Here is a 60,581-nt window from a genome sequence, read left to right on the forward strand (position 1 = left end):
CACTACACTTGGACACAAAATTTTAAAAAATGCTTTATGCACTGTAAGGATTCTAAACTCTTTTGCAGGGAGGCCTAAAGATTCTTACATGCCCTATAACCCGGAAGTACGTCTTAGTCACAGCGACAAGGGAAATGACGTACTTCCGGGATGAAAAGAAGACTTTTGGATCTGACCAATGCTAAGAAGTCACATGGCCAGGGGTTCAGGAGCACTTCCGGGTCACAGACTACATAAAGGACTGTGGGAGGAGGATTGATTGTTTATTGAATTGATTAGTGTACTGATTTATATGAGTATTGTGGAGAGGAGGGTGCTTTGTGCACTGTATTGTCCAAATAAAATAAGTTATTGGACTTTTATCTGGTGTCTGGCGTATAGTCTGAGGGTTCAAGGGAGCGAGAGCACCCCCTATGTGTCACAATAGATAAATTAATAAATGAATAAAGATAAATAGAGTAAAAGATGGGAGAGAGCCTGCTTCCTCAATTTAAATGCTTATTCTAAAATGTTATTGATTAGATCCTCCCAGGTTTTGAAAAAGTATTATACAGATCATCTAAGTGCTAGAATTCTTCCAGTTGAGCAAGATAAGTCTACATGCCAATAGATAGATAGATAGATAGATAGATAGATAGATAGATAGATAGATAGATAGATAGATAGATAGATAGATAGATAGATAGATAGATAGATAGATAGATAGATAGATAGATAGATAGATACTTTATTAATCCCCAAGGGGAAATTCACATACTCCAGCAGCAGCATACTGATAAAAACAATATTAATTAAAGAGTGATAAAAACACAGGGCAAGTTAAAAAGTGCAATCTATATATATAATTCACAAAGTGGCAGCCAGAGGGGAAGACACCCATGAAAGCACGCAGGAAGGGGCGTGGATTCACTAAGCCACTGACAAGTAGGAAGGAGCCATGCCCACCAACTCTATGACCATTGGATACGACGACAACTCGCAGAGCCACGCCCACCACCTCGGACGCGAGGCCTCAGAAAAAAACGGCGTCATTTATGTTCGTCTGTGCAACAGTACACATGGACCTCTGAGCCACTTTGACTTTTCATTAGTCAACCTCAGTGGAACCTTGGTTCACACAGAGGCAGCGCCAGAGAGAGACAGAGGCACACACAGGCAGCCCGAGAGAGAGAGCCACGCACACACAGGCAGCGCGACAGAGTCACACAAACACAGGAAGCACGACAGAGAGAGCCGCGCAATCCTTTAAAACTGAGGTTAAAACACAATGAAGGAAGCAGTCTTTAAAAACCAATAAGCCCTGTGCCTCTTTTTCATTAGCGTCTCACCTGTTTCACCGCCCTGCAACAGTCGAGACGCTTTCTCAGCAGCTGACCTTCTCTGTGCCTGACTCCACTACTGTCAGTCGCCTGATTAAAAATGGTGAACTCCTGCAATGTTACTATCTTGGTTGGCTTTTAAATAAAGTTCGGATTTGTTGAAATGTTCCTTTTTTCCCCCTGTGCTTAAAACTCATTTTAAAAAAAAGTGTTTATACAACTGCTGCAATGTTACAGAGAGAGAGAGGGCTCCCATGCTTCTGAGAGACAGAGGGGGAGGGTGCTCACGTGCTGCTGAGAGAGAGAGAGAGAGAGAGGGGGAGGGGCGGGGTTTTGCCTGGGAGGCTCGCGTACTTCTGAGAGAGAGAGAGAGAGGTGGGGGGGGGGGGGGGGGGCTGGGGAGACTCCCGTGCTGCTGAGAGAGAGAGAGAGAGGGGGGGGGGGCTGGGAGGCTCCCGTGCTGCTGAGAGAGAGAGAGAGCAAGGGGGGGGGGGGGCGGGGGAGGCTCGCGTGCTGCTGAGAGAGAGAGGGGGGAGGGCTGGCTGGCTCCCGTGCTGCTGAGAGAGAGAGAGCGAGGGGGGGGGGGGGGGGGCTGGGGACGCTCATGTGCTGCTGAGAGAGAGAGAGCACTATTACACTGTGCATTCTATGGTGTAATAATTAACTATATTTGTGCTTAAAAATCTTTAAAAAAATATATTTACATACAGTTCGTACGGTCTGGAATGGATTAATTGTATTTACATACAATCCTATGGGGGAAATTACTTCAGTTCACGACCAAATCGGTTTACGACCAGAGGTTTGGAACGAATTATGGTCGTGAACCGAGGTTCCACTGTATATTGAGTCTAGAAAACATGATCTGCAAGTCTTTGATAGGCTGCAACAAAATGATGAAAGAACGGGCACATTTTTTTCTCACAAGCTGGGTGGGTGGGTGTCAGTTAGTTAATTAGTTACTCGAAGGATTTCAAGATTTAATATGCACAAGCAGTAACACTGCAAAAGCAGCCCAAACCAGAAAAGATGGCTGGCAAAAAGTGGCTGACAAATTAAACGCGTGTGTATTGTACTTACTGAAAGCGGAATTACGGATTTTGCAAATGTTCATTTTTTCCCTCTGCTTAAAAAAACATTAAAAAAGCGGTGTGATTATGCGGTGTATACTACGCCGCGGGTTGGTGTGCAGCGTGTAAAACAGTTTGTTTGTCGCGGATAATTTGCCTTTTACTTTAACACAAAGACAATTTCCTGTTAGATTTGCCTTTGCGATGACAATTAATAAGGCACAGGGCCAAACTTTCAAAAAGATGTGCATGTACCTGCCAAAACCAGTTTTCAGTCACGGACAGTTGTATGTTGCTCTCTCCAGAGTTCCATCTTTTCATTCACTTACTGGTATGCCTGCAGGAACACGTGCAGCGAGCGAGCGAGAGAGAGCGAGCGACACACACACGCATACAGGTGCACGAGAGAGAGAGAGAGCTGGACGCATAAGAATAATAATACTTCATTACATTGATATACCGGTGTTTTCAGTATTCAAAGCGGTATCCACACAGGGAGAAACCGGGAAGCGAACCCAAAATCTTCCACAGTCTCCTTACTGCAAAACAGCAGCACTACCATTGCACTACAAGGCAGTTAAAGAATGCACTGGCCTCAATTTTGTTTTCACTTCTGTTTACAGCGATCGGATCGTAGCGTGCATTGTTGCAATGTTACTTTTCTTGGTGGCTTATTACATTACGGATGTTTTACATGTTAATTTTTTTCCCTGTGCTTAAAAGACATTAAAAAAGTGTTTCTCAACTGTGACTCCGGAACAACTCAGTACGCAAGCTATATTAAGTGTCAACAACGAAGACTCGCTACACCTTAATGAACAAGTGCTGAAACTTATCCCTTAACTTTCACCAGCGTGGCCTCCATCGTCACAGACGATCCCTCTTTCAGTCACAGACAATTGTATGTTGCTCTCTCCTGAGGTCCATCTTTTCATTCACTCACAGTGGTATCCACAAACCCACCCCATTTGGACAACTGTGTCGTTCAGCAAGTGTTCACCCATCAATACGCTGCGGGTTGGCTAGTAGCGAATAAAGGTGATTACAGTTTGTTTGTCCTTCTCCAATTTAAGCCCATCTGGAAGTACCCCAACACAGCTGTTAATGGATTAGGAGCGATTGTGACACCAAGGCTTTCTGAAAGGCATTTAAAGATTTTGGTCCAAAATTATGTTAATTTGGTGCACCCCCAAAACATGGCCCAGTGAGATGGGAACTTGATTGCAATGTTCGCAGGGCATAGAAAATCTTTGAGGAGACCTTAAGATAGCAGCTTACAGATGCTTCCCATGCAATCTAAAGGAGCCTGAGAGGAGCTCCCAGGAAGAAAGAAATAAACTGTTCAAAGCCAGGTGTCCAAAGTCTGTAGAGACTTGCCCAAGAACACCTGAAGTTTTAATTGCAAACAAAGGGTCTTCTGCAAAGTGTTGAATTAGGGCCACAATGCTTATATGAATCAGAGATTCTAGTTTTTGAATTTTAATATACTTGCAAGCCTTTCTGAAAAAAATATCTTTGTTTTGTTTGCCATTATTTAGATTGATGAGCAAAAATTACAAATGTATCTATTTAAAATTAAATCTACTACACAGTAAAGTGTGCAAAAAGCAAAGAGGTCTGAATACTTTTTAAATCTACTGTGACTCCATTAAGGGGGGTTGATAATGCATACAAATCTAAATAGAAATGCAAAAACAAAACAGCTTCTGTAGTTTAAAGGACAAGATTTGTGTAAGCTGCTATTCAATCATTGAAGTTCAACTGAACATATCAGTCTTGATTTTATAAAATAATGAAGTTTGAATAATTTGCTTATTCTTGGTAAATATGGAGTAGCCTGCTTTCTCACAGATTAAGACCATTTTTTAGTAGACAGATCTTATTGTTTTGTTAAAATTCCAGGAGGATTGCCAAAGGACGCATCATTTATGAAAATATCCCAATGTCAGTAAACATTACAGAAACAGCCAAGCAGTACTTGCAACTATGCTTGGCAAGTAATTTATTTGGAAAGGCAGCTTTTCTTTTTGAAATTTTTCTAAAAATGAACAGTATATTGTGTCCTTGGAATATTGTGGTATATGATGTTAGGCATTTTTATTACAGCAGAGTAGAAGCTGATATTAATTTGCTACTTTATTAATTAAAGCATATGTGATCATTAATTACAGTTGCTGCAGTGTGAAATACAGTGCCCTCCATAATATTTGGGACAAAGACAAAGTTTCCTTCATTTACCCCACCACTTCACAGTTAAACATTGCAAATCAAACAATTCAGATGTGATTTAAATGCACATTGCAGACTTTAAGGCTATTTGCCTACATTTTTTTTTTATTTTTATATTTTTATTTTATTAATTTTCATTGTAATCATTCCATACAAACAGATCCATTTATAACCCAACAAATTTGAAAACAAATCAAACCCCATCCCTGAGAAGGAGAGCTTAGCTAAAGGAAAATTTCTTTAAGCTTTTTAATAAGGCAACATTAGACAAAAGAAGGGGAGAAGTAAATATCTATATAAATAAGAGATGGAGAAGGGAGTTAAATACAATAATAGTTAATTCTCTTATTCTAAAATAATATTGATTAAATCCTGCCAAGTTTTGAAAAAATTTTGTACAGATCCTCTAACTGAAAATTTGATTTTTTCCAATTTCAAATAATATAAAACATCAGTTTCCCACTGACTTATAAGAGGAGAATTAGGATTCTTCCAATTTAACAAAATAAGTCTGCGTGCCAAGAGTGTAGTGAATGCAATCACCGTTTGTTTGTCCTTCTCCAATTCAAGTCCATCTGGAAGGACACCAAACACAGCTGTTAGTGGGTTAGGAGGGATTGTGATACTAAGGCTGTCTGAGAGGCACTTAAAAATTTTTGTCCAAAATGATGTTAGTTTGGTGCAGGCCCACAACATGTGACCCAGTGAGGCAGGAGCTTGGTTGCAGCGCTCGCAGGTTGGATCCTGGCCTGGAAACATTTTGGACAGTTTTAAGCGAGACAGATGAGCTCGATATATAATTTTTAGTTGAATAATTCTATGCTTTGCGCATATAGAACTCGAGTGAATTCTCTGATGTAAATATGTTGTCTATATAAAGATCTCTGAGCATTTTAATCCCAAAACTTTTCCAGGTATTAAAAACTGGATATACTTGCGAAGGTTGAAAGAGGTGGTTCCCTTGCAAAGGTGCCACTGATAAAAGATTTTCCATCTTAAAATGCTTCCTAATTTGGTTCCATATTCTGAGTGAGTAAAGCACAATTGGGTTATTAGTATATTTGCGATAACTTTCATTTATTGGAGAGCAAAGCAGGGAATATAAAGAAGTACTACAGGATTTTACTTCTATTGCAGACCAAGCCTGTGTATGTGCATTTATTTGTGTCCAGGTTTTTATGGCTTGTATGTTTGCTGCCCAGTAATAAAACTGAAAATTAGGTAAAGCCATGCCACCTTCTGCCTGAGGTCTTTGTAGGGTCGCTCTTCGGATACGTGGGTGTTTTGAGTTCCAAATGAATGAGGTTATTATTGAATCTAACTGTTTAAAAAACGATTTATTGATATATATTGAAATGTTTTGAAATAAAAAGAGAAGTTTAGGAAGGATATTCATCTTAACACTGTTAATTCTTCCGGCTAGAGTGAGATGAAGGGTTGACCATCTATGCAAGTCTTGCTTAATTTTTTCCATACAGACGCCAAAATTTTGTTGATAAAGAGCTTTATGTTTACTTGTGATATTTACCCCTAGGTATTTAAACTGATCTGCTATGGTAAAAGGTAGGGTGTCTAATTTAATATTATATGCTTGTGAGTTCACTGGAAAGAGTATACTTTTATTCAGATTAATTCTAAGACCAGATATCTTTTGAAATTCTGTTAGTGCTGTTAAAACAGCAGGGGACAGTGTTTTCTGGGTCCGATATATATAAGACCATATCATCTGCATATAGAGAAATTTTCTGTTCCAGTCCTTCTCTGACAATCCCCTTTATCTGATGAGAATTTCGGCAGTGAACCGCCAGTGGTTCAATAGCGATTGCAAACAACAGTGGCGACAAGGGACATCCTTGTCTGGTACCACGTTCTAGTTTAAAGTAGTCTGAGCAAATTTTATTAATACAAACTGAAGCTTCTGGACTGGTATACAGTAGTTTAATCCAAGCACAAATATTCGGGCCAAACCCAAATTTCTCCAATGCAGTGAAAAGGTAATTCCATTCGATCATGTCAAATGCCTTTTCTGCGTCTAATGATAGTAATATCTCTGGGGTGTTTGATTTTGCTGGTGAATATATAACATTAAACAAGCGTCGGAGATTTGAAGATAGATGTCGGCCTTTAATAAATCCAGTTTGATCTTGTGATATTACCGAGGGCAGCACTTTCTCCATCCTTCTAGCTAGGATTTTTGAGAGTATCTTAACATCATTATTCAGGAGTGAAATTGGTCTATATGATGCACATTGTAACAAGTCCTTATTTTGTTTAGGAAAGACGGTGATTAATGCTTGTCGAAATGTTTGCGGTAGTATTTGGTGGTCTTTAGCTTCTGTAAATGTTACCAATAAGAGTGGAGCTAGCTGAGTGGAGAATTTCTTATAAAACTCTACGGGGTAACCATCAGGGCCTGATGATTTCCCGCTTTGTAGTGACTTTATAGCGTCTAGTAATTCTGTTAGCGTTAGAGGTTTATCTAGTTCCTCAGCACTTAAAGCATCTATTTGTGGTATTTGTGAATTATCCAGAAATGCATTAGATTGCGTGTTGTCTTCTTTGGGCTCAGTGGAATATAAAGACTTATAGTAATCTCTAAATGTGTGCATTATTTTATTATGGTCGATGATTTCTTCTCCATTCTTGTTGGTGATTACTGGTATCGCATTGTGAACTTCTTGTTTATGAATTTGTTGAGCTAAAAGCTTATTAGCTTTTTCTCCGTGTTCATAGTAATGCTGTCTAGACTTATAAATAAGTTGTTCAGTTTCTTTAGTTGTTAAGATGTTAAGTTCTGTATGCAAGGCCTGCCTTTTCCTGTGAAGAGCTTCACTTGGACGCCTGGCTTGTTCTTCATCTATTCTAGTAATTTCATTTCTTAGCTCTGACACTTTCTTGGTTTCTAATTTATTTCTATGGGAAAGATATGAAATAATCTGGCCTCTTAGGAAGGCCTTTAGAGTTTCCCAGAGTGTTCCTGCAGAAACCTCTGTAGACGTGTTTGTCTCTAGGAAGAAGCTGATTTGTTTGGATATAAATTCTGTGCAGTTCTCGTCTGCCAATAAAAGAGGGTTAAGACGCCATCTGCGAGGTGAGTACGAGGGGCTTATTGATTTTAGCTCCAAGACTAGAGGGGCATGGTCAGAGATAACAATTGTGTCATATTTGCATGATTTAATTGTAGGCAGGAAATTATTATCTATAAAAAAATAATCAATTCTTGAGTAGCTATAATGCACTGGTGAGTAGAACGAATATGTTCTTGAGTTTGGGTTAAGAAACCTCCAGGGGTCTGATAAGTTGTGATCATTTAAAAACTGTGTAATTATCTTTGCAGTATTAGATGTCGTCCCCCCTGTCACAGGAGTCCTATCTAAGAGTGGATTTAAAACACAATTAAAGTCCCCAGCCACTATAATTTTATGAGTGTTCACACTGGGAATGGATGCAAATAGATTTTGCATGAATTCCTTATCATCAACATTGGGTGCATAAACATTTATCAAAATCATTTTACTGTTATATAAGTTGCCCATGACCATCACATATCTCCCTTCAGGGTCCGACACTACCTCTGATGCTACAAATGGAACTGTTCTATGTATGAGAATTCCCACCCCTCTAGTTTTCTTTATAAAGCTAGAATGGAACATTTGGCCAGTCCAGTCTTTTTGTAATCTGAACTGATCCTTGGTTAGTAAGTGAGTCTCCTGTAAAAATACTATTTTAGCGTTTAAGCCTGTTAGGTGAGAGCATACTTTCTTTCTCTTTAATTCGTGATTCAGGCCTTTAACATTCCAGCTCACAAAGTTAACTGTCCCATCATGGAGACATTGATTCTGAGTTTTTAATGTCATTTTATAGTTTTAATTGGTAATATGGCAGTTTTAATCTTAGTTTCAAGATTCCCCAGGAGTTGTTGCATGTTAGCCTGTTGCTGCATTGATATTTATAATTATAAGGATTATAAGAATAGATTAGATATAACCTGCTCTCCTTCTCTCCCCCCTTTATCCCCCCACCCCCCCATTTTGCCTCCCCACATGAGGCTAGACCCCACTTCGCGATGTTCCAGTCCTCTGACATACGAAGAGACAGAGCACGTCCAAAACAAAACATGGTCACACCATGTAGACATAACAACACTTTTTCTACATGGTCCCCACATTCAGGGCAACATAACGTTTAGGGCATTTGGCATCACGCTGATCAAATTTTTCAAATTTTATTAGAGACATATGGTGATAAAGTGCCAATAGGGAAAAGACTGAAAGAGGTTTATGAAAGAAAGCAGGGGGTTGAGTGAAACAATAAGAGCTAATTGCATGTGACCGTCAAGAAAAATTAAATAGGATATTTCAGAGAGAACCACAATGGGTCACAGATACCAATTGAGTGTTGAAAGAGCACCTAGTAATAGGACTCAGGGATGACTTTTTAAGACAATAAATGAAATAAAAACTAAAAGAACAGGAAAGCTTAAGCTTTATTGAATTTATACAGGATGCTATTACATGGTCTGAAGGCTGTACTAGAGGTATGGTGAATGCTTCCAAGGCAGCAAAATATGCTGGTTCCCTTACCATGGAAATGCTGCGTACTGAAATAAGGAAACTGGCAGACCACCAAAACAAGTCATTTGTGATTATTTGTAATGCAAATTAAGAGAGACCTCACAGGGACAAGTCCCAGAGGCCACCATTGAAGGATGAACAAGGAAGTTATATTTGTTAAACATGTGCTCAAGCCGGCCATAATAGCAGGCAGTGCCCATGCAAGATCAAGTCAGATAAAACAACAGGTCTCAAAACACCCAAAAGAGGAGCTTAACTGAAGATGTGAATGGAGGTTCTGGCCCCCCAATGGAAAATAGACAGCAAAGCATGAAATAAATGAGGGGGTGCACCACCTTTGGAGCGGTGCTTTTGACGATCGCCTAACCATTGATATTCTAATGTGAATTTAATAAAGTATCTATCTATCTATCTATCTATCTATCTATCTATCTATCTATCTATCTATCTATCTATCTATCTATCTATCTATCTATCTATCTATCTATCTATCTATCTATCTGTTGGAATTATCTGTTTGCTGAATACTGGTTCTGAAGTGACTACTATCACTGAATCTCATTTTAAAAGGTACTTCAAAAGAAGAGATTCAACTCTGCCATCCACTAAGTGGGTGAATCTTAATGCAGCAAATGGATTAGAAAATCCAGGGATTGGATGTCTTTAAAATAACATTGAATGTAGGTGACATATATTACGTGGAAAGTGAATATTTTTGCTGGATGATGCTAACCTTGGCATAGTGGAACTGGAAGAAGTTCCTGGTATCTTTGGTATGATTGTGGTGAGTGGACTCTGAGATCTTTGCCTAAATGGAGATGGAGTGAAGAAATTGTACTGTCATAGTCCTCCATAAAAAGCATCTCTCTACTCATGGAGACACAGTTTGTGGGCAATGATGGAAGAATAGGAGTGGGTAAGGTGGCTGGGAGACAAGCAGTCACTAGTCCTCCTTGTAATAAGAGGGCTGGTGTGGAATCACTCTGAGGGTCATGTGTCAAGTATTAGGGGAAGCAACACTAGGCAAAACCCTTCTACATGGCATCCTGGCAGACAGTGCTATTGAAATTGCTAAATCCTACTCAGAAGCCAGTAAGACTGCTTCCTAAGTCCCAAGTGGCAGAGGTGTCAAGCCACTAGAAGTGCTTCCAAAAGAACAAATTACATTTGATGATGAGGTGGAAAAAGGGGTGCCATATGTATGAACACAAACACAGAAGGGAGAACCCTCCCTTAAAAGAATGATTGGATGGCTTACCAGTTCCTGTACTAGTGGACATGTTCGGAGAGAGATGCATGCCTGCCATTAGATATGCTGGGAGAGGGAGATTTGGATAATAATTAGGAGAAGTACAAATCTTTCGAATGTTTATTTAAACCACCAATCCACCCAATATATTATAAACATGGTAATAATTTAGTTAAAATCTTAATAACTTAATAATCTTAAAACTTTAAAACTTACAAACATTCTAACCAATCAGTCCGTTTATAGTGCCAACTATAATAGCGAGGAGAATGTAAATAGTAAGGTGGAAAGATTTAATACTAAAGTGAGGGCTGCTGTTGACATAGTTGCACCTGAAAAGACAGTTAAAAAATCTTCTAGCATTGTTATACCTTGGAAGACCCAAAGAGTGTCTGATTTAAAGAGAACATGCCGTAGAGCTGAGCGTAAATGGAGGAAGACTAAACTAACTATTGACTATGAGATATTAAAAGTTAAAATAACAGAATACAATAACACAGTCCGTCTTGAGAGGCGCTGCTATTTCTCTAAGCTTATAAATAACAATGCTAGTAATCCCAGAGTCTTATTTTCGACAATTGATCATCTGTTAAACCCAGGTAACTCAAAGGAATGCCTCCTAAGTACTTCCAGTAAAACCTGTGAGGCTATCGCTGTATTTTTCAATCAAAAAATTAATGATATTAGAAATAACATAGTATATCTCCCCAACACTAAGGATCCCCCGAAACCCCAGTACTCCATAATAAATAAATTAGAGTCTTTCACTAGGATAGATTTACCTGATTTGCATAAAATAATTTCTCAAATGAAACCATCCACCTGTGCCCTTGACCCAATACCAACAAATTTTTTCAAAGAAGTATCGGGTGTGCTTATTGATAATGTTCTTGACATAGTAAATTCGTCATTAGATACGGGGGTCTTCCCAGACTGTCTTAAGACTGCGGTAATTAAACCCCTACTTAAGAAAAATAATCTCGACCCCTCTTCTCTTGAAAATTATAGACCCATCTCTAACCTGCCTTTCTTAAGTAAAATTCTAGAGAAGGCAGTCATTATGCAGTTAAATGAGCACCTCAATAAACATGCTATTCTTGATAAATTTCAGTCAGGTTTTAGAACAAATCACAGCACAGAAACTGCACTCGTTAAAGTAGTAAATGACTTGCGGGTAAATGCAGACAGAGGCCATTTATCTGTTCTCATCCTCTTAGATTTGAGTGCCGCATTTGACACTATTGATCATAATATTCTTAAGAATCGCCTTAGTCAATGGGTGGGCCTCTCTGGCAGTGTCTTAAACTGGTTTGAATCCTACCTGGCAGGGAGAAAATTCTTTGTTAGTTGTGGTAATTATAACTCAAAGACACATGATATTCTATATGGTGTTCCACAAGGCTCTATCCTGGGTCCGCTGCTCTTCTCAATCTACATGCTTCCATTAGGTCAGATTATCTCGGGACATAACGTGAGCTACCACAGCTATGCTGATGACACACAGCTGTATGTATCAATAGCACCTGATGACCCTAAATCTCTTGATTCGCTAACACAATGTCTAACCTGTATCTCAGAATGGATGAATAGTAACTTTCTCAAATTAAATAAAGAAAAAACCGAAATCTTAGTGATTGGCAATAATGGATACAGTGAGGCTATTAGAAATAAACTGGATGCATTAGGATTAAAAGTCAAATCGGAGGTAAAAAGCTTAGGGGTAACCGTTGATTGTAATCTGAATTTTAAATCGCATATTAATAAAATCACTAGGACAGCATTTTTTCACCTAAGGAACATAGCAAAAGTTAGACCTCTTATATCATCGAAAGATGCAGAGAAATTAGTTCATGCGTTTGTCTTTAGTCGACTAGATTACTGTAATGCACTCCTCTCAGGACTACCCAAAAAAGACATCAATCGTTTGCAGTTAGTGCAGAATGCAGCTGCTAGAATCCTTACCAGGAAAAGAAAATCCGAACACATTTCTCCAGTTTTGATGTCACTACACTGGTTACCTGTGTCATTCAGAATTGACTTTAAAATTCTGCTTATGGTTTTTAAAGCTTTAAATAATCTCGCCCCGTCTTATATATCGGAATGTCTGACACCTTATATTCCAAATCGCAACCTCAGATCCTCAACTGAGTGTCTCCTTAGAATTCCAAGAGCAAAACTTAAAAGAAGTGGTGAGGCGGCCTCTGCTGTTATGCACCTAAAATCTGGAATAGCCTGCCAGTAGGAATTCGCCAGGCTAATACAGTGGAGCACTTTAAAAAACTACTGAAAACACATTACTTTAACATGGCCTTCTCATAACTTCACTGTAATTTAATCCTGACACTCTGTATATCCAATTCATTATAATAACCATTCAAAATCTGTACTAACCCCTACTCTCTCTTCTGTTTCCTTTTCCGGTGTCCTATTGGTGGTGGCTTGTGCCACCACCATCTACCCAAAGCACCATGATGTTCCAACAATGATGGATGGATTAAAAGCCAGAAGTCTGTATAACCATCAGCATCAAGTGACTCCGTGAGAACCCTAACTACAAAGAGGACTATTTCATTTATGTTAGGTAGAATGCCCAAAGGGGACTGGGCGGTCTCGTGGCCTGGAACCCCTACAGATTTTATTTTTTTCTCCAGCCTTCTGGAGTTTTTTTTTTGTTTTTTCTGTCCACCCTGGCCATCGGACCTTACTCCTTCTTATGTTAACTAAGGTTGTCTTATTTTAATTTCTTATTTGTCTTTTATTCTTCTTTTCTTCATTATGTAAAGCACTTTGAGCTACTTTTTGTATGAAAATGTGCTATATAAATAAATGTTGTTGTTGTTGTTGTTAATAGGGTAGCTCCAAAAATGTGTACATTATATTTAGTTTACTGAAACAAACTGACAAGCTTAATATAATGATAGAATTCCGTGAAACTGAAGCATAATGATTACCCTTAAACATGTGCCCATGATTCTTGTTTACCCGTCCTCACTAACAAATGTCAATAATACAGTTTAACTATCCAATTAATGCAGACCCTCAGAGAATTTGTCCAGAGAGAGACAAACTATGGAGAACTTTATCAGAGTGTTGAGACAAAGATCATAGATGGTGGTGAACAATGGAGAATACAATTTGCAAAGAATTAAGACAGGTTTTAAGCCCATTTGGGAGATGATTCTAGTTTGAATTAAATCAGTCTTTTGTAATGCAGCCAAAAGCTGTCATTACTTTGACTGTTTAATTTTATTAAGCAATCTGTACACCCTATGCTATGGCAGTTTGATGATTATTATCTGTGATGTAGCCTATGATTTTTGTAAATGCCATCAAACCCACAACCACACCAGGATTTGGAAGACCACCCATAATAGTGGTGATTTATGTACATCATCATAATATAAAACAATATAGTGGGGCTAGTGTGAACTGAACAGTTATGTTGAGTCCAAGTGTTTGCATGTCAGAGTCTGTTTAAAAAACTGCCACTTCCCAAATGTTGTCACCCTAGTTAAGTGTCTAGTTTGCCTAATGGTAAAGCCATTCCTGTTCCTGCCATTAAAATGCATCTCCACTGTCCACTTGCATTTTTCAGTGCAGTACAGCGCAATTTAGTTAATAATCGGTAGTTAGAAGCTGGCTGATTCAAATGTCCCAATAAGAAAAAGTGAAAAGAATGTGACATTTCACAGTGCCGTAAAGAACTTTAGTGTTCTACCATGATGCTAAAGAGATGCCAGTCTTAGGAATGAAATGGTAATTCAAATTCACACACCATCACTGCCACTCAACTGACATTTTAAAGTAGCACAGGTGTCAAGGTTGGTCACCCTTCCACAGCTCATTCCCATGACCAACAGTCATGTAATCTGACATTCACAGTGACTTAGTCCAACCAGTCTGCAACTTGCCCCAACAAAGTCAAACAGGTTTCATTCACAGGAAAAGGCTCTGTGTGTACCAGAGTTGAGAATCACTTAGGACTCCAGAATTGTAATACATACTGTATAATGGAGTTAAGAAGAATGAGGAACATGGGTGTTTTGGACCTTACAAACAGCAGACAGACTTATCTGTCTGATGTCTCTTGTTTTTACATACGACAACAGAATGGAAGAAAGAGGAAAAAGGGACCACGATTGTGGCTGAACTTGCTGTACCTGGAAAGCACCAGTACAGCACCAGTTCTGTCAAGCAGTATGATGTTGGCTGTCAGAAAAAGGGACAAGTTCGCAATATTGTGAAAATGTGAAACTGCTGGATAGTCATCACAAAGTCGTGTAATTTGTCATGTTCTGCAATTTCTTTTCATGTAGTCTGACATCCTTGATTGGCAAGATCAACAACTGCAGTCATCACATTTAACATCCCCTTGTGGTATAGCGGGTTTCCGGCTCCAAACAAATGGCTGGGTTTTAAATAATCCATTGACAGTGTCATGTCTCCATGGGCATGCTCGCACATCTTTGGGGAGTTGATAAGGTAATTGGGGTGAGACGCACCTGCATGTGAAGGTTTGCTCGTTCTCAATTGCTCAATTGGCTTCCTGAGGTGCATGATTGAGACGCTGCACCCATGGAACCGTATAAGTAGGGGCTGGCACAAGAGATCGAGAATGAAATAGAGGAAAAAGAACAAGAGAATGGAGGTTATAGAGAAAAGAGGAAGGTGGCAGGAGAAAAGAGCCAGTGCGGGAGTGAGCAAGCAGGAATAGCAGGCTCGCAAGTATGGAGGCAGGCAGCTGGGAGGACAGCCCCTGGAAAGAGTGCTTGACCAACACTCAGGAGCAGAAAGAAGCAGTCGCTCCAGCTGAGCGCTTCAGAGGAGCAGGAGTGACCAGGATAATTGATGGCTCATTGCGGAAGGTAGCAGGCGTCCGGGAGGCTTGGGAGGCTGAGCCCCATCGTGAGTGCCCTGGCCGATGGTGGGGAGCCCGAGTCTCAGTCCAGCGAGTGAGCTGTAGGGGACGGAAGGCTACTGGACCAAGAGGAGAGTCGGCTGCACCTGCAGACAGAGTGACTTCCATGTTGCAAGGCCCATATGGGAGAAGCAGGGGAGCTGCCAGTTAAAAGAAGTAGGCACCAGGTTTTTAAAAAAGGAACTGCTTCCAGCCTACTGATTTTAACCTCGTTTTAAGGGATTTATTGATTATGGATTTTAACCTCCACTTTTATCACATCATTTTTATGGATAATTTATGGATTTTTTGAAGCACTGCACTATGGACACTGTTTTGGTTTTGTTTTTAATAGAAGCACTTGGACACTTTTACACTATCCCCTTGCTACAAGTGTGATTTGTCCCCATCTGCCAGTTCATCCGATTACATTATCAATGGTGTCGGGTTCGAGAGGCTCCCAAACCAAGAAAAGGGAACATGGAGCAGGATCCACACCATCACGTCCCCACAACTAGAAGTCATGTAATCTGATGTAGGGTTTTCTTTATGATGGTCTTTTCAGCTGTCTTGACTGGTGTATGTGGATAGAAAACACATTTGCATTTCCACTTGTGTTAAATGCAATATCTATCCCTTTCTGATCATCAACATGTTTACAATCATGACACATAGTAATTCAGGTGTAAATGGGTATACTTTGCTTTAGCTACATAATCTTGCATGAGTCTGGACTGCCAAACTCATTCAAGATTATGAAAACAACTTTTTTCAGTTAGTCCTGATTTTGGCCCCTTGGCTGCTGGTAGCTTTCCTAACCCACCATAATGTCCAAAAAAAGAAAAGCTGATAAAGTGGAAAGACAAGAGAGCTCAAGAAAGACGTGAGGGATAATATACAAATGAGATGAGAACATGAGATGTTTTGTTTGTAAAGAAAATATGGCACTAGCTGTTTGTTGATATATACCACCCCCCATGTGTTATTTTTTTCCCTCAAAAATATTGTGTTTGATACCTCTGGCCGATAGTATCTTGTTGTGGCAACCTATTGCTAATATAAAACCTTTGTGAACCTCTTTTTACATATTTAGGCTATTCCGGGAATGTATAGATTTTGTACAGTAGATGGTTCTCTTTCTGAATTCTCTGAACTGAGATTAATGTAAAGAAAACATGTCTTTTATTAGACAAATTAATATAATAAGCAAGGATAAGGCCAAGAAGTAAATAAATTACATACCTTATCTTACACAGTAGACATTTGCCTTCTGATACATGTGTGCTAGGAAAACAGTCTCCTCCATGATGTCAACAAAACTAAGGAGCAGGTTACATAATTTTGGCAGAATGCATTTTCATCAACAATTGAATGCTGTGGAAAGAGTCAGCAGTTCTAAAATTCTTGGAGATGCCATTACTGAAGACCTGAAGTAAGTACAAAGCATTTTGACTATCAAGAAGATTCCCTACTTTCTAAGCTTTCTAAAAAGAACCCAGATATCTTCATCTCCATGCTCATCAGCATGTCAAAGTGCACAGTGAAGTCCATCCTTGTTAGCTGCATAACATTTTACACATACTGTATATACAGTATCAAAGTCCTCAGGCATCCTACACAGTCATTTCTCCTCCTCTCTCCTCCATTCTAGTGAACGTGACTGAGCTCACACCACAAGATTTGGGGAGAGTTTTCATCTTCAGACCATAAGGTTGCTCAAAAGGTGCTCAAACAAGTTAATTAGTGTTTCTTATGTAAAGTATATCAGCTGATATTTAAAGGTGTATGGTGAAAACAATAATGTGTGTTGCATCTCTGTGCCTGTCAATAGTTTAGATCAGTCTTTCTCAAAGTGGGCGATAACGCCCCCTTGTGGGCGCTGAAGGCCTACAGGGGGGCGTTAAAGGGCCCAGAGAAAATTGGGGGGTGTTGAAGCGGTTTAGGGGGGCGATGGCTGATTTGTATTTTTTTTCTAATATTTTAAAATTTAAACTAAAATCAAAACCTACCTACTATACTACATCGATTATTTTGTTCTTATTCCTGTCCTGTTTGATTGTATAAATATAAATAATTTATCATGGCTTTCGTAGGTAGCCCATGAGCAATCAAGTTTTAACAAGTTTTTATTAAACAACGCGATTTGTGCAATCCTGTATCAAGCAGCCGGATCATCGATACTTGTTCTAACTGATTCCGGTCGTTTTTATCGAAAATAAAAAATATCGAATTAAAAAATGTCGAAATTTTCGTATAAATAAAAAATTAATCTTAGCCCTAGCCTCCTCCTCACAACACATCGACTGACGGCCTTGAGTTACACTACATGGCATCAGCAGAGGATGGACCATTACGTTGTTTTTCGGAACAGTAAAAGAGTGACACTCCGGGACGAGGACATAACTGCAGAAAAATGAGTCGCATCTTTCAGGTAAAAATACAAGCTTTGCAAACTTGGCTTCATTGATGTGGCAGTTCTTTTATGAACGTTAATGTTGTTACTTACTGTGAAACAGCTAACATTTGGTGATTTCATTTACTAACACTAAATCTGGCAATTTTTATAGTGCTAGCATTTTGAATGTGTGTAAATGTGTGAATGGTTGCTCATTGACAAGTGTAACACATGTTAAGAAAACTTTCTGTAAATTACGTTGCTCTCCTAACATGCGTTACATTTGTGCGCACTGTTAATACTCGAAATGTTTACTGTATAGTAGCCGGTAAAAGTCAATGAGCAACCATTCAAAATGCTAGCACTATAAAAATTGCCAGACTTAGTGTTAGTAAATGAAATCACCAAATTTTATCAGTTTCACAGTAAGTAATAACAATAACATTCATAAAAGAACTGCCACATCAATGAAGCAAAGTTTGCAAAGCTTGTATTTTTACCTGAAAGATGCGACTCATTTTTCTGCAGTTATGTACTCGTCCCGGAGTGTCACTCTTTTACTGTTCCGAAAAAACAACGTAATGTGAGACGGTTGTGGCGAGCGTCCTCTTCTACGCGGTTGTCTGCTGGGGAGGCAGCATTAAGAAGAAAGATGCCTCACGCCTGGACAAACTGGTGAGGAAGGCAAGCTCTATTTTTGGCATGGAGCTGGACAGTTTGACATCTGTGACAGAGAGACGGGCGCTCAGCAGGCTCCTATCAATTATTGAAAATCCACCGCATCCACTGAACAGTATCATCTCCAGACAGAGGAGCAGCTTCAGCGACAGACTGCTGTCACTGTCATGCTCCATTGACAGATTGAGGAGATCGTTCCTCCCCCAAACTATGCGACTTTTCAATTCCACCCGGGGGGGTAAACGTTAACATTATATAAAGTTATTGTCTGTTTTTACCTGCATTATTATCAATCTTTAATTTAATATTGTTTTTTTGTATCAGTAAGGTGCTGCTTGAGTATGTGAATTTCCCCTTGAGATTAATAAAGTATCTATCTATCTATCTATCTATCTATCTATCTATCTATCTATCTATCTATCTATCTATCTATCTATCCTCTGCTGATGCCATGCAGTGTACCTTCAAGGCCGTCGGTCGATGTGTTGTGAGGAGGAGGACTGTTTGTACGTGTCGTCAAAAATCACGCAGAAGAAGAAGTACCTCCGGTTTCAGACAACGAAAATGCGTCTGTTTTGTTGTTTTTGAGCTATTACACTTTCATTATTTGAATCGCAAATAAATCGAGAAAAGTATGTGTAATTTTAAGTTTATGACTGCTATTTGTTACCACAGAATTAAAAAATACCTTATTTTCCCTCATTTCATTTTTTGATCAAAAATCAAAATCTGAACATTCCTTTCATTTTCGTTTTTCCTTTTTTGCTTTTAAAATGAAATTTCAAATACCAAAAAGTACACGGACCTAACTTGCTCAGTACGAATTCCGTCGAATAAGGTAAACAAGTTTGTGCATGTTTGTCTTATTCCTGTCGGTGCGTGCTGTATTTTAATCCTATATAAGAGCGCGTAATACTTCTTTTATTTTCATTAGCGTTTTCGCGCGCAATCGTTAGAAAGTTTTTTAAGCTTGATACTTTACTCACGTATTTGTAAAGACAAAACCATGTAGGAAGCAAAAAAGAAGAGACGGCAATACAGTGCGGAATATATTAAATACGGATTTGTTGAAAATCCCACAAATCCATCTTCGCCAATGTGCCTTCTTTGTCAAAAAACATTTTCGAATGAAGCGATGAACCCTTCTAGGCTACAAGATCATTTGAATAAAATGCATCCAGATAAGAAAGAAAAAAATGTGGCCTATTTTCAAGACCTGGAAAAGAAGTACATAGTCAGCCAACTGTATCAAAACTTTTTTCAGCGGCTTCTAAGCAAGATGATGACGGACTTCGAGCCTCGTACAATATCTCTTTGTTAATTGCTCAAACAGGCAAACCACACACTATTGGAGAAGAGTTAATTTTACCGGCAATAAAAGAAGTAATAACTACTGTGCTCCATAAACCAGCAGCAGATATTATTCGAAAAATTCCTTTGAGCAATAGTTCTGTGCAAAGACGAATTGATGAAATGGCTGAAAATATTGAAGACTCATTGTGCAATCATCTGAAGACTAGTCAATTCTCAATTCAGTTGGATGAGTCCACTTTACCAACTAATGAAGCACTATTGTTGTCATACGTGAGGTTTATTAAAGATGAGAAATTTTTGTGATTTTTAAGATGTGGTAAAGTTAAAAATTTTGGGGGGCGCTACAAAATAATTGATTCTCAAAGTGGGCGGTAGACAAAATAAGTTTGAGAACCTCTGGTTTAGATGATTCTGTCAGCCTGGTTACCTGGTTATCTGGAGTACCTGGAGTACAGTTTCTAAAGAACAGAAAGTTTAGAAGAAACTAAAGTAAGGTGTTAGACGCAATTTTTCTGGAGTTTCGCACATGTTGTTTTGTGTTAGAATGATAGTGCTATAGTTTCATCTAGTACAATATACACATATATTATGATTGATTTAGTTATTTAAGTAGATTACATACTTTTTTTGTTTATATTCTAGTGATTTTCTGGGTATTGATGTTATCCTGAGTGAAGTACGCCATCTAGTGGATAAATTGAAGCTCTCTGTTAATAACTATTGCTAACATTGAAACATACAATTCACCAGAGACGTTGTGCAGACACCTTTTATTGGCAAACTAAAAAGATTACAATATGCAAGCTTTCGAGGCAACTCAGGTTCTTCTTTTGATTACATCTTGCCTGAAGAAGGGGCCTGAGTTTCCTTGAAAGCTTGCATATTGTAATCTTTTTAGTTAGCCAATAAAAGGTGTTATTTTGCTTGACTTCTCAATGTAATTTGTAACAAATAGAAGGCTTCTCCATGCAGAGGAGCTATTGTTTGCTCAACACTGAATCTCCAGTTTATTTTTGTGTTTTCATTTAGCATATCTGATTGCATTGTTTAACTGATTCCTGGCTATTTGTAGGCTTCCTTATCACCAGTTGCATGAGCTTTTCTTTTACCTGATGTAGATTCCTTAGTTCTTTGGTGAACCACAGGTTTCTGTTGTTGTGAATCACAATAGTTTTACTGGAAATACAAACCTCTTCACAGAAGCTGATACTGTATCTGATGTAATAATAAGTTTCCATCCAGTTTTTTTGCGACGTTTTGTTATCGACAAACAGAATATACGTAAAAAAAAATGTGCGAAATTTGCTGTCTCCAGCCTGTTTCCATCAAACTGGCTTTTTATCGATAAAATGGTGTGCGTGATGACGTCATCCCCCCCCCAAAACGAACTGTCGCATAACTTTTGTTGTATCGCGAAAAAAATCTGCCCTTGAGCCGTTTCCATACATAATTTTGTGTATGTCGCAAATTATCTACCTTTTGTTTTCCACGTTACACCCCCTCCACTAAACAAAGAAATGGAGAGATTATTCAGACAGTTTTTTGAAATTTGCCAGCTTACTGTTATTTCAGTTTCACAAATAATTGGAATTGTACATAATATCCGAAGACGACAGCAGAATGAAGCAGTTGCTTGTCTGAATAGCCCTAGAGCTCGAAGAAAGTACCAGTGCGACGAAACCCACGGGTATGGGAGAGACGACGGAATAAGACCTTCTGGGAGGAGGTGGTGGAGAGACACTTAACAGAAAATCTCTGGCTGCAACATTTTATAATGACACGGCCGACGTTTGACATGTTGTGTGGATTCATCAGTCCTGATGTTGCGCCCATCACAGGTTGCCACCGACCACCGGTTCCAACCCAAAAGCGGATTGCCATCGCCCTTTACAAGCTGGCAACCTGTGCCGAGTATAGAGTAGTTGGAGAAACTTTCGTGGTTAGTAAAACTACCGTCCATCGATGTGTATATGCTGTGTGCACCGCTATTAAAGAAAAATTAATGCGGCGTTATATCAGACTTCCGACTGTAGCGGAGGCCAATGAAATTGCATACCGCAATTCCTTGGTGCATCTTGTGCCACAGATTTACGGTGCGCTGGATGGCACGCATGTGCCTATTCTTCCCCCGACGGAAGGCTACCGCGATTACATTAATCGCAAAGGGTGGCCATCTATTGTTCTCCAGGCCCTTGTTGATGACAGGTGCATGATACGAGACATTTGCGTTGGCACTCCTGGAAGTGCCCATGATGCAGCTGTGTTTGCAGCATCGGATCTGTACAGGTGAGCCTACCTTTCAACATCCCTTCACAGTGCGATAACAACTGAATTAACCTGCTTCCCTTAAGGTTTTTAATTAAAACTGAAATTTGAATTAATACAAAATAACGACGTTTAATCAAAAAAAAAACTCTCTTCATCAGACCATGCGAGCCGCTCCGCCATTCTCGTTTTGATTGCACGTGATGAAAATGTGGCACATTTATTTGCGTTAAAGCCCTTTTTTCCGACAAAAACTGTTTCCAATGTAGTTTTTGCGACATCTGAAGTATCGACATGGAATTTATGCGCTAAAGTTAAACGGAAAAATATTATGTCGACACGTACAACATTTTATCGATAATTAGCATTTCCATCAGCTATATCGGTAAAAAATTTGAAGCGCTAAATATTTTTTCGCAAAAACTCCTTGGATGGAAACCATAGTCACAAGCATTTTTTAATATATCCCAATCAGTCCAGTCCAACAATCTTGTAATGATTCAATTGACTCATCAGTCTATGAACGTAAAGATTTTCTTACTGGTTTAGCTAATTTTAGCCTTTGCTTATAAGTAGGTATAGTAGCTGTGATCCAAAGTCTTCCCATCTCTCCACATATCCTTAACGTAAGGTTCGTGGGAAAGGTTCAATCTCCTAGTCCCTGATGTTAAAATACAGATTGGGTGCCTAATCTTAAAGACAGTATAAAGGGGTGCCTAATCTTAAAATTTACATTTACATTTACATTTACAACATTTAGCAGACGCTCTTATCCAGAGCGACCTACAACAGTGCTTAGTAGTCTACGACTGTTCTTCAGTCTTTAAGGCTAGGATTAAATCTACTGTCATTAACAAGTTACCGCTGACCAAGTTGTACACAAAACCATGCTAGAAGAAAATAGTAAGTTGTTAGTACAAATTTTTTTTTTTTTTTTGAGGAAAGGGTAAAAAAAAAAAAAAAAAAAAGTATGGGGACTTTAGTCCCCCAAGTGCTGTTTAAAGAAGTGTGTCTTCAGACGACGTTTGAAGACAGTGAGGGTCTCCGCTGTTCGTACAGCAAGAGGAAGTTCGTTCCACCACTGAGGAGCCAACACTGCAAAGAGTCTTGATGCATGTCGTCCTCTTCTTTTAAGTAAGGGTGGTTCGAGACGAGCAGTGCTTGATGTTCTGAGAGAGCGAGAAGTGACACGCTGCTTAACCAGTGCTGATATGTAAGGTGGTGCAGTTCCAGTTTTGGCCTTAAAGGCAAGTGTTAGGGTTTTGAACCTGATGCGGGCAGCCACAGGGAGCCAGTGCAGGTTCCGCAGCAGAGGTGTAGTGTGTGAGAATTTGGGAATATTAAAAATGAGTCTTGCAGCTGCATTCTGGATCAATTGAAGTGGTCGTGTTGCCTTTAGTGAAAGTCCAGACATCAGAGAGTTGCAGTAGTCCAGCTTAGAGATGACCAAGGTCTGGACGAGAAGCTGAGTAGCCTCTGTAGTGAGAAAGGGGTGGATTCTCCTGATGTTGTAAAGAAGATATCTGCAGGACCTGGAGAGGTTGCTGATGTGTGGAGAAAAAGACAATTCTTCATCTAGAGTGACACCAAGACTTCTTGCCGTTTTTGAGGGGATGATAACCGAGTTGTCAAAAGGGATTGCAAGGTCAAGATTCGGAGATGAGTTGCCTTTGATGTACAAGAGTTCAGTCTTTATCCCTCCAGTTGATTGTTTTACACTGACCTGCCCCTACTACAAACCCTGAACTTAAGGTTCGTGGGGGTCAGGCCAGGTCAACCAGGGTCCCTAATCTTAAAATCTGAGCGCTGGTTTTTAGTACTTTAGAGTTCCTAACTAGTCATGTAATCTGCCAACTGCTGCTGCGCTTCATTCACGTTCGCCTCATGCAGGATGTAAATTTCAACGAGAATTAGTGAGGAAAATTCTAGAGGTGAATAGAATGACTTACACTTAATAGCGAATAGTTCCAGATTCCCGGAGCAATGCTTCCATAATATGGAAATGTCATTGCACCTATTTTTATTAAGATAGAAGCAAACTCCATCACCTTATGGCTTGTTACAACGATCAGCATCTCTATCTTCTCTGTAAATCAGAAACCCCTGCAGTTCTAGTGCAGAGTTGGGAACTGATGCATTGAGACATGTCTCCACAAAGCAATACGCTGAAGAGAGAAAATAATCCTTACTTATTGTGAGAAGAAGATTAAGTTTGTCTATTTTGTTCCTGAGTATTCTGACATTAGATAATACTAGACCGGGAAGAGGGCTGAAAAGGCTCCTTAACTGCACGAGAGACCCTGTATGCTTCCCCCTTCTCTGCTTCAGGTGCAAATTACCTAGCTGGGAGTCTGAGTTTGTAGTTGGAGGCTTCATAAGTAATAAATCCATACATAAGCATCTGTGATGAGTTGAGGATGAATGAAGTTCAATCCCAGTAGATAGAAGCTGATCTCATGTATAAGTAATCCTCATTTTGTTACAAAAGGCAATGTTAACAGATAAAAACAACAGACACATAAGCAGCGACCAAACAACTCCTGATCGGTGCCATCATGAATAATGTGTGCAGTGATATTAATAGCATAGTCTCCAAGAAATTTACAAACATAAATACATGGCATTTATTTTCTAGTTTTGCTATAAATTAATAAATGGCATCTAACACGCCTTAGCCATACAGAAAGCAGCAGTTCATGAGCCTTCCTCATTAGATTGATTAGAAGCTGTGACAACAGCTTCGTAAGGATGCATCCATTTTTCCAGATTTTCTGTACTGTTAGACTGAGTTTTATCTTTTACTTTGAACTATTGACCTGAAATTTGGTACACATATACTACATGGCCTCAAGTATCTGCTTTTGGGGTGAGGATTGACCTCCAAGGTTATTCCTCTTTTTATTTATATTTTATTTAATGTAGAATCAACTCTCGGCAGCGGGCAGCAGGCTGGCCGTGCAGCGCATGTATACAGGCGCCCTACCTCTTCATATCATAAGTCATTCTTGAGGCAGATCTAAGTGCCAGCCTAAATGAAAAATGAAGGAAAACATACTAAGTAATTGCAACACAAACACTAACTTAATCAGTTTTAATCGCGAAAAGATGCCAACGAAAGAAGAGAAGTGGGCCACTAGGGTGAAGAAAAGAAGAGCTGCTCAGGAAGCAGCAAGAGCATCGACCTCTGAGCAAACGAATGATAAAAACATACAGAGAAAGAGAATTCAAACTTTTGAATTCTCAAGTCAAGTGTATTCACTGCACGTTATCATGCAGTGCACTGTTACTGGTGCATGAATAAATAGCAATCTGTGGATTCATTAAAAACAAATAGAATAACCAAAGGCAGCAAGACATTAATGTCTGTTAATATTATTAATGGGGCCAGACCTACTGTATTTAAAGGATAATATTATATTTTGTTAATTTCATATTTTCACATTTGCTAATTATTATTTATCTGGTGAACATAGTTAGCACCCCTCCTTTAACCGTCACCTTATCGTGGTGGAGGGGTTTGCGTGTCCCAATGATCCTAGGAGCTCTGTTGTCCAGGGCTTTATGCCCCTGGTAGGGCCACCCAAGGCAAAATGGTCCTAGGTGAGGGATGAGACAAAGAGCGGTTAAACAAACCCTCCTATGAAGAAAAACCATTTTGGACGGCGTTTTCCCTTGCCCGGACGCGGGTCACCGGGGCCCCACTCTGGAGCCAGGCCTGGAGGTGGGGCTCGATGGCGAGCGCCTGGTGGCCGGGGCCTGCACCCATGGGGCTCGGCCGGGCACAGCCCGAAGAGGCAACGTGGGTCCCCCTTCCCATGGGCTCACCACCTATGGGAGGGGCCAAGGAGGTCGGGTGCAGTGTGAGTTGGGTGGTGGCCGAAGGCGGGGACCTTGGCGGTCCGATCCTCGGCTACAGAAACTGGCTCTTGGGACGTGGAATGTCACCTCTCTGAAGGGGAAGGAGCCTGAGCTAGTGCGCGAAGTTGAGAGGTTCCGGCTAGATATAGTCGGGCTCACCTCGACGCACAGCTTGGACTCTGGAACCAATCTCCTTGAGAGGGGCTGGACTCTCTACCACTCTGGAGTTGCCCCCGGTGAGAGGCGCCGAGCAGGTGTGGGTATACTTATTGCCCCCCAACTTGGAGCCTGTACATTGGGGTTTACCCCGGTGGACGAGAGGGTAGCCTCCCTTCGCCTTCGGGTGGGGGGACGGGTCCTAACTGTTGTTTGTGCGTATGCACCGAACAGCAGTTCGGAGTACCCACCCTTTTTGGAGTCCCTGGAGGGGGTGCTAGAGGGCATACCTTCTGGGGACTCCCTCGTTCTGCTGGGAGACTTCAATGCTCACGTGGGCAATGACAGTGAGACCTGGAAGGGCGTGATTGGGAGGAATGGCCCCCCTGATCTGAACCCGAGCGGTGTTTTGTTATTGGACTTCTGTGCTCGTCACGGATTGTCCATAACGAACACCATGTTCAAGCATAGGGGTGTTCATATGTGCACTTGGCACCAGGACACCCTAGGCCTCAGTTCGATGATCGACTTTGTGGTCGTGTCGTCCGACTTGCGGCCACATGTCTTGGACACTCGGGTGAAGAGAGGGGCGGAGCTGTCAACTGATCACCACCTGGTGGTGAGTTGGCTTCGATGGTGGGGGAGGATGCCGGTCAGGCGTGGTAGGCCCAAACGTGTTGTGAGGGTCTGCTGGGAACGTCTGGCAGAGCCCCCTGTCAGAAGTAGCTTCAACTCCCACCTCCGGCAGAACTTCGACCACATCCCGAGGGAGGTGGGGGACATTGAGTCCGAATGGGCCATGTTCCGTGCCTCTATTGTTGAGGCAGCTGACCGGAGCTGTGGCCGTAAGGTGGTCGGTGCCTGTCGTGGCGGCAATCCCCGAACCCGCTGGTGGACACCGGCGGTGAAGGATGCCGTCAAGCTGAAGAAGGAGTCCTACAGGACCCTTTTGTCCTGTGGGACCCCGGAGGCAGCTGATAGGTACCGGCAGGCCAAGCGGAATGCGGCTTTGGTGGTTGCTGAGGCAAAAACTCGGGCGTGGGAGGAGTTTGGGGAGGCCATGGAGAATGACTTTCGGACGGCTTCGAGGAGATTCTGGTCCACCATCCGGCGTCTCAGGAAGGGGAAGCAGTGCAGTGTCAACACTGTATATGGTGGGGATGGTGCGCTGCTGACCTCGACTCGGGACGTTGTGGGTCGGTGGGGGGAATACTTCGAAGACCTCCTCAATCCCATTAACATGCCTTCCAATGAGGAAGCAGAGCCTGGGGACTCAGAGGTGGGCTCCCCCATCTCTGGGACTGAGGTCACCGAGGTGGTCAAAAAACTCCTTGGTGGCAGGGCCCCGGGGGTGGATGAGATACGCCCGGAGTTCCTCAAGGCTCTGGATGTTGTAGGACTGTCTTGGCTGACACGCCTCTGCAACATCGCATGGACATCAGGGACAGTGCCTCTGGATTGGCAGACCGGGGTGGTGGTTCCCCTCTTTAAGAAGGGGGATCGGAGGGTGTGTTCCAACTACAGAGGGATCACACTCCTCAGCCTCCCTGGAAAAGTCTATTCAGGGGTCCTGGAGAGGAGGGTCCGTCGGATAGTCGAGCCCCGGATTCAGGAGGAACAGTGTGGTTTTCGTCCTGGTCGCGGAACAGTGGACCAGCTCTATACCCTTAGCAGGGTCCTGGAGGGTGCATGGGAGTTTGCCCAACCAGTCTACATGTGTTTTGTGGACTTAGAAAAGGCATTCGACCGTGTCCCTCGGGGAATCCTGTGGGGGGTACTCCGAGAGTATGGGGTACCGGCCCCCCTGATAAGGGCTGTTCAGTCCCTGTACGATCAGTGCCAGAGCTTGGTCCGCATTGCCGGCAGTAAGTCGAACCCGTTTCCAGTGAGAGTTGGACTCCGCCAGGGCTGCCCTTTGTCACCGATTTTGTTCATAACTTTTATGGACAGAATTTCTAGGCGCAGCCAGGGTGTTGAGGGGGTCCGGTTTGGTGGGCTCAGGATTGGGTCACTGCTTTTTGCAGATGATGTTGTCCTGTTTGCTTCATCAGGCCGTGATCTTCAGCTCTCTCTGGATCGGTTCGCAGCCGAGTGTGAAGCGGCTGGGATGAGAATCAGCACCTCCAAAATCCGAGACCATGGTCCTCAACCGGAAAAGGGTGGAGTGCCCTCTCAGGGTTGGTAGCGAGATCCTGCCCCAAGTGGAGGAGTTCAAGTATCTCGGGGTCTTGTTCACGAGTGAGGGAAGAATGGAGCGTGAGATCGACAGGCGGATCGGTGCGGCATCCGCAGTAATGCGGGCGTTGCATCGGTCTGTCGTGGTGAAAAAGGAGCTGAGCCGCAAGGCGAAGCTCTCAATTTACCAGTCGATCTATGTTCCTACCCTCACCTATGGTCATGAGCTATGGGTAGTGACCGAAAGAACGAGATCGCGAATACAAGCGGCTGAAATGAGTTTCCTCCGCAGGGTGTCTGGGCTTTCCCTTAAAGATAGGGTGAGAAGCTCAGTCATCCGGGAGGGGCTCAGAGTAGTGCCGCTGCTCCTCCGCATCGAGAGGAGTCAGATGAGGTGGCTCGGGCATCTGATCAGGATGCCTCCTGGACGCCTCCCTGGTGAGGTGTTCCAGGCACGTCCAACCGGGAGGAGGCCCCGGGGAAGACTCAGGACACGCTGGAGGGACTATGTCTCTCGACTGGCCTGGGAACGCCTTGGGATTCTCCCGGAAGAGCTAGAAGAAGTGGCCGGGGAGAGGGAAGTCTGGGCATCTCTGCTCAAGCTGCTGCCCCCGCGACCCGACCTCGGATAAGCGGGAGACAATGGATGGATGGATGGACATAGTTAGCACTGCTGTTTAAAACCTCCAGTAACCTGGGTTTGAATCCCTCGTTTTGTTGGTGTCTGTGTGGAGTTAGCTTGTTCTCCCAATATCTGGATGGGTTTTACTAAGGGTACTCAGGTTTTCTGGTCAGAACCCTAAAGACATGTAGGATATATAAACCACCAAAATTAGTTTTATGTAAGTGTGAGTATTGGTGTGTGTAATTGTATGTGATAAAGTTGTCATCGACTGCTTTCTGCCTTGCACCTGTGTGCAGTTCTTGTCTTTCTTGCAGTGTGGTGACACAGCACCACTTGAAGCTGTGCAAAATAGACAGACCAGGGACATCCCAGGACATAAGGGCATTCTGAACTCTGATTGACTCAGAGAATTAATCTTGTTACATCTCAAGCAGAGGTGACTGTGTGGGGACCTAATCCAAGTCTTCAAAATTTTCAAAAGCATTGATAAAGTAGATCCAGCAGAATTGTTTCACCTAAATAGTGAGTTATGTCCTCAAGAACAATAGCACAAATTAAAGAGAAGTTCAATTAGGACTGAAACCAGAGAGCACTTCTTTACGCAAAGGGTTGTGGGAATTTGGAGTAAACTTGTATCAGAAACCTTGACAATCTTTAAGAAGTGTCTGAATGAGATATTGGGAAAGCTTAGCTATTAGCTAAACAACATTTGTCAAATTCCTTATGTTTTGAAGAATTTCAAACATCTGGAGCAAAATAAATAAAGGCACAAGCTTTAAAACCTTTATATCTAAACGTTGGGATAGACAAAAATGAACAATCAGCACCTTGGTACATATGGATTAATTAAATTCCACTAAGTAGGTAGGTAAACAAACATGTAAAGATTTAAACATTAAAATGTTGAGTTGTATCTGTTAATCAATGGAAAGCCAGTACAAATGAGACTGTTCTGGAGTATTACTCTCTGTCAAAGTACAGGGGCAGACAAATTAGGTTTTAAAAAGGTGGTGTGAATTGTATGAAGCAAATAAAATGTAATATTAAGGGAGTTCAAGATGTATCTATGTCAGAGGGGGACACTTTTACATTTTTTTTGTGCACTGGGTGGTTCTATTAGGCACCCACTGTTGGGACTGGGGGGTGAGAAGTTAAAAGGCTATCTGTACTTATTAATGGTATTTGCTGTCCTGCAAGGGAATCACTGCTTTGAAGTTTGGCCTTAGAAGAATGTCTGTATTTACCTGGCTTGGAAATATTGGTTCCTAATCAGCATATCTGTACTTATTAATGTTTGGTAACCATACATTTTGTTAACTTGTGTTTTTATTAATTGTTAAACCCAGGCAATTTAGATGTGCCATTGATTAAACTGTTTGTCCAGGACTGACAACAGAGGGGTGAAGTAAATATAAACTCCTGGCCAGCAGAAGGCAGGAGGGCGAGTCCACAGGAAACGCTGCCAAGACACTCAGACAGGGCACAGGGGCTCGCAGGCAGACAAGGGTACCTGGCTGGCATGACGTGAGGCACAAGGATGGCAACATTTACTTCCAGGGAGGAAGAGACAGCTCCACAAGGAGACACCAGTTGTGGGTCCAGCGAAAGAGGGAAGCTGCATGAGAGGACCAAGCGAAGCTGACAGATGAGGAATGAGGAGTGCCTAGGTCCCAGCCACGCAAGGAGCCCAGAGTGGAAGAAAAAGGAACAACGAAGAGACGCTGACAGGGAGTCATCAATTTGACACAACTCACAGGTGGTGCAGTGGTAGTGCTGCTGCTTTGCAGTAAGGAGACTGTGGAAGATTGTGGGTTCGCTTCCCGGTTCCTCCCTGTGTGGATAGCGCTTTGAGTACTGAGAAAAGCGCTATATAAATGTAATGAATTATTATTATTATTAACTTCTGCCGGGGAACAGAGTGCATCCATGAACAATTAAGTGTTGGGGTAACACAGTGCCCAAACTGGACTCTGCACCACTAAAGGTTGTATCCTCCAATTCTTGTTTTTACGGACTTTGAGTGTGGACTGTGTATTTTCCTTTTAAAAAAAGGAAATTAATTCCTGATATGTTTATGTTCTGTTATGTTCATTTATCTTTTTAATGTACCTTATATTGTCTTGTACAATAGAACTTACTGTTGCCTTTTTCTGAAATTACTGTTGTGTCTTTCATTGTGTGTTTACTCACCGCCCAATTTAAAGAAACCTGTGTGCTATTATTGGTAAATTTCAGGAGTTCCCAGTCTCTTAATAAAACTGGGTGGCGTAGTCAGATATTTTAATGGTGTCTAAGTTAGATTACCTATAAGTGTGACCAGACACCTGTGACATCTAGGTCAGATGTATGATTAAAACATTATTATATAGTTTTTTTTTATAGTGCAGTTTCTTTTTTGAAGATTCTCTAGTCACTTTGACATATTTTAACAAAGTTTATTTTTTTTCCCATCTCACTTGCTGCTTACAGAATGTGACAGGAAGCATCACATTACTGCAATTATCATATCAATCACATCATTGGAAGTGACAATAAAATATGGTGGCAACTCTGTAACACTTCATTTCTAGGCTGGATAAACAAAACTTAATTAGTTTCAACAAATAGGCCCTAGTGTCAGGTTTTGTTTTTGCCGTTCTGATCTCCTTTCTGCCTTTGGCTACTGATTTCTGTCTTGCCCTTGTGTTTCTGTTGCCTATTTTTGTTATGACCCTACACGCTGTCACTACATTTCTTGTCACACAAGAATCATGCCCTGGTTATTAATTTCCTTCTCTCACATATCATTAGACTCAGTGTATTTCATGTCATCAGGAATATTTACAAGAATCTGAAAAAGTTCAGAGGGAAAAGAAGTTATATTCTGATGTTTATGGCACAGGTAATTATGGTAGCAGACCCAGTTTGTAGACTTGTAGATTTTTAATCCTGTTGGTAAACGAATGTGTGAGTTTATGGCAATCTGAATTGGATGACAGAGAAAGTAAGGGTAGACTGTGGAGATATTCATGTAGCAATTATGTAGAATAAAAAACATGGATTATTTTTATTGGTAAGCTTCATCTATCTATCTATCTATCTATCTATCTATCTATCTATCTATCTATCTATCTATCTATCTATCTATCTATCTATCTATCTATCTATCTATCTATCTATCTATCTATCTATGCCCTATGCATGTTTGAAAGCGTAACTCTAAAATATTAATGTGAAATATATTTTGCAAGTGGACAGCATGCTATTGCTTTTGGAATTCCATTTACTCATTTACTGTGGAGTAATGTGATTTAACAAAGGAGGAAACTGTTATGCTGCACGTACTGGGTGTGGTGGGAAGAAAGTATTTCTCCTCTGAAAACTGAAAAGTAAGAATGTGCAATGTGTTCACTAGCTCCTGATCATATTTTGTTGAGTGAGATGCCCACGTCATCCTAGTATGTTTCCAGAGTCTTTCTTCCCAAGTGTACTAGAATCTGGAAGGTTGCCGGATCAAATCCAATCGCTGCCAGAATGGATTATCTCATTTGGGCCCAAGACCTGAAAATTGCTCCAGGGATGCTATAAAATGGCTTACCCTGTGCTCCTGACCTCCAATGGTCATGTGAAAAGATATTTTCTCCTTGGGGATTAACAAGGCATATCAATATAAATTCAAAATCTTCCTTTCTTCAGAGCAAAGGCAAGCCACTGGGGATGAAATAAATACACAACCAATACATATTACCTGTGTATTGCTTGTATTTGTGTATGCATATATGACACTGCTCAAACAAATTAAGGGAATAATTAATCATCCCAGTCTAACACCAAGTCAATTAAGCCTCAGGGATATCAACCTGTCCAGTTAGGAAGCCTAAGAAACTGTGAATTAACTTCACCTGAATTGGTGCAAATGAAAGTGACAACTGGTGCACTAGAGAGGCAACAGCAAGACAACCCTCAAAAAGGGAATGGTGGCCAGACAATTGCTCTCTCCTTATCCTTCTTGACTACTTCTTGTCTAGCTTTGTATTTTGCTAGTGTCCTAGTTGCACAGGTAGTCCAGCTCCTCCAGGATGTCACATCCATACGTGCCGTCGCAAGAAGGTTTTCTATGTCTCCATCACAGTCTCAAGAGAATGGAAGTGGAAGTGATACCAGGAGACAGGGCCGAAAAAGGGCATCAACCCAATTAAGTATTATCCTTTCTGAGTTGATACACAACTGCATACGAGGCTACCAACATTCAAACAAATCATGCAGATCATTTTCTGAAAGATTATTGAGGATCTGCATCATTTTTGCTTTCACAACCTCTACCGACAAAAAATGCGTCCCTTTGAGAATTTGTGCTATTCAATAACACGTGTACAGGACATGTACTCTTCACCCGTAAACTTCAGTCAATAATTGAAAAGTTTCTGTCATGGATTTCTTCAGTTTCACAAGAAACTTGATGTTAACTCGCAATTTACTGTTGCACTCTGACATTTTTCGAAAAAAGGTAAAAAGATGTCTTTGAAGCGACCAAGTTCAGCCTTGTCTCACTGTGACAAGTTAGAACATGTTCTATAACTATCTTTTAGTTTCTCCCGGACCCGGGGTGCACCAAACCTTCTGCTGTTATCTCTACAGACCAGCCGCGGGAAAACCTGTCTAATTTAAAACAGATGACATCACTTCTGGTTCCGGTGCCTAGAAGATTATCTCTTCCGGCACCTACTCTGACTAATGAAGAACATCACTTCTGGTTCCCTTATATCATTTCCTGTCCTGTCCATTAAAACCGCCATCTTGACAAACCATCATCAGTTCTGTTTTGGACTCGCTATAGAGAACATCTCTGTATTTAACAAGAATCTTTTGCAGTCAGGAATAATATACGGGTGGCTGCCCCAAACCTTTTTTAAATGTGTCGAGGTCTATTCCTTTTACAATATATATATATATATATACAGGTATATATATATATATATATATATATATATATATATATATATATATATATATATATATATATATATATATATATATATATATATATATATATATGGTTGAAAAATAGTTTACTGTCAAATAAATGCAAAGAGTACAAGACACATGTTTCGCCCTCATTCTGGGCTCATCAGGTGTACACACTCCACTGCACTCCCTCTCGGGAATCGAACCTCGGACGTCAGCACCAGAGGCGATGCCCCTAACGTTGCGCCACGCCGTGTGGTTCGTTTATTTGACAGCATGTAGATCAGGGTAATTACATTCACGGCATTCGTAGTCTGTGTCACAATCTGATTGTATGGGTGGTTACCTACCAGGTAACGCTTGTGGTTGGCCAGCAATCTGCTAACATCTGCCACGGTGCCCTCAGTTTGTGAGGAGCAGATCATAGATTCCCGCGAAGGAGTGCAGTGGAGTGTGTACACCTGATGAGCCCAGAATGAGGGCGAAACAAGTGTCGTGTACTCTTTGCATTTATTTGACAGTAAACTATTTTTCAACCATTCTATGATCTGCTCCTCACAAACTGAGGGCACCGTGGTGGATGTTAGCAGATTGCTGGCCAACCACAAGCGTTACCTGGTAGGTAACCACCCATACAATCAGATTGTGACACAGACTACGAATGCCGTGAATATATATATATGTATATAATCCACAAAGGGAGAAAATGAATCATGTATCTTAAAATCAAAGGAATCAAAGGCAATATATAGCAAATTAAAAAGTGGGGGGGGGTGCAGATTAGTAAATAACTTTTTATCTCCATTCTGCATGTAAACATGAGATTACAAATTTTTCACAGCCATCACTACAAACTACATGAGGTAATTAACATATGCATAGAATAAAATCTCATTTTTGGGTGGAGTATTCATTTCCTTTAGGATTAAAATGGCGTGAGATAGCAAATTTCTATTTTGATACCCTTGTTATGTTTCTCGTGGCAAATTAATTTTTATACAATATCATTGAACATTGACAAATTAGGCATATTTTTCTCTTTATTTTGCAAATATCAAGATTCACAATAGTGCAAAATAGAAGCATATTGCCATCATGTGATATACTGTTACATGCAGGTAAAGCTCGTTTCCTAAAAAATATTTGGCTTAATAATAGCTGTTTTAATCTTGTCCCCATTGATGCGTATTTAAAATGAAAAAATGCATAAATTGAGGGATTATTTTTGAGTCTTACTAGCCATATATTTTTCACATACTTTTATCATTTTCTAACATTTAAAAGCTGCATTCATTTTAAGAAGTGCTGTGTCACCTTTAACACACACTTGATATTTTAGTGCACATCATCATCGTGACAGCAGTAAAAGCGGACATCATTTAGAGCAGTGTCATCGTTCAGGAAGCCTTGTGGAGACTCCTGCCTTGTTTGTATGCCGCAGATGCCTGTCCCACAGAAATTGCTTTGAATCCCCCAGTTTCCCCGATTTCCTCCTAGGCCTAGAAGGATTTCATAATTCGAACATGTGAACATGATATTGTTAGCTGCTGTGTCATCACCATATCCTTGAGGTGGCTGTACTTGCAAAACAAAACCTCTAAGGAAACCGCTGTGGCACCATCGTGACTTTGTCCATGATCCCCATCTGAAAAGAAAAAACAAATGTCAAGCGTATGCACCTTCTTGGTTGGTATAAGTTTAAAACAATGATCATGAACAGGACAAAATTCACAGCAATTTAAATTTCTTTGTTATGACACATTATAGTTAAGAGAGTAAAGGAAACTAAAGCAGGACCAAGAATGAATGGTCCACCATACAACACACTCATGAGCATCCATAGGTTCTTTCTGAGTAAATTTGGAGTAACCAATCCATCTAACATGTACATTTTTGCATTATGTGGTTAAAATCATAGTACCACAGAAAATCTGGTGGTGGGTTAAGCCACCCTAGAAATGCCAAAGCTACTGCACAGCCTCACATAGCCAAAAAAAGGGACACTTGATGTAACATTACAATATATACCAAGATAGAATGAACTAGTTTAGTTTAACAATTAGTGTGTATTCGGCCAGGCTGCAGATCTCTGGTCCTCAGTGATCCAAGAGCCAATCAGACTGAGTGCTTATGTCACATGACTTACCGAGCAAACTGTGCAACACAACACACCAATATTATGATACGCCTGCTACAAGACATGCCTTCTTGAAAGTCACCATTACCCCTGAGTAAGTTAATGCTCCCAAAACCACCACAGATTAAGGATGTTTAATGAGAACACTACACAAGGTACACCTTGAAATGAACATATTGAAAAAGATGCAAATAAATGGCTGTATCGCTCAACACCAGTGATATGTAATGCAAAGTCTGGTAAATGTCATTGAAAGTATAAGACTTGACTGGCTCATTAATGGAACTTCTGCAGCAAAACTCTACTGATTTTTTCTGTGGGTGTGGGCTATAGGAAATGCCTCATAAAATTACAAATATACACCACAAGCTAGCCATAGCTGTTCCCTCATCATGTTGCATGGCCGATGCCTCAGTTCATTCTCCCATTGTCTTATTGTAACTCTCTGTCTGTGATATTTACCAATAACGTAGTGTAACAGTTAGAGGCACTGTCGACCCCTTGAACCCTCAGACCAGACGTCAGACACCAGGTAAAAGTCCAAAGATGAATATTTATTATAATAATAAAGTGCACAAAGCACCACCACTCCACTATACTCAATAATAAATCAATAATCAAATAACAATAACCAATCCTCCACTCTCCCAGACGCTTAGCCACCCTGCCTCCCAACTCAGCTCGCCATCTGGGATTTCCCATGGTCCTTTTATAGTCCCTGACCCGGAAGTGTTTCTGTTCCTCAGTCCATGTGACTTCTACCACTTCTGGGTCAGGTAAAAACTTCTTTTCTTCATCAGCACTTTATTTCTTCCAACCATGTGACTGGAATTTACTTCCGGACTGTATGGAAAATAAATGTCGCTGTGTCTCCCTGCAGCGTTCCCTGGCGACCCCGACGTTATCCAGCAGGGCCGTGTATTAAAACTCCATAGTCCATGATGCCCTGCTGGAATTCGGGGCATCTCCACATTGCAAGGAGGGCTCCATCTAGTGGCCTGGGGGTATTGGCCAGGATGAACGGCCGGCCATATTCCACAGTAGTCATCATCTTCTGCACGGGGCTCCTACTGTATTTATTTCCTACTCTGAATGTCTCTTTCTGTATTCTTTCCATGTTTAAAAAATGTAGCACAAAATTCCTGAAACCTGCAGAATACAGTGCTCCCTGTTAAAGCTTAATGGGTGGCTGTCATTTATACACCCAGCATGTTCAATCATCAGGACTCTCCTATAGTTGCCACACTATTATTACCTAGCAGCGACACATTATAAATCATCAGGACTGTCCTATAGTTGCCACACTATTATTACCTAGCAGCGACACATTATAAATGTGTTTTTCGCACATTTCAAAGTGAAAATAGTTTTCTTTTGTTTAAATATACATAAAGTTGTATCAGACTGGGGACAATTCACCGAGAGTATGAACTGGCGTTCTAACATGCAAATAAGCAGCTTCATGTTGTGTTTGCCTGCTGTCGGAGTTTTTACAGCTCCGTCTTGTGATGCTTCACCTTCCCACTTTAGTGCATTCATGTGAACTTCTGGTTGGACTATTTGGAGAAACTCAAAGTTGTTTTTGATTTGTAATTTGTTAAGATAACTTGTTTTTTTTTTTAAAAATACAGAGCAAGCTAAACATATCAAATATTTATAACTTTTCTGCAAATGCAATTCGACCACAAAAATTACATTTCTGGTTGACCATATTGTATTTTGTAATTTATTTAATTTACTAAGGTGAAAGGTTAGTGTTATATCACAACTCAGAGAAGTCGGCTAGCTTTGCTTTTTCTCAATTATCTGACTTGTAGCGATGAGTTTATGGGGCATTCTTGTGGAATCTCCAACCCTGAAACCCGTATTTACCTTCTGTCTGACAGCATGAGAACAGCGGCATCAGAGCCAGCTGCAGAGGAGCCTATAAAAAAATGCATACCTGACATATTGATATATTTCAGACAGGGCTCCCGCTGGCAGGGGTTTAATTGTCCCATTTATGTCTGTTGTGTTTATTTTTTACATACAAATTGCTGTTCATTTAGTTTCTTTATATCACTAGGGGGCTTCGCCCCCTGCTCGCTTCGCTCGCCAACCCCCGTATTTGGTTTTCTGGATACACTCTTTTAAGATTGTTTTTTCTTTGAATTGTTGCTATTTCATTAGTTTCACTTTTATTTCAGAACTTCTGTAAAAACAATATTTGTAATCTTGCGAGTCCCAATATGCTGAATCTTTTTAATGAGGTCAGGATAGGTTTCTCTGTTTGGAATTTCAGCACAGACAAAACGATCGACATCATCATAAATTTTTTTTTACAAAGTAACAAAGTAAGTAGAGTTCTGCATTGGACTCCTGTCTGTAAAGTTGTGCTATTTTCCTCTCACATTTCCAAAAGTACATGGGGTTACCAAGGTGATACCCTAGCTTTTGTCTAGGTTTTTGTACAAGGGCTAGACAGAACGTTTTTGACTCCTGGTGTAAATTTATGTTTTTAAATAAGCAGACAGATAAATATATATACATTAACAAAGTAACAAATAAATGCATGTGCGGTAAACTCCGTTTTTGAAATTCTTAAGATTCTTTATCTGTCACATGCATAAAGGACAACACGCAGTGAAATGCATCCTGATCCGCTTATCAAAAACTGTGCAAAGTTAGAAGAATATCAGTTAGATTAACAAAAAGTCATAGATCGAAAGATAACAGTATAGTAGAACATAATAAATAAGTAAAATTATGTGAATAAAGTAGAATTACGTGTCAACGTGCAATAGTGTAGTAATTATTGTGCAAAACCAAAGTTAGACTGGTGCATAGTTAAATGAGGCAGTTTGTTTGTTTGCACTACTGCAATCTTTACTTTTTTATATTTTCAAATTTTCCTACTTTCATATCCTTTAACTTTCTCCACATGTGTATAGCGCCAACGTTTTTTTTTTTTTTTTTTTGAGCCTTTCTAATTTCACTGGTCTCATAGTCTCTAACCTCTGCATGTGTTTAGCGCCAACGTTTGTAAACGTCTCTATGAAGTTCTACTTTGTCTTTTACTCACTGTCATTTAATTCTGAGCCGGATAGGACGTGCTTTTTTTTTCAATTCCACTTGTTCTGGGCTGATAATTACTTTCCTTATTTTCTGAATTTGCACCTCGATTATTCTTTTTTGCTCTTTTTTCTGTCCAACACATTTGAGTCTCTTTTCTCCGTGTTTTTCTTTCTTCTTCGTTTAATTGTCGACGTTTCATTTCTACCCTATTCATTTCATTTCTACCCTATTCATTTCTACCGTATTGACCTGATACACTTTATATGCACTGAGCCCTGGAGCTGTGTGCGCTGCATGACTGCCTTTACACTACTGATTTGTTTTTTTTGATATTGCTTGTAAGTAGGGTGTGTCTTGCAAGACTCTCGTTCTATGTTCCCGTGAGACGCACCGTGGCAGGTCTCTTTCATCTCGCGGGTCTTTAAATTATCTTCCGAGAAAGATCACGTATCGTAGACTATCAGGACAGGGGACAGGATTTCTTTTTATAATAGATAGAAAGTATCTTCTGCTATATTCCTTGTGTTTTGTGGGTGGTCAACTGCCCTTCACTGCAAGAAACTGCCCTCAGCCCTATAAAGACTGAGGAAAACCCACAGTTCCTTGCAGTTCATTGAATGTACAGGCTTTGATGAGTGTTTTTTGTGATTTCTGTGCTTTCTTGTGAATATTTTTACATTTTTTTAACCTTTTGCTCTGTTTTTGACTCCACCTGCTGAATTGTATATTGAGGTGCCAGGATTGCCTCTGCCTTTTCAGGCAACTCCTTTTGTTACAATGCTTTTTTGAACAATACACCTTTCTATTTTTAAAGATTCAATGTTTTTCCTTGTTGAGACTAGCCAGGGTTTGGCTGTTTTTCCCCCCTGTAGTGAGCATTTTAGAAATAATTTGAGACTTTGTAATTATGAACAGCTTCCAAACACATAAGCTGTGAAGCAACAGCAAGCCATCCTTCTAAGGACAGCATGAGGGATGGCCAGCATCCTTACTCGGCTGGGACGCCCTTGAGATGAAAGGACAGGAGAAGACAGCATGCACAGGGCATTGTCTTCCTCAGAATGCTAAATGGCAGCCCCCGTCGGTTGCAGCGGTGCCGTTGTTTCCCACAGGGCATCATAGGAGTTGGGGTTTGTCGGTTCAACTCTGTTGAATTTTGTGGGTGCTGCCAAAGGGTTCTGCAGAGACTGGGGAGCCCTACTTTAATGGGATCTCACCTCACCCAGAAGTGTTTCTGAACTACAGCTTCGGAACACCGGAAGTGCTTTCTGCCTCCCCTGCCTGACACTTTTCTCAGAGCCAGAGTTGGGAGGAAGGAGGACAAAGCTTACATGGAGGAGTGGAGGCAGTGACCAGGACAGAGAGAAAAGAAGAAGACAGATTAGCAAAGTACTGTATTGTGGAGTATTACTGTGCATTTCTGTACTTGTGGATGTGGCGTGGGAAACGCTTAAGGGAAGAGTTTCGCACAAGTAAAACTCTCTTTGTGTTTTTATACCGGTGTCCAAGCCTTTGTGTCAGGTGTTTGGGGGGCTGGAGTGCACCCTGGTGGCCACAACAGTAAGAGAAATAGAAGGACAGGGGGAGACAGCATACACAGGGCATTGTCTCCCTCAGTCTGGTAGATGGCAGCAACCCTGGGTTGCAGCACTGCCACAGAGCAAGAATCCATTGGTTCAGTGCCGGCAAGTACTGGTAAGCACCTATGCTAAAATGTTACTTTAAAATGAAAATCTTGACTGCTGTGTGTTCTAAGTCCTCAGCATTTTTATTTTCAAGCCCAGACATCCCTCCTCCATGAACTATTTCAACCCATAGCTGTCCCTATACCCTTTTAGGGGTAATGGTTTTACATTCTGACTAATCGGCATAAAGGTTTGAAACATTTTTTTTCGGGACAAAAACAAAGATCTATATACATACACAATGTCTGCATTTGTTTAAATGTAATTCTTCCAAAGAAAGGTAAAAAACTTACTTTCCAGACAACGATTCAATAGTTTTTGACATATTAGAGGTTGGTGAAGGTGTACAATGCAATTGTATTCCATTCAGTGCTGTGTCATCCAATAATCCTTCACCAGAGTCAACCTAGGGAGTTGTAATGAATGAAGAATAAAATGACAATCCTACATCACAAATTATGTTCATTTTGCTTTTTTATATAGATGAGAGAAATGCTAAAAATCAATCAATCCATCGATTTCCTGATCCCACCTCTTTTATTAGATGGTAAGATGGATTCTGTTCCAGCAGCAATAGCAACAAAGGAAAGATGAGCCTTCAGTCCAATGCAGGAAATAACCCTTCTATTTATTTAACAGTTTTTACAGTAGAAGCAATGCGCCCCATCTAAGACATGTTGGAATCTAAATAACGCGCTCAGACCTCAGCTTTAATGTTTCCATTGTATCATGCAATGCATTGTCTTTGTGCTATGCCATTTGGTATGGGATTCATAAAAGCAGTGTTAATGTCTGTGATGCATCATTTAATGGAATGACCAATGCAATGCATTTTATTACTACAAATGTTTGTGAGGTGCAATGTGTTGGAATGACAAATTAAATGCATTTTATTACTAAAATCGTTTGTGATACACCATCTGTTGGAGTGGAAAAGACATTGCAACTGGATGGACACAGACACATCCTTTTATAACTAAGTAAATTTAGAGTAGCCATTCCACCTAACTAGTACAACTTTGTAGTTTATGAATCTAACAGGAAATCCTGTATGGGCTTAAGCCATCCTAGAAATGCCAAAGTCACGACACAGCCTCACATAGCCAAGAAAAAAGGCCACTAGGTATAACATTGTAACGAGTACCAAGATGGATGACTGAGGCACAAATAAATAAAAGTTTAGTTCAACAATGAGCATGTGTTGGGTCAGGCTGCAGACCTCAGCAACTACACTTAACAGCCAGTTGGATTGCTTTTTTGTGTTGCTTGATTTACAAACAAAAAGTTCTACACAACAAACCAACATCATGATACACCTACTATAAGACATGCCTTCTTGATAGTTGCCATTACCCCATTATAGTTTAAGGATGTTTTATGAGAACGATGCACACCTTTAAATGGGCGTGTTGAGAAAGATGCAAATAATTGGCCGTGTCACACAGCAATAGTGATATGTAATGCAAAGTCCTCTATAGGTCATTGGATTTGTGATGATGGGCTTGGCAATGGAATGGAGCTCTGGAGTTTCAGCAGTGAGACTCTATTGATTTTTCTGCTGGGAAAAAAGGACCAAAGGAAACATTTTTTTTGTAGAATAATGCCTGCATTTGTTTACATGTAATTCTTCCAAAGAAAGGTAAAAAACAGACAACAATTTAATAGTTTTTGACATATTAGAGGTTGGTGAAAGGTAATTCTACTGAATAAAGGTAAAACCCTTACCTGCCAGGCAATGATTTAATAGTCTTTAATGAATTAGTGGTTGCTGAAGATGTTCAATACAGGCGTATTCCATTCAGTGCTCTATCATCCAATATTGCAACCAGATGGACACACAGATACTTACTTATCCTCTTATTAATTTGGATAAGTTGCTCCTATTCATTGCATAGATGGTTGTGTCAATATAAATTTCAAAATGCTTTTCTATAGTTTCCTCTCTATAGGTCAGCAACCCCATGTTGCATTTTTTTACCATGCCATGCAGTTGTCTGCAGGTAGCACTAAATTTTCCAAGGGTTCACCCGGTGTTAAAGATTACCCTATTGTTTATAAATATCTTTTGCTGCCTACTTAGTATCTGCAATCCCTTCAAATTTAGTTCCATAAGCTTACTTCATATGGTGGATTCAGAAAGTATTCAGACCCTTTCACACTGTGCACACTTTATTGTATTGTAGATTTAAGTATTTAAATGGATACATTTGCCATATTCGCCCGTCAATCTGTACTCAATAACCCTTAATGACAAAGTGAAGACATGTCAGAAAGGCTTACAAATTTATTAGATTGAATGTAACTCATGGTGGTGCAGTGGTAGCGCTACTGCCTTGTAGTAAAGAGGCCAGGGTTTGCATCCTCTCTGTGTAGAGTTTGCATGTTCTCCTCTTGTCTGCATGGATTTCCTCCAGGTGCTGGCGTGTCCAAGGACATGCAGGTTAGGTGAACTGGCAAACCTAAATTGGATCTAGCGTGTGGATGTGTGTGTGTATGTGTTCACCCTGTTATAAACTGGCACACTGTCCAGGGTTTGTTCCTGCCTTGCGCCCTATGCAAGCTCAGATAGGCTCCAGCACCCCCCATGACCTTGGTAAAGACTAAGTGGGTTAGAAAATGACTGACTGACTGACTGAATGCCACTCATGTGAAAGAAGTTCAAATTGAAATTTGCTCTCAGATGTATAGAGAACTGTGAAATTCTTACTGTCATGTCTGACCAAATACACAACACATCACTGCTTTTCCACGCCATGGTCAGCAAGTATTTCTAATCAAGAGGGGCCTCCACTTTCTACCTTTCTCAAGTGATTTGCTCCAGTAATAGTCCATGGAGGGACCCTCTGCTGACCTCTCCACATTTTCTCCTTATCTGTACTGTCTTTCTGATCAATTTTCTTGTAGTTCAGCCAGTTTTGTTGCTCTGTCTCAAATTTATTATTTTTTTATTTAGTCTTTTTGATGTTATCTAAATATAAGTTTTTCTATTCTGTTTTTAATTCTGTTTTTGGTTTGGTTTTGCCTTTTTTATGTAATATTATGACTTTTATTAAAATAGCAATGTTTGTTTATTATTTTGTTTCAATTTTGTATAATATTAAGAATATACAGGATGGCCCATATTCATGTATATGACTGAAAATGTATTATTGTCAGGAAACTACCAATATTATTATCAAGTAACATAATGGTACATGAACATTAAGAACCTTAAATGTTATTTCATCCCCTGTTCTCCATGGCGTGGTCCACCAATGCGCCATCCAGATCGATACATGCCTGAAGAAGAACCCAACTTTGAAAGGCATCCTCCACAAGAGTTGTGTTGGCATCGGTGCACACACTCCTGGGCCTACCTCAGTGGCGTAGCGTAGTGGGGGCAAGGGCGGCCCGCCCCGGGCAGCACTTTTAGGGGGCGGCAAAATTTCACAATAAATAATAATAATATCTTGTAAAAATATGACCCATACCTAAATAAGGGGGCGGCGGAATTTTCCTCCGCCCCGGGCGGCTGACACCCACACTACGCTACTGGCCTACCTTCTTCCTTTGCTTATAAAACAGTACCGCTGATGTCGAATTTTGTGTTTATTCTTGCAATGGTTAGCACACAAGGGCCACTGCCTCCAAACTCAACTGCCATCATCCGTTTCACCACCGCATAGTTGTTTATTGCGGACTATAAATACACACAATGTACGTGCTGCTATAGCGATAATCGATTCGCCACCATTCTGTATTCGAACACAGCAGGGGCTGCCTGGTCCAGCACATTGTTACTCCCATTCTCAGGCTACACAGTGATGCCATTTTCAATACTTTTCACATAGTAATTTAAATGCTACAGCCTGTGAAACATCATATACATAAATATAGGCCACCCTGTATGTAATAGCAAATAGCTATTATACTGCAGTTATTACATGTGTTAGCATGTATAGTTATTCATCTTCTTCCCTGTCCTCTTAAGACTGACATTATTCACAGTTTTTCTATTTTTAATACATTTCCAAACATTTCTGAAATCCTGATTTCACTTTGTCAATCTGGTATATATTCCCATAGGAATGAAAAATCAAACAATAATATCTTTTTGGTTTCTCCTAGATGACAATAAGGTCTGACAGAAATAAATTGGAGACATTTTCTTTGGTCTCACGCTCTTCAGATTCTTCTCCTAAGAAAAACTTCCCCTGGGTCTCCTCTAGAGTTTCAGCAGAGATCTCAGCTAAGTCACACAAGAGGCTCAGATTTTCTAAGTAGTTCGCAATCTGAAAGTATTTGTATTGTGTGGTCAGTAATAACCACATTCAATTTTCACAAAGCGTTCGACTCAATTGATCAAGCTGCCCTGTGGGACGTCCTGAGGGTTTGCAGGATCCCCTCGAGGTTGCTGGATATCATGGCTGGCCTGTACACTGGTATTGTGAGTGCTGTGCAGAGTGTAGGCAGGACCTCTGCGTTTTTCCGAGTTGATTCTGGGGTTCGTCAGGGGTGTGTTCTGCTCCTACTCTGTTCAATGTCTGTATGGACTGGGTGTTGGGCAAGGTCGTGGGGTCCAGCAGCTGTGGGGTGTCTGTTGGTGAAGAAAGATTCACGGATCTTGACTTTGCTGACGATGCTGTGGTCTTCACAGAGTCAATGGAGGCTCTGATCGGGACGCTCGAGAGACTGAGTGAGGAGTCTGAGTGTCTGGGCTTGCGAGTGTTCTGATAAAAACCAAAGATCCAGGCATTTAATGACCTCTTGTGCACAGCCATCAGCAGTGTGTCTGTCTGCAGGGAGAGTGTTGACCTCATCGAGAGGTTTACTTACCTTGGCAGTGACATTCATGTGACTCTGGTGACTCTTCCTATGAAGTCAGTAGATGGATTGGGAGAGCATGGAGGGTCATGAGGTCACTGGAAAGGGGTGTGTGGCGCTCCTGATATCTATGCAAAAGGATGAAGGTCCAAGGCTTTAGAGTCCTGGTGCTTCCTGTCTTGCTATATGGTTGCGAGACATGAACGCTATCCAGTGATCTGAGATGAAGACTGGACTCCTTCAGTACTGTGTCTCTCCGGAAAATCCTTGGGTACCGTTGGTTTGACTTTGTGTTGCTCACGGAGTCCCGAATGAGGCACATGACCTGCATTGTGAGGGAGCATCAGTTACGGCACTATGGGCATGTGGTGCGTTTCCCTGAGGGTGATCCAGCTCATAAGATTCTCATTGTTGGGGACCTGAGTGGCTGGACCAGGCCAAGGGGTTGCCCACGTAATACCTGGCTGTGGCAGATAGAGGGTCATTTCTGTAGGGTGGGACTGGACCGCGTGTCTGCCTGGGGGGTTGCAAACTGGGATCCCGAGTTGTTTCGCCGTGTAGTGGGTGTGGCAACGCACTGTACCAGTGCATGCTCCCCAACTTGACTTGACTTGACTTGGTCAGTAATAAATGATGAAATGTGTGGACAGTTATTTGTGTTAATAAAACCCTTTACTATGATTTCAAAACTGTAGGCAGGCTGGCAGGGTGGCATACTGCTTAAGACTTTGGACTTCAAACCCTGAGATTGTGGCTGCTGAGCCACTGTGTGACCATCAGTAAGTCACTTCCCCTTCCTGCGCTCCAATTAGAAAAACAATATAAATGTAACCAATCACACCTGAAATGCTGTAAGTCATCTTGGATAGAGGCATCAGTCTATTAAAACGTTAAAAATATAAAGACTAGAAAGAGATCTCACAAAATATAACACAGTTTTCAAACGAAACTCTCCATTTTGACTCCTTTTACTCCAACTGTATTTCATGTCTCCTTTTTATCTAAAACTACAGTATTTCTCCTAGGGAATTTTAGAAGAAACATTTGTGCCAAAGTTGATTCCTACACAAAACATAAGTGAGAAGCTCTTTTAATTTTCAAAATTTTATTGTTAATGGCTCATGAGCAATACAGATTTTCAGTGGAAATGAGTGCTGCTTAATGTGGGAAAAAAATAATTGATAAATGCAACATTACAAAATGTGAAAGAAGTGAAGGGGACTGAATACTTTCAGAAGGCGCTGAACATGTATCCAAAATTGTGCTGTAAGTGATATGTTTTTTACGGAGCTCCAAGCCTTTCACACAAATCCACCACCATCATCTTCCCTCTATCTCTGCACTTCTCTTCAACACTCTAAAATCTGTGCGTGCTGACAGTTGAAATGTGACAAAAACTTGGATGTGAGTACCTTCAAACTGAATCCACGAGCAAACCATCCTTTAGGACACTTCTCAATAAACTTCCATTCTCCAAGGAGGCCTCCATTATTCACAGAGATGATACTCTGATATCCAAAGACTTGTGTGCAACTAAAGATACAGAAAAAAAGGAAAAATGATCAAATGATTCAACACTACAATCATTAGCACTTTCAAAATGAAACTGTAATGAAATGTGAAATGACAGTATATGCATAAACTGCAATGAATATTATTAGGAGATCCCCTGTGCCAATCTACATTAGAACACAATTTTAAAATATCAATTGGCAGCACATCCAACACACAGCACACTCACACTGAGAGTCACTGACTAAAATCGATATTTTCAGGATGTGGGAAGAAACTGGGGTACTTTACTAGGACGTCCAGACAGATATAGCGAGGACATACAAATGTCACACAGAACAGACCTCTGCCAGCAAACAGAGCCAGATCAAATAAGTGTCTCTTTTTCTTTTTTAAATGATATTTTCTGAAATGAAATTTCAAATACCAAAAAGTACACGGACCCCGTTGGCACCTAATCACTTCTTTTTTGGAGATGAAAATGAAAAAATGCCAATCCACATTACTAACCGAGAATGCTAAACCGGATGGACGCAGGGACATCCGGCAATGGGCCGTGGCCGCAAAAGACGTACTGCACAGGCGCCCCACAAATCCCCCCCCCCCCCCTGCAAGCAACCGAGAATGCTAAACCGGATGGACGCAGGGACATCCGGCCCCCCCCCCCCCCACCCCCCCCCCCCCCCTGCAAGCAACCGAGAATGCTAAACCGGATGGACGCAGGGACATCCGGCAATGGGCCGTGGCCGCAAAAGACGTACTGCACAGGTGCCCCACAAATCCCCCACCCCCCCCCCCCCCCACCCCTGCAAGCAACGGGAACCGGATGGAATGCAACGTAAAATAAAAAACACACACAAAGAGGAGGATTCAACAAGCCCCTAGCACACAAAAAAAAGAAGCCGCGAGCACCACACAAAGCCCATTGGACACGAAACGGGACAGACTACGGACCTAGCACACGAAACGTACACAAAAACGACGATTCAGACCCACGACCACAGTAACATAAATAACAAATGACACACAAAGCCCCATTTTTAAATGAACTGTCCGTATTAAACATACATCATCTCAACACGTTCACACTATGCAGCATAGGTAGATCTCATTACAATGAGGCACTATTAACCGTTCAACCGCAGAAAAGGCTCCATATTAACAGTGAGTACGATCCTCCTTATTACTTATCCATATTTCTCATGCTTAAGAACAAACAAGTCATGAATTCACGATCACGGGTACAAAACGATACCGCTCGGATAACGGGACCAAACACAATTCACACTATGCAGCATAGGTGGATCTCATTACAATGAGGCACTATTAACCGTTCAAGCGCAGAAAAGGCTCTATATTAACAGTGAGTAAGTTAGCATCTACCTCTCTGAGCCCGTTTTTGGACATGCACAACTTTATTTGCTTCCTATATGCGTCATCTACACCTTCACACTATGCTATATCTCATTCATACATCACGCTCTTTGTAATTTCACAACACCAGGGGTTGGCGAGCGAAGCGAGCAGGGGGCGGAGCCCCCTAGTATCTTCTGTTCTAAATTTGATGTCATTACTTTCAAATTTGATTTCAGCTTTTTGAAATTTGATATTAGATTTTACAATGTTAGATATCTACATTTTGAAATTTGTTACCAACAATTGCAAGCTTTTTTGTTTTCATAAAAATTACCTTCAAACACTTCAGTTTTTTTGTCATCTGGCTCTTCCTGACTCACCAGTATGAGAAAAAAAACCCTCACAGATGACTTGCCTTGAATAGTTGAGCTCTTTGGGGTGTGCCACCTTCCCCATTTGTGGCACTCTAGACCCCAAATCCGTCATTTCTATGGAAAATGAGAATCCAAGAAATGGCATCTGAATGCAACAGGTATCTTTAGCACAAATTATTAGAAGGACTTCAATTTGTGAATGCCACTTAAACTGAACCCTGGGATTCACCTCCTAATGGGATACGAGGGGTCAAAGTTAATAAGATGGGGATCGATAATACAGGTAGGTGGAGTGCCATTTTATGCGATTTTGAGGTTGCTGGCTACAAATATCCATCCATTAGCCAACCCGCTATATCCTAACACAGGGTCATGGGGGTCTGCTGGAGCCAATCCCAGCCAACACGGCGCAAGGCAGGAACAAATCCCTGGGCAGGGTGCCAGCCCATCGCAGGGCACACACACACACACCCACACACCAAGCACACACTAAGGACAATTTAGGATCGCCAATGCACCTCTCCTGTATGTCTTTGGACTGTGGGAGGAAACCGGAGCACCCAAAGGAAACCCACGCAGACACAGGGAGAACATGCAAACTCCATGCAGGGAGAACCCGGGAAGCGAACCCGGTTCTCCTAACTGCGAGGCAGCACCGCTACCACTGCCACTACCACTGGAGTCTGCATGTTCTTCCAGTGTTCATGTGGGTTTACTGTGGTTGCTCCGGTTTCATTCCACAGTTCAAAGACATGTACGTTAGGTGAATAGGCATTATGAAATTAGCCTTGGTGCTTGAGTGAGTTCTATTTGTGATTGACTAGTACCCTGTCTAGGAAGGATTGTTCCTGCCTTGCGCCCACTGATTGCTGGGTTCAGCTACTGGTTCCCTGTGACCCTGCACAGGATTAAAGTGGTTGAATGGATAGATGAACTGAAGGGTCTGTTGAACAACTGATCATTTTTATTTAAAAAGTCAATGATGACAAACCAATAATCCTAATTATTGAAGGAGAGAATTAAAACAAAACTGAGTGCCATTTTGAACAATGCTGCACGTCTTCTCTCTGACACACTAATGCTGAGGATTTTCAGCCAATGAATTAGTCAGCAGAGATTTGTCCAGAAACACTATGGGGGCTGCTTTATACTAAAAGAAAAGAAAAATAACCTCGACCCCTCTGCTCTTGAAAATTATAGACCCATCTCTAACCTGCCTTTCTTAAGTAAAATTCTAGAGAAGGCAGTCATTATGCAGTTAAATGAGCACCTTAATAAGCATGCTATTCTTGATAAATTTCAGTCAGGTTTTAGAACAAATCACAGCACAGAAACTGCACTCGTTAAAGTAGTAAATGACTTGCGGGTAAATGCAGACAGAGGTCATTTATCTGTTCTCATCCTCTTAGATCTGAGTGCCGCATTTGACACCATTGATCATAACATTCTTAAGAATCGCCTTAGTCAGTGGGTGGGCCTCTCTGGCAGTGTCTTAAATTGGTTTGAATCCTACCTGGCAGGGAGAAAATTCTTTGTTAGTTGTGGTAATTACAACTCAAAGACACATGATATCCTATATGGTGTTCCACAAGGCTCTATCCTGGGTCCGCTGCTCTTCTCAATCTACATGCTTCCGTTAGGTCAGATTATCTCAGGGCACAACATGAGCTACCACAGCTATGCTGATGACACACAGCTGTATTTATCAATAGCGCCTGATGACCCCGAATCTCTTGATTCACTAACACAATGTCTAACTTGTATCTCAGAATGGATGAATAGTAACTGTCTCAAGTTAAATAAAGAGAAAACTGAAATCTTGGTAATTGGCAATAATGGATACAATGAGGCTATTAGAAATAAACTGGAAGCATTAGGACTAAAAGTCAAGCCGGAGGTAAAAAACTTAGGGGTAACTGTTGACTGTAATCTAAATTTTAAATTGCATATTAATCAGATCACTAGGACAGCATTTTTTCACTTAAGAAACATAGCAAAAGTTAGACCTCTTATATCATTTAAAGATGCTGAGAAATTAGTTCACGCGTTTGTTTTCAGTCGACTAGATTACTGTAACGCACTCCTCTCAGGACTACCCAAAAAAGATATCAATCGTTTGCAACGAGTGCAGAATGCAGCTGCTAGAATCCTTACCAGGAAAAGAAAATCCGAGCACATCTCTCCAGTTTTGATGTCACTACACTGGTTACCTGTGTCATTCAGGATTGACTTTAAAATTTTGCTTATGGTTTATAAAGCCTTAAATAATCTCGCCCCATCTTATATATCGGAATGTCTGACGTCTTATATTCCAAATCGCAACCTCAGATCCTCAACTGAGTGTCTCCTTAGAATTCCAAGAGCAAAACTTAAAAGAAGTGGTGAGGCGGCCTTCTGCTGTTATGCACCTAAAATCTGGAATAGCCTGCCAATAGGAATTCACCAGGCTAATACAGTGGAGCACTTTAAAAAACTGCTGAAAACACATTATTTTAACATGGCCTTCTCATAACTTCACTGTAATTTAATCCTGATACTCTGTATATCCAATTCATTATAATAACCATTCATGGTGGCTCTAAAATCTGTACTAACCCCTACTCTCTCTTCTGTTTCCTTTTCTGGTGTCCTTTTGGTGGTGGCTTGCACCACCACCATCTACTCTAAGTACCATGATGTTCCAAAAATGATGGATGGATTAAAAGCCAGAAGTCTGTATGACCATCAGCATCAAGTGACTCCGTGAGAACCCTAACTACAAAGAGGACTATTTCATTTATGTTAGGTAGAATGCCCAGAGGGGACTGGGTGGTCTTGTGGCCTGGAACCCCTACAGATTTTATTTTTTTCTCCAGCTTTCTGGAGTTTTTTTTTTGTTTTTTCTGTCCACCCTGGCCATCGGACCTTACTCCTTTTCTATGTTAACTAATGTTGTCTTATTTTAATTTCTTATTTTGTCTTTTATTTTTCTTTTCTTCATTATGTAAAGCACTTTGAGCTACTTTTTGTATGAAAATGTGCTATATAAATAAATGTTGTTGTTGTAATGACAATACACCTGCATTAATGCTGCTCTGTGACTATAAGTGCAAAGATTTCATTCTTCCTAAATCTTCTTCCTTTTTAGGCATTCTGGTGTATGTTCAGACCACAGTGTGCGTGTGTGTGTGTATGTGTGTATAAATTTACTTATCTGTCTGTTTATGTATTTATGTAAACAGACAGCAAAGATAGACACATACAAAGAGAACTGCATTTAGCTTGAGTGGCACTTCTTGAGACAAGTGGGAGAAAGTACAAGATAAAAATACCTGAACGCACAAAGGCAAATAAGATAAAACAGCTGAGAATACTGGTTGGTAGACATGTCCTCCTTAAAAAGAGAAAAAAGTGATAATTAATGAAGCAGAAATAGAAACTGCACACTTCATTATACAATATATGAATTTAGTATTGTTTAAAAGACTCTAAAGTAAGGATTGTACAAAAATTACATCTAAGTCTATCTGCTCTTTTGTATATTTTCAATGTATGCTTATTGCAACATGTTTTTTGGGAGGAGGATCTTGAAGCCAGCCCCAAGCAGCACTGGGTGTGAAACAAGAACCACGTTCCTATCAGGGTGGCGGACCCTTCATAGGACACACTCATATAATACTCCCATCAGATTAAGTTAGAACCACCTATCTGCTTAACTGATACTGATGACTGGTTGAAAATTTTGATTCCAGAGTTGTGAAACAGTTATGTGTATAGTGTGCACTGAAACTGTTATTGTATCTGCATAAAAAGTGAAATAAATAAAATGGATAATGAAGAGTATAGGTTGGAAAGATAGCAAGCAACAATGCAGAATATATCTCTGTGATAAAACTGACCTCTATCTCTCCAAGTTCAAGTGTATTGTCCTATGCACTCTGTACAATGAAATTCTTACTTACATGTCTCTTCAGACAAGTTAACATTAATACAATATCAAGTATAAATAACATGCAATATATATAGGGCGGTCCAGATCTAATTATGCAACTTTTAATGCAATGCAGGAAAACAATACAAGACCAAATAATTGTTCGAAATATCTTGTAATAAACAAAAATGGACTTACATTGAATTAATTCACTGATTTTCCATGTAATGCCCCACTTGTCCTCCATTCAGTTGGATACAGGCTCGGAGTAATAAACTTAATAAGTTATAGCGTAATGAAAATTGCATAATTAGATCTAGACCACCCTGTATACTCTGTGGACAAATGCAGGAATGACAGGCTCGCCAAAATAACTTTGGAGTGTCAATCGGGTCATCCAGTTTAACTAACAGAAAGTTGAGAACAAAAGAAAATGCTCCTTAGGCATTATTGCCCTTGTCTTTGGGCTCCCAATGACAAAATAAAGCTCGGCTTCTCAGTGCTGTGGGGAGAGAAGGAGAAGACATTGTTAGCAATAGTGCCCCATCTTCTCCTGGCAGGTTATTACATACCTTAATAGAGAACATTAAGAGATCCTCCAACACACATGCGTGACAATTTGCATTGAAGGGTCACCTTCTGGGCTTATCAGAGGTATGTAACGCCACTCTTGGACAAGTGGGGGCGCTCTCACTAACATTACCACCTGTCTCTACCTTCACATCTCCAAGAAGACATCCAGTGAGGGCAACTGACTCTGCCTTTTCTGGGCTAGGTCTGATAAAGCCATGCATCCTCGGAAGGAGGCATCTCAGTTTGGTCTGAACCAAGCCGGAAGACGGAGCACCTCAAAGACAGACCTGGTCAACTGAGTAGTATTTTCAATATAAGAGAAAGCTATAGCCTGTGTTTCTGTTATTCAGCACTTTGTGAATTTGTTTTTGCTTTAGTTTGTCTTATAATATATATATTGTCACGCATGGGCGTTGGAGGACTCCTGTATGGGCCAGGAAAAGGTAAACAATAGCCCACCGAGACAAGAGGGGTTACTACTGCTGACCTTGTCGTGTTTCTCCATTTCCCCCACAGCTCCGAAAGGCTGCCCGGCAAGGGCACTTAACGCCACACCATCTGGAAGTACCGGTATAAAGGAAGCACCGACAAAAAGAAGGACGGCTTCTGCCAGGATACCGGAACGAGCTGCATGCCAGACCCTGTGACGTTTTGAGAGGACTGATTATTGCAATGGAAGTCCCTGTACGCGAGAGCGCTGAAGCTCTATTTTTTGTTATTTGGTCTGCAAGTCGGCAAACATCCGCCACGGTGCCCTTGAAGATCAACCACAAGCGTTACCTGGTAGGTAACCACCCATACAATCAGATTGTGATTTAGACTACGAATGCCATGAATGTAATTACCCCGATCTACATGCTGTCAAATAAACGAACCACATGCCGTGGCGCAACTTAAGAGGCTTCGCCGCTGACGTCCGAGGTTCGATTCCCAAGAGGGGGGTGCAGTGAGTGTGTACGCCTGATGAGCCCAGAATTAGGGCAAAACACGTGTCAGATACTCTGCATTATTTGACAGTAAAACTATTCAACCATATATATATATATAATTACATTTTTACTTCCTATATGTAATACATTTCCTTATATTAAATTTGATTTGTCAGATCAATCAAGCCTTTTTTCTTTGCAATGGTGATGGACAGGTTGACAGACGAGATTAGACAGCAGTCCCAGTGGACTATGATGTTTGCTCATGGCATTGTGATCTTAGCGATGGTAGGGAGCAGGTCGAGGAGACCCTGGAGAGGTGGAGATATGCTCTAGAGAGGAGAGGAATGAAGGTCAGTGGAACAAGACAGAATACATGTGTGTGAATGAGAGGGAGGTCAGTGGAATGGGGAGGATGCAGGGAGTAGAGTTGGCGAAGGTGGATGAGTTTAAATACTTGGGATCAACAGTACAGAGTAATGGGGATTGTGGAAGAGAGGTGAAAAAGAGAGTGCAGGCAGCGTGGAATGGGTGGAGAAGAGTGTCAGGAGTGATTTGTGACAGACGGGTATCAGCAAGAGTGAAAGGGAAGGTCATCAGGACAATAGTGAGACCAGGTATGTTATATGGGCTGGAGAAGGTGGCACTGACCAGAAAGCAGGAGACAGAGCTGGAGGTGGCAAGAGTTAAAGATGTTAAGATTTGCATTGGGTGTGACGAGGATGGACAGGATTAGAAATGAGGACATTAGAGGATCAGCTCAGGTTGGACAGTTGGGAGACAAAGTCAGAGAGGCGAGATTGCATTGGTTTGGACATGTGCAGAGGAGAGATGCTGAGTATATTGGAAGAAGGATGCTAAGGATGGAGCTGCCAGGTAAGAGGAAAAGAGGAAGGCCTAAGAGAAGGTTTATGGATGTGGTGAGAGGGGGCATGAAGGTGGTGGGTGTAATGGAGCAAGATGCAGAGGACAGGAAGATATGGAAAAAGATGATCTGCTGTGGTGACCCCTAAAGGGAGCAGCTGAAAGAAGATGAAGAAGATCTGTCCAAGTCTATGCTACCCAATTTAGCTGATACTACGTGGTTTGTAATCCTTGTATTTGCTATCATCTGCAAACTTAACCAGCTTATTTATTGTACAATTTACAAATTACTAATTGCATAGTGCATATACATAAATATTCACATTTGTTTAGAGACAGTAAAATAAAAAAGCTATAAATCAATTAATTTAAAAGGAATTTAAGAATATCTGTTCCATTAACATTATTGTTAAACTATGCCTAAATGGCAGGCTATAAGATAAAATTTGTACAGTGATTCACTGTCCTGAGTTCAAAATTCCACCAAAGGTAAACATATTTGTTTTTATTATTTTGTTCAGCTGTGAGAAATAAAGCATAATCCTCTTTAAAATGTGTAGAAATCATTTATTCTTTTTTAATGTTATCACTGCTAGAAACTTCTTTCCAATCTGCCTTCATGTAAAGCAGATTAAAACACATTTTCTACATCTATGCATCATTCTATACTTCTGAATTCAATAAAGGAAGTCAGATACAGTAAAATTCTAAAACATATGCAACTTCAACATTTAACAGAACTAGAAGTACAAATAACATTTAATAATTCCTAAAAGCATATTACTTTAAACATAAGCTACTAAACAACAGCAAACCTACCTGTGAAGTCTGTAGGAAACTTCAAAAGTGGAAAAATCTAAAAGATTGTGCACAAAAAAATAAAGTGATCCACATGAGAATAAGTGACTCAAACACCAAGGTGTATATTTAGTGCATATCTTTAGTACCATGGACAGAGTGACAGAGTGGTGTCATTACAATGACAGAGTGGCAGGACAGTTTCAGAGCAACAGTTTCAGAACAGTAGCATTTATGAGAATTTTGATGGGATCTGGATGGTGGTGAACCTGAATGAAGAGGGGAGGAAAGACATGTGGGGATGGCATCAGGAATGGAGAAGCAGCAGGCATTGAAAATGTGCAAGAACTTTAACTGTGCCTGAGCCATAAAGAAGGAAAAATCAGGTTAAGGAGTGCCTGCTGTCCTTTCAGTAAACAAGACAATACAAAAAAGTTGTAGTGCATATAAATGTACATTCATGTCTAGACAACACATGCATAAAAAAGAAAAAATATATTTTTTACTTTTAAGGATATACTATGGTGAGATTTTCTTATAATTGCCAAAATCTTAAAATATTCCTTACTTTTCTATTCAAGAATACCATCCCTTCTACACATATACAAATAATATGGCATAAAAAAGAGATGAGTAAAGAAGGACAGAACTTACCTTGCAAAATACCCACAAAACCAGAAGCAATGATCACTCTTAAATACGCCAGCTTCAGTGCATTGACACACCTACATGACATTCTAGGCTTCCCCATTTTAAACCGTTTCTTGAAGCTTATCTTAAAGTAAGAAAAAAAAAGACATTTTCCTTCATTCACACCCAATTTTAACTGCACAGAACAGAATAAAGATTTAAGGTAATGGACTGTTCACATTGAATAGTATATTGACTTTTCACCAAAAGTTACACCATGATTTCTTTCTCTTCAGATTATAAATTTTAATTCTGAATGGATCAATCTATGTATGAGTAGGAGTTCTTTACGCAGGGACTGTAAAGAAGTTGAGCATTCATTAGATAGATAGATAGATAGATAGATAGATAGATAGATAGATAGATAGATAGATAGATAGATAGATAGATAGATAGATAGATAGATAGATAGATAGATAGATAGATAGATAGATAGATAGATAGATAGATAGATAGATAGATAGATAGATAGATAGATATTTTCCATTCTCATGGTTTTTCCAATCAGTGCTATGCTGATGATACACAGCTTTACCTGTTGTTCCCTACAGAGGACTACAAGGTATGGGATCCTGGTCTGGATTAAGCAGATTGGAAAATGACATAACATTTGACAGGGCCCAACATGGGAGCTTGGGTATCAAACTAAAAGAAATTTAAGTTCAGGGTGTAGTGTGTAAGTGGGTTCAAAATTGGCACTAACTCAGAAAGTAAAGGGTTTTGGTGTGAGGAATTGTATCAGAATTAGGTGATGTTAAAAGTGGTGTTACTCAGGGTTCAATGCTGAGGCAGCTGCTATTTTTAATATATATAAATATAATCTGTATAGGACTATACATTACAAGATGGTTATATCTGTAGCTGATGCCAAGCTGGGTGAAAGGACAAATAATGTAGAATTATTTAAATTGTCACAAAAGATCTTGGGCATCTTACAGGCTTGGTCAAATTTGTGGCCTATTTGTGACCTGATGTTGTTGGTGTCCGTGTGTTTCTGTGTGTTTAGACAAAAATGTATCTTTATGTGTACTCGTTTTGTACTTAGTGATCTGTAAAATCTATACTTACATCTTACCTGAGAACTTGGCACAGCGCTCTGCACTAATCTCTCTATTATAAAAAAAATCTTGCGACGATACGAGACTTTTTTCCTGTGACGAGATGTGATCTTTGGAAGAGAGACACTTTCACGTCACGTCACATCATACTTACAACCTTTGCGAAGCAAGTCCCGTGATACACATGCAGAGCAGGTTAGAGATAATGGAAGTAGAAAAATTTGAAAGTCTCAGAAAAATGATAGTAAAGATCACATTAGCGCAAACAAACGGAAAATATTACTTGGTAAAATAACGGAGCAGCGAAAAGAGATCACATAGTGATTGAGGATGTCTGGGGGACAAGAGAGACAAGGCAGTGAGACAAAAGGAGAGGTGCTGTACAGGCTTTTAAACGTTCGAAGTGCCGCATGAAATGCAGATCACACAGCACGGCAGCAGCAGCAGCAAGCCAGCAGCTGATCGAGCGAAGAGGTGGTAAAAAAACCAACTGTTATTTGTTTCACATTGTATCACCGTTTAAGAGGGGTTTTGAAGGAGCGACTGTGTCTCCTTTGGGTGCATTCTGGGGGTTGGCTAGTGAAGGGGGTGAAGCGCACTAGTACTATATAAAAATAAACTGAGTTGATTTGACTTGAAGGTGTGTCCTAAGCATAACTTAAATTACAATTAACTGCTTAACTGCATATAGTTTTTCAAGTCCCTGATGATTATAATAACATATACTGTATCAGAGCCCAGTACTTTACTCAGATGGGCAGGGAGAAGAAACCCACAAGACATTCTAGAAAGCATAAATGTCATAAAGAACTTCAATTTTGTCTACATATAATGAAAAGTCCTAGTAGAATTAAAGTAGAGAATTTAATTCTGGATGTCACCACTGTGGAAGTTTAAATGCCACAAAAAAGGAATCTTCACAAGATAAAGTTTTGGGGACCATCCCCGTATATTGTCTTGCAGACAAAAGAAATCAAAAAGACGTTAAATCGAATCAAAAGTATGTATATTGTAACAGATGATAACATTGAGTTGACAAAATGGCATTTTTATAGCATAGTGGATTATGGGAACAGGAAATGGTTGGCAGGACGTGACGCTGAATTCTGGAGTCGGAAATGGCATCATGGTGGAGGAACCAGAACTGATGTCCATGGTGAGAACCAGAAATGATGTCATATGGAGTCGCCGGAAGTGACGTCACGGTGGCCATTTTGGAGCCCGGAAATAGCCGCGATTATTTTTCTTCGGTTTTCCTGTTGAGAGAAGAGGTTCAGGTAAGTACCACATGACAGTCCTTCCTCTCGCAATGTTTCACTCACCTTTGAGCTTTTTGACTGCCTCCTAATCGCACGTGTGTGACACCACAGATAACCAGAAGCAGAAATGAAAGAAATGTTAGTGACTGGTTCAGGTCTAAACTCTTTTATAATCAGCCACAAAAATTCTGAAAAATACAAACTGAAGACACAGATTTTGAAGGTTTTGACCTTTGTAGCTTAGAAAGAAGACTTTTGGTGTCCTGATTCATCCATTGTTCTACCCAGGGACATCACTGAGTACAAGTTCACCTAAAGAGCTTTGATGTGTTTGGTAGATTGCAATGCCTCAGATGCACAAGCTTTATTGGTAGTCAGAGTTTCAAAACAATTTCAAAAAATGCTACAGAATTTATAGTAGTAGTTTCCATATCCCTGAAGATTTTGTCTTTCATTTCCAATTAATTTATAATGAGTTAGTTTCATTTCATGACTATTTTCAAATTACATTTTCTTGGTTGGGTGGCACGGTGGCACAGTGGGTAGCGCTGCTGTCTCGCAGTTAGGAGTTCGCTTCCTGGGTCCTCCCTGCGTGGAGTTTGCATGTTCTCCCCGTGTCTGCGTGGGTTTCCTCCGGGCGCTCCGGTTTCCTCCCACATATCACAGTCCAAAGACATGCAGGTTAGGTGCATTGCCGATTCTAAATTGTCCCTAGTGTGTGTGCTTGGTGTGTGGGTGCCCTGCGGTGGACTGGTGCCCTGCCCGGGGTTTGTTTCCTGCCTTGCACCCTGTGTTGGCTGAGATTGGCTCCAGCAGACCCTGTAGTTAGGATATAGCAGGTGGATAATGGATGGACGGATGGATTTTCTTGGTTACTTTTTCATTTTTTTTATTACATTTAGCTGTAAGGTTTTACTTTTTAATTACTTTAAATAGAAAGGATGCCATGGTGGTGCAGTGGTAGTGGTCCTCCTTGCGTGGGGTTTGTATGTTCTCCCCATGTCCACATGGGTTTCCTCCTGGTGCCCCAGTTTCCTCCCACATTCTAAAGAAATGCAGGTTAGGTTGGCAAAGCTAAATTGGCCCCAGTGTGTGTTTGGTGTGAGTGTGAGTTCGCCCTGCGATGGACTGGCGCCCTGTCCAGTGTTCGTTCTTGCCTTGCACCCTCTGCCAGCTGGGATAGGCTCCAGCCTCACCACAACCCTGGTCTGGATTAAGCCGGTAACAAAATGACTTTACAAAGTGTAGCTACTTTGCATCGTAAAGTTTATAATTTAAAAAATTACATAATACATGACAGCAGGGGTGGATACATGATACATATAAGGTGGAGGGCTTACTTAGCACAATTTATTTGGAAATGCAGGCCACAAAAAAGGAACTTTACCCTTGTGGCTTTTATATCTTTATCAGTGCCAGCTGCCAGAATTTCATAGTGATCTGGCTCTTCAGATATTTAATTAAGGTGTGACCTTTTTAACCAAAATTACAATATTTCAAATTCCCTTTTATTTTTTGCAGACCTTCAGTAATGCTAGTCCAATACTGTCCTAAATCGGCTCTTTGGCTGAGCGTTTGATAATGGGCCAAGGTGGCTTATTATCTTCATATCAGCAGATATTTAGAACTTTGAAGGAAATCCATTGTAGCACATGTGTCTATAAAAAATACTAAGGTAAAAAAAAATGAAAATCTCACTAAGTTAGTTGGGTGTAGCTTATGAAGGGCTAGGATGGAGGAGACTAAACTCAAATATTCATCTTCTTATATAATACGCTACTGTGGCTGTTCGTTTGTCTGTCCAGGATTTTAAATCAACTGTAGCTCACAA

At 40.7% G+C, this 60,581-nt stretch overlaps 1 protein-coding gene across 1 annotated transcript; it reads right to left on the minus strand.

The window, feature by feature from the left end:
• Nucleotides 1-34,514: 34,514 nt before the first annotated feature.
• On the minus strand, nucleotides 34,515-56,437 carry LOC114653147 (vitelline membrane outer layer protein 1 homolog). The gene is made up of 6 exons (XM_028803312.2): nucleotides 56,398-56,437; nucleotides 55,765-55,801; nucleotides 51,981-52,042; nucleotides 46,840-46,960; nucleotides 40,918-41,030; nucleotides 34,515-35,393 (listed from the first exon to the last, which is right to left on the minus strand). The coding sequence occupies exons 3-6, from the start codon at nucleotides 52,034-52,036 to the stop codon at nucleotides 35,084-35,086; spliced, it is 600 nt and encodes a 199-aa protein (XP_028659145.2). The 5' UTR covers nucleotides 52,037-52,042; nucleotides 55,765-55,801; nucleotides 56,398-56,437; the 3' UTR covers nucleotides 34,515-35,083.
• Between the last annotated feature and the right edge of the window lie 4,144 nt (nucleotides 56,438-60,581).

Source organism: Erpetoichthys calabaricus, chromosome 6 (assembly GCF_900747795.2).
Source record: "Erpetoichthys calabaricus chromosome 6, fErpCal1.3, whole genome shotgun sequence".
Classification (NCBI taxonomy): domain Eukaryota; kingdom Metazoa; phylum Chordata; class Cladistia; order Polypteriformes; family Polypteridae; genus Erpetoichthys; species Erpetoichthys calabaricus.

Bases quoted from the DNA above. Each gene is read 5' to 3' on its own strand.
- LOC114653147 (XM_028803312.2), bottom strand. From the start codon at position 52,036: ATGTCTACCAACCAGTATTCTCAGCTGTTTTATCTTATTTGCCTTTGT. The intron at 46,961-51,980 runs GTATTTTTATCT...CTGTATCTTTAG, and splicing joins ATTTGCCTTTGTGCGTTCAG to TTGCACACAAGTCTTTGGAT. The intron at 35,394-40,917 runs GTAAGTTTTTTA...TTTTCTTTTCAG, and splicing joins ATTGAATCGTTGTCTGGAAA to ATGGGGATCATGGACAAAGT.